The 72089-nt window shown below is 37.5% G+C and overlaps 1 protein-coding gene across 1 annotated transcript; it reads left to right on the forward strand.

The window, feature by feature from the left end:
- Window positions 1-26285: 26285 nt before the first annotated feature.
- On the forward strand, window positions 26286-54546 carry LOC138072316 (copine-8-like). The gene is made up of 6 exons (XM_068963431.1): window positions 26286-26468; window positions 34005-34132; window positions 37223-37325; window positions 39394-39451; window positions 44091-44164; window positions 54358-54546. The coding sequence occupies exons 1-6, from the start codon at window positions 26319-26321 to the stop codon at window positions 54544-54546; spliced, it is 702 nt and encodes a 233-aa protein (XP_068819532.1). The 5' UTR covers window positions 26286-26318.
- The last annotated feature ends 17543 nt before the right edge of the window (window positions 54547-72089 follow it).

Below are 72089 nucleotides of genomic sequence, written 5' to 3' on the forward strand. Positions count from 1 at the left end.
AAAAAGAAACGTTGAGCTGAGAGACCAGAAAGAAACGTGGCCTGCCACCCCCATCCCCCCTTATATATAGGACATCAGAGGGAGGGCCTGGTGGTGGTGTGTAAGAACAGAGGAACAAGCAAGTGTTACTGAAGTGAACCTAGAGCCACTGGAGATTTGAGAATCCTGGTTAAGGCATGTGGTAGTGCAAACACCCTGCTTATGAAGGGCCCGTAGGTTTATTGCTCTGAGCAAAGCAGGAAATTGTCTTAGAATTTGTAAAACAAATCAGACAGAGAGACCAAATGAGCAATTTAAATAAATATTTTAGAATCTGATTAGTTTTATGGAGTTGTACTTAAGAAGGGGATGACTGGCCAAGGATAACTTCTTCTATGAGACTGACTGGAAGTGGATGATGAAAGCTGATGACCTATCTTGGACTGGTGTCAAACTCAGCAATTAGTGAAGTAAAGGACTTGGACTGTATGCTTGATGAGTGGTAAATATATATTATGGGAGAGACCCTTCAAGACAGGGAGGGGATTACTATGATGAGATGAAGTAGGTCTTGAGAGAAGGGGAAAAAACATGAGCAGAGACAGGAATGGGAGTGAAGATGATACTGCAAACTGAATGGGGAAAATTATGGGAATGGAGCTGGGGGAAGGAGTGGAAATGTGGGGCTTGGCAAGGCAGATATGGACTTGTTCATGGGTGGTGGAGTGGTAGTTGTCAGGGTTGGAAAATATTGAAGATGGTGAAATCTGGAAGAGAATGAAGGTTGGTTGTGAGAGTTGCATGTGTCGGGCTATAGCCTAGACCAGTAGAACAGAGCAGACAGAGGGTATTCCTAGGTCCAGAGAGAACTTCAGATAACCCATCAGCAGCTCCCTAAAACACGTAGCTAAATAATAAATAAGTATGGATTTGATCTTGGTGCTATCCATAGCATGGATAGCCTGTTGTAAACACTGACACTCATTTGTAGCAATGTTGAGCGTAGGCATGGTGTCACTGCATTTGTGTGATTTAGAAAATATGGTGCAGCAGAGACTGACATGCTGGAGATGGGTCGGGAAAGGCTTTAGACAGGTAGCTAAGATGAAGACAGCATTCTCTCCTCCAGTGAATTCAGAAAGGAGCTAAAGGTCAGCTTCCACTGGGTGTAAGTGCCATAGCCTGAGGAGGTGAGAGCGTGCACTCTAGTAGCAGTAGAAGGGAGCAGTGGGAGCTTAGCACCGTGCCAAGCCGAGAGCAAAAGAGGAGCAGCGCTAGTCACTGGCAGGAAAGTTCAGGTCAGTAGTGTGACTGAAGTAAACATCTGGTTGTGTTGGTGAGTTGGACTGAAATGCTTCTCCCTCATGAATATGTTTATCAAATGTATTGAGGTCACCTGGTGGTCAGGGAATCCGGCTGGCATGTATACTGCCTCCTATATTATGCAAATTTCAGAATAGCCAATAGGAGCTGCTTCAGACATTGTAAGAAAATTTGGCATCAAGATGAAGATGAGTTATTTTACCAGCTAGCTTGGATATGGCCATAGTGCTATCAAGCCTGAATAAGTGTGGGTGGCAGCATGGTCACAGTATAGCCCAATAGTTTTTGCATTGACATGTGAGGTCTGTACAATGGACTATAGTATCCCAGGTCCAAACTGTCACCTAAAGTGATAGCCAGGCTGTGAAAAGCCAAAAGACCAATCATTTATGCAGTGTGAGTGCTGTAGTTTGAGGAACCAAAGAGTTGCTGACAGATAGGGACATAACATGGAACACTTGGTGTTTCCATTCTGAATCCTGATGTGGAGAGGAAGCCTGAATCTCTCAAAAGTAGCTTTAGCAGAGACCAACTTTAGTATTTGGGCTTCCCAGGTGGCACAGTGTTAAGGAATCTGCCTGCCATTGTGGGAGATGAAAGAGACATAGGTTCTATCCCTGGGTTGGGGAGATCCCCTAGCGTAGAAAGTGGCAACCCACTCCAGTATTCTTGCCTGGAAAATCCCATGGACAGAGGAGCCTGGTGGACTATAGTCCATGGCGTTGCAGAGAGTCAGACATGACTGAGCAACTGAGCACACACATAACTTTAATTTTTCTTAGCCTCACTCAACAATACACATGGTAGTAGTTGTGGGTGATAAAGCTATAGTCTTTACTTCCAGAATAAGCTCCTCATTGGCATTAATTAAATCTTTTATTGCTTGGAAATTGTGTTGAAGCTTGTGACTTAGGCAAATTGTTAGTTCAGTGCAAACATAATTATGGTTTTGGACTGTGAATTTTAAATCATTGTAAGTAGTCTCACACACATCTTTATTAATCAAAATGGGAACCATTACAATCAATACATTTTTGCCAGTGAGAAATAAGTTTGTTTATTGCTATAGCATAAAAATTCACGCTTTGGGATTTGACAGACTCTTGGAAAGCATTTTCTGCCTCCTGCTGGTTGTGGAAGCATTTTCCCTGCAAAAAGTTGTCCCGATGCTTGAAGAAGTGGTAGTTGGTTGGTGAGAGGTTAGGTGAATGTGGTGGATGAGGAAAGACTTCATAGTCTAAACTGTTCAACTTTTGAAGTGTTGGTTGTACAACATGCGACTGAATGTTGTCTTGGAGAAGAATTGGGCCCTTTCTGTTGATCAGCACTGGCTGTAGGCCTTGCAGTTTTCCGTGCAGCTCATCGATTTGCTGAGCATATTTCTCGGATGTAATGGCTTCACTGGGACTAAGAAAGCTGTAGCAGATCAGGCCACCAAATGGTGACCGTGACCATTTTTTGGTGCAAGTTTTGCTTTGGGAATTGCTCTTGAGCTTATTCTCTGTTCAAACACTGAGCTGGTTGTTACTGGTTATCATATAAAATCCACTTATCGTCGCACATTACAATCCAATTGAGAAATGGTTCATTGTTGCTGCATAAAATAAGAGAAGGTGACACTTCAAAATGATGATCTTTTCAATTTGCAGTCAGCTCATGAGGCACCCACTTATCAAGCTTTTTCACCTTTTCAGTTGGCTTCAAATGTCAAGTGACTGTAGAATGGTTGATGTTGAGTTCTTGGGCAACTTCTTGTAAGAGAATCAGCTTTGATGATCCTTTCAGTTGGTCATTGTTAATTTCTTTTTTTTTCAGATTTTATTTTATTTTATTATTATTTTTTTACTTTACAATATTATATTGGTTCATTGTTAACTTCTGATGGCAAGCCACTTTGCTCCTCATCTTAAGACTGATCTCTTTTACAGAACTTCTTGAACCACCACTCACTGTCTGTTCATTAGCAGTTCCTGGGCCAAATGCATTGTTGATGCTGTGAGTTGTCTCTGCTGCTTTTTGACCCAGTTTGAACCCAAATAAGAAAGTCATTCAAATTTGCTTTTTGTCTAACATCATTTCCATGTGTTATTCGGTTGCCCAATAATGTTTGACTCTTTGCAAAGCCATGGACTGTAGCACACCAGGCTTCCCTGCCCCTCACCATCTCCCAAAGTTTGCTCAAGTTCATATCCATTGCATCGGTGATGCCATCCAGCCATCTCAGCCTCTGATGCCTTCTTCTCCTTCCGCCCTCAGTCTTTCCCAGCATGAGGGACTTTTCCAGTGAATCAGCCGTTTGCATCAGATGAACAAAATACTAGAGTTTCAGCTTCAGCATCAGTCCTTTCAATGAGCATTTAGGATTGATTTCTCTTAAGATTGACTGGTTTGATCTCCTTGCTGTCCAAGGGACTCTCAGGAGTTTTCTCCAGCACCACAGTTTGAAGGCATCAATTTTTCAGTGCTCTGCCTTATTTATGATGTAGTTCTCAGAACCATATGTGACCGCTGGGAAGACCATAGCCTTGAGTATATGGACATATGTCAGCTGAGTAATGTTTCTGCTTTTCAACATACTATCTAGGTTTGTTATTGCTTTCCTTCGAAGAAATGGTTGTCTTCTGATTTCATGGCCACAGTCACCATCCGCAGTGATTTTAGAGCCCAGGAAGAGGAAATCTGTCACTACTTCCACCTTTTCCCTTTCTATGTGCCATGCAGTATTGGGACTGGATACCATGATCTTAGTGTTTTTTTTTTTATTATTTAGTTTTAAGTTGGCTCTTTCACTCTTCTCCTTCACTGTCATCAAGAGGCTCTTTAGTTCCTCTTTGCTTTCTGCCATTAGAGTGGTATCATCTGCATATATGAAGTTGTTGATGTTTCTCCTGCCTATCTGGATTCCAACTTGTAACTTATCCAGCCTGGCATTTCTCATGATGTGCTCAGCATATTGGTTAAACAGACAGGGTGACAACAGACAGCTCTGTCATACTCCTTTGTCAATCTTGAACCAATCAGTTTTTCCATACAGGGTTCTACTGTAGCTTCTTAACCCACATATAGGTTTCTCAGGAGAGAGGTAAGATGATCTGGTATTCCCATCTCTTTCAGAGCTTTCCGTAGTCTAAATTGAATATAAAATAAGTAGCATGTAGTAGTAAGTCATTAGCAAAAAAAAAATAGTGATAAATGTACATTAAAATGATGTATAACATAACCACATTTATTTAGAATGTATTCCAATACCAATGGCAAATTTCAACAATGCAAAAACCATTTGCACAAACCTATCCCCTCATTGCCAAATTCAGACTTAAATTGAAGAAAGTAGGGAAACCCACAATCCCATTCAGGTATGACCTAAATCAAGTCCCTTATGATTATACAGTGGAAGTAAGAAATAGATTTAAGGGACTAGATCTGATAGATAGAGTGCCTGATGAACTATGGATGGAGGTTTGTGACCCTGTACCAGAGACAGGGATCAAGACTATCCCCATGGAAAAGAAATGCAAAAAAGCAAAATGGCTGTCTAAGGAGGCCTTGCAAATAGCTGTGAAAAGAAGAGAAGCAAAGGAGAAAAGGAAAGATATAAACTTTTGAATGCAGAGTTCCAAAGAATAGGAAGGAGAGATAAGAAAGCCTTCCTCAGTGATCAATGCAAAAAAATAGAGGAAAATAACAGAATGGGAAAGACTAGAGATCTCTTCAAGAAACTTGGAAATACCAAGGGAACATTTCATGCAAAGATGGGCTCGATAAAGGACAGAAATGGTCTGGACTTAACAGAAGCAGAAGATATTAAGAAGAGGTGGAAGGAATAAACAGAACTGTACAAAAAAAGATCTTCATGACCCAGATAATCACGATGGTGTGATCACTCACCTAGAGCCAGACATCCCGGAATGTGAAGTCAAGTGGACCTTAGAAAGCATCACTATGAACAAAGCTAGTGGAGGTGATGGAATTCCAGTTGAGCTATTTCAAATCCTGAAAGATGATGCTGTGGAAGTGCTTCACTCCATATGCCAGCAAATTTGGAAATCTCAGCAGTGGCCACAGGACTGGAAACAGTCAGTTTTCATTCCAATCTCAAAGAAAGGCAATGCCAAAGAATACTCAAACTCCTGCACAATTGCACTCATCTCACACGCTAGTAAAGTAATGCTCAATATTCTCCAAGCCAGGCTTCTGCAATACGTGAACTGTGTACTTCCAGATGTTCAAGCTGGTTTTAGAAAAGGCAGAGGAACCAGAGATCAAATGGCCACCATCTGCTGGCTCAGGGAAAAAGCAGGAGAGTTCCAGAAAAATAACTATTTCTGCTTTATTGACTATGCCAAAGCCTTGACTGTGTGGATCACAATAAACTGTGGAAAATTCTAAAAGAAATGGAAATAACAGACCACTTGACCTGCCTCGTGAGAAACCTATATGCAGGTCAGGAAGCAACAGTTAGAACTGGACATGGAACAACAGACTGGTTCCAAATAGGAAAAGGAGTACATCAAGGCTGTATATTGTCACCCTGCTTATTTAACTTCTATGCAGAGTACATCATGAGAAACACTGGGCTGGAAGAAGCACAAGCTGGAATCAAGATTGCCAGGAGAAATATCAATAATCTCAGACATGCAGATGACACCACTCTTATGGCAGAAAGTGAAGAGGAACTAAAAAGCCTCTTGATGAAAGTGAAGGAGGAGACTGAAAATGTTGGGTTAAAGCTCAACATGCAGAAAACGAAGATCATGGCATCTGGTCCATCACTTCATGGGAAATAGATGGGGCAACAGTGGAAACAGTGTCAGACCTCATTATTTTGGGCTCCAAAATCGCTGCAAATGGTGATTGCAGCCATGAAATTAAAAGATGCTTACTCCTTGGAAGGAGAGTTATAACCAACCTAGATAGCATATTAAAAAGCAGAGACATAACTTTGCCAACAAAGTTCCATCTAGTCAAGGTTATGGTTCTTGCAGTGGTCATTTATGGATGTGAGAGTTGGACTGTGAAGAAGGCTGAGCGCCGAAGAATTGATGCTTTTGAACTGTGGTGTTGGAGAAGACTCTTGAGAGTCCCTTGGTCTGCAAGGAGATCCAACCAGTCCATTCTAAAGGAAATCAGTCCTGGGTGTTCATCGGAAGGACTGATGCTAAAGCTGAAACTCCAACACTTTGGCTACCTCATGCGAAGAGTTGACTCACTGGAAAAGTCTCTGATACTGGGAGGGATTGGGGGCAAGAGGAGAAGGGGATGACAGAGGATGAGATGGCTGGATGGCATCACCGACTCAACGGACATGAGTTTGAGTGAACTCCGGGAGCTGGTAATGGACAGGGAGGCCTGGCATGCTGCAATTCATGGGGTCGCAGAGTCAGACATGACTGAGAGACTGAACTGAACTGAATATTAGTATCATCATCAAGGTACTATCAGAGACCTAGCAGATAGCCAAATAGACATTCATTGGTGAATGAATCACAATATAAACTTTGTATGGTGTCAGTTATGTTACGTTCACTGAGGTGTATTTTATGGTCTAGAATATGGTCTCTTGGTGAATGTCCACTGGAAAAGAATGTGTGTTATATACTATTGTTATGTGAAGTTTTGTATAAATGCATTTAAGCCAAATTGGTGATATATTATTCAGATCCTCTGCATCCTTGTTGATTTTCTGTGTATTTGTTTCATTGATTACTAAGAAGAGTGTTGAAGTCTTTAACAATAATTGTGGCTTTCTCTTCCCTTTTTATAATTTAGAAATTTTTTTTCTCTGCACTTTAAAGTTCTGGTATTAGGTGTTTATACATTTAGAACTGTGCACTTTCTTCTTGGTGAGTTGAACTTTTTATCATAATGTAATATTTCTTGTTCTTAAGTCTACTTTGTCTGATATTATAATGGGGCATGTGTGTGTGAGTGTTTGTACATTGGTAATTATTTTCCTTGGTGTTTTCTGAGATCTGGGAATTATGGTTATTATCTTGATAATTTTGGAAAATTCTCAATTATACTATTATCCCTTCAAGTCTTTCTTCTCCATTATCTCTGTTTTCTTTTACAATTTTGGTATTTCCCACAGCTCTTGGATGCTCTTTTTTTTTCTAATGTTTTATTCTTTGTTTCTGTGTGGATAATTTCTATTGATGTATCTTGGAGGTAATTATTTCCTTAGCTTTGTGAAACCTACTGATGAGTCTATTGATGTGATTCTTCATCTTTGTTAGTATATGTTTCTTTTGGATTATTTGTCTTTCATTCTCTCATATATTTCATCTTTCTGCTGAAATTCTCCACTTGTTCATGTATGTTGCCCATTTTTCAGCTAGATCTTTTAACATATTAATCATTGCTATTTTTAATTCTTTGTCTGATACTCAAATATTGGGATCATATCTCTGAGTCTAGTGTGTGTAATCCTTTATCACTTGATATGATGTTGCTTTTGATTGGTCTGACTTCTTTGCATATCTTATATTTGGTGAACATTTGTTGTAAGACAGTAGAGACTGAGGTAATTAGTATTACCTCATACTAATGGCATATCTTTTTTTTTTTTTTTTTTTTTTGGTCAGACCTTCATTATATACATTTAGTTAATCTTGTCAGGAGTTGAGTTAGTTTTGGATTTTGTTGTTATAGTTATCCTAGTACATCCTAGTTTTAAAATTACTGTAGTAAAGTGTTACATGTAAGATGTGGGCTGGTTTGTCAGAAGTTTTGTTTTCAATGTTTCCCCCTCAACTTTAGGTTTTCCCTTGTCTCTTAGAGAGGGTCTCTCTTCCTGCTCATTTCTCCTCTGGCAGTACCTCCTGTGGGATCCAATATCTGACATCCATCCCAGCCAAACAGTTACCCACTTCTCATCTTACCATGCAGACTCCTGTCTTCCCTTGAGTTTCGCTTGTTTGGTTGCCTTACAACCCCAGTTTTCTCATGGTTTCAGTAGGAGTTATACTTTTTCAGATTATTAAACTTTTTGTTCTAAGAGGGCAAATGTTTCTCTTTGGCATTTTAAGAGGGAAGCAGAAATCAAAAATATTTTACAAATCAAATATATTTCCTAAATCTCTGGTTAAAAAATATGTATATCTGACATACAAAGAGAATAGTATCAAGACCCTCTAAATAATATGCCATGAATTTGGAATTTATATCATGACTCTAGGTAACACAACTCGATGAGAAAGTATTCTTAATGACTCTTTTTTTCTGAATTTCCTTGGTCCCTTGCTGAGAGAAGACCATGAATGTCTCACCAGAATTTCATTTCAGTTTAGCACATAGACTGTATTCTGTGAATGGCTCTGTCTAGTTGAGAGTTCTGGTAAGGAGCTCTGATATTTAACTATTTTCTAGCATAATAGAGACTTAAACTGTAAAGGTATTTATTTTCCTATCTACATAGATAAAGCTAGACCAGAAGAAGTGACTTGTCAAAGAATTTATGCTATCATCTAAATAATCTGGTTAGATGAACTTTAGTGAGAAGACTGGTATTTTCAAGTTGGAGTAAATACATGGGATCTCCCCCAACCATATCTTTTCATAACAACCCTTTCAGTGTCAAACTCACATGATACACAGTGGAGGGACCTTGACTCCATGTGCACGCTGGACAAAAGCATTCCTCTAGTCCAAGCTGGAACTGGCACCTGAACCATTGTCTCAGTCCCTGAACTGGATTGCTTGGGTTCCCCTCAGTTGATACTGTGGCTTTGGAAGTTGGAGCACATGTTTTATATTTCTTGGAAGAAATCAGTATGACAGTTTATTAACAGACAGTATTGTTTTTCTCAAGTTCATATAAAAGGAAATTTTCATATACTTTTAGAAACAAGAGAGGCTGTTTTACTATATTTGTTAACATCCTCAGTCGTAGCAGTCTGAGATTATGAATCAGTACTGGAACAATAAACTATGTGCCAATGTATGTGAAAAGAAAAATAAATGGATTTTAACTGATGAAATCCTAAGAGGTTATTAAAAATGAGAGAGATAAAAAAGGGGGGGAAATCCTTTAAAAGAAAATGTATGGAATTTAGAAAGATGGCAATGACGACCCTGTATGCAAGACAGGAAAAAAGACACAGCTGTGTATAACGGACTTTTGGACTCAGAGGGAGAGGGAGAGGGTGGGATGATTTTGGAGAATGGCATTCTATCATGTATACTATCGTGTAAGAATTGAATCGCCAGTCCATGTCTGACGCAGGATACAGCTTGCTTGGGGTTGGTGCATGGGGATGACCCACTGAGATGTTATGGGGAGGGAGGGGAGGGGGGTTCATGTTTGGGAACACATGTAAGAATTAAAGATTTTAAAGTTAAAAAAAAATAAATAAAAGAAAATGTAATAGATAATACACAGAGCTATTATTGTCCCACTTCTATTTGTCTAGGCTTCCTAAACCTCTTGATGGTCTCTTCTACTCTTAAGACTCTCTGGGAAAAGCACTGAGATTATTTCTGTTCTTACTCTATTCACCTCTTCACATTTTGAAGGCTGTAACAATTGGTCTTGATTGAAATCTTTCCAGACTACATGAACAATAACCAAATACAATAAGAGTGTACATAATGGGCATAAAAGAAACATCATTGTTAAGTTTTCATGTGATTTAAGTTGAGATGTTAGTACTAATCATCTGTTTTGATAAAAGGTTTGTTTGACTCTTTTCTGTTTTATTTCCAGTGAATGTTATTTTCTTTTCATTATTATGCATGTTTTATGAGTTAGGATTTATTTGTGTGTGTGTTGGATGTGATTTATTTCTGTGGGACTCTGCTGTTTCCACAGTAAACTGTGGAAAATTCTGAAAGAGATGGGCATGCCACACCTGACCTGCCTCTTGAGAAACCTATATGCAGGTCAGGAAGCAACAGTTAGAACTGGACATCGAACAACAGACTGGTTCCAAATAGGAAAAGGAGTCCGTCAAGGATGTATATTGTCACCCTGCTTATTTAAGTTCTATGCAGAGTACATCATGAGAAACACTGGGCTGGAGGAAGTACAAGCTGGAACCAAGATTGCCGGAAGAAATATCAATAACCTCAGATATGCAGATGACACCACCCTTATGGCAGAAAGTGAAGAAGAACTAAAGAGCCTCTTGATGAAAGTGAAAGAGGAGAGTGTCCCATCACTTCCTGGGAAATAGATGGGGAAACAGTGGCTGACTTTATTTTTCCGGGCTCCAAAATCACTGCAGATGGTGACTGCAGCCATGAAATTAAAAGATGCTTACTCCTGGGAAGGAAAGTTATGACCAACCTAAGCAGCTTATTCAAAAGCAGAGACATTACTTTGCCAACAAAGGTCCATCTAGTCAAGGTTATGGTTTTTCCAGTGGTCATGCAAGGATGTGAGAGTTGGACTATAAAGAAAGCTGAGCACCAGAAGAATTGATGCTTTTGAACTGTCATTTTGGAGAAGACTCTTGAGAGTCCCTTGCACTGCAAGGAGATCCAACCAGTCCATTTTAAAGGAGATCAGTCCTGGGTGTTCATTGGAAGGACTGTTTTGAAGCTGAAACTCCAATACTTTGGCCACCTGATGTGAAGAGCTGACTCATTTGGAAAGACCCTGATGCTGGGAAAGATTGAGGGCAGGAGGAGAAGGGGACGACAGAGGATGAGATGGTTAGATGGCATCACTGACTCGATGGACATGGGTTTGGGTGGACTCTGGGTGTTGGTGATGGACAGGCTGGCCTGGCTTGCCTGCAGTTCATGGGGTCGCAAAGGTCTGGACACGACTGAGTGACTGAACTGGTGAACTGAACTACTATTTCTTAAAACCTGATTTAAAAGAGCTTCCAGATATAAAACTTGTGCTCTGAATTGTCTATTTCTCCAGCAATCTTTGATGATCTTGACCAAATGGTGATCTAATGTTATTCACTTATGTTTTCCTACTGCATATAGTTTGGAACCACTATGTTTCATTCCTAGTCACATTCTTTATTGTATACTTCTTATTTTGTAGTTTCTGTTCCTCAGCATCAACATTCTACTAAACTAAGATGACTACTTTGAGGCAATTTGAAACCAGAATTCTCCCGCCATCTGAAATTATTCATGTACATATAAAGTAAAGAGATAAAGACAAAGATGGCAGCCAGGGGACTTTATTTGTCTTTTAATGATTTAATATTATTTTTCTATACCTTTAACTATTGTAGAGTTAGCGTTCTAGCTAGCAATAAAGGAGTCACAGAAAAGGAGAATTCAGGAAATATGCAGTATCGAGTTTTCTTGGTAAGTTCGTCAATCTCAAAAAAAAATTGGCATGTGAGCAGAAACAGTTCCATTACTTAGACAGCCAAATATGTTTGTGCAAAGAATGTGTGCATAATACTGAATATCTGTGGATGGACTAGAATAGGAAAAATGTGTCTGTTTTCTCATTTGTTTTAGGAAAAGGGAATCTTTTAGAAGATTTCCCCTGTCACTAGTGTCATATTTTGTGAGACTAAGGTCTCAGTAGGTCTAACTTTATAACCTTCTAATTTCAGACAAAGAGAGACTGGAAAGTTAGGAAAGAGAATTCAGTTGCAGCCAGTTCAAACTGCAAGGAAAGAGAGTAGACAACATCATTGAGAAGCTGCATGCAAACACACATACATCTTTTCTGCATCTGTTTCCAGCTATACTGTGTCTATCTTAAAAAGTGAGGGTATCAAAACCCGATAAAGACATTGAAAGAAAGGAAAAGTACAGACGAATAACTTTCACGCTTAGGAATACAAAAACCTCAACACCTCAACAAAAGATTAAGAATGTAAATTCAGTAATATGCAAAAATAATTTTATGCCATAACCAAGAGGAATTTATTCTTAGTTTGCCAGGCCAACTCAACATTTGAAAAATAAGTAATTTAATTCATCACAACAACAAGTTAAATAGGAAACATCATGTGCCTCATCAGTAAACGATAAAGTTTCAGAAAACTTTAAATAGAGGGGAGTTTCCTCAACTTAATAAAGAAAACATACAAAAAACGTGCATCTAACAACATACTTAATGGTGAAAATCCAGATGCTTTCCCCTGAAGATCTAAAATGATGCACGGAAGTTCCTTCTTGACTCTCCCGTTCAGCACCCTATTAGAAGTCTTAGCTAATGCAATTAGATAAGAAAAGGAAATAAATACATACAGATCGAAAAGGAACAAATAAAATGGTCTTTTTTCACAAATGACATGATTATCTATGTAGAATTCCCAAAGAATCAACACAAAAAGCCTCCAGAACTACTAAGCATTTATAACAAGTTTGCATGATACATGGTTAGGATAGAAAGGTCAGTTGCTCATAGCAACAATAAATGATTAGAGTTTGAAATTTTAAAATGCAATTTATTTACATTGAAAGCAAAAATTAATAAATATAAAGCTAACAAAATATGCATAGGATCCATAAAAATAAACCTACAAAACTCCAAAGAAAGAACTCAAAGAAGATTTAAATACATAGAGAGATATTCTGTGTTTATGAATAGGAAAACTAATACTATTAAAATGTCAGTTCTTCCCAGTTTGATCTATAGATTCAATACAATCCCACTCAAAATTTTAGTAGGTTATTTTGTGGATATTAACAAAATGACACTAAAGTTTATGGAAAGCCAAAGGACTCAGAATATCCAACACAGAGCCAACAAAGAACAAAGTCAGAAGACTGATATTACCCAACTTCAGGGCTTATTGTGCAGCTACAGTAATCAATACAGCATGGTATTAATGAAGGAACAGACAAATAGGCCAATGGAACAGAGTGGAGAGGCCAGAGAGATTTGTTCAGTAGTGGAAATGTTAGGAATGAAACCACAGTAGTGAATAAACGACATTATGTATTTGTCAAAACCTATAGAACTGTACAAGAGTATATCTTAATGTAAATCGTGTACTTTAAGTACTGAAATAATGCATCAGTGTTGTTCATTGGTATTTAACAAATGTACCATGCTAACACAATTTATTTATAATAGAGGACATTTAGACCTTGGACATATGGAGACTTTCTCCTCAATTTTTCTGTAGATCTAACACTGTTCTTTAAAAAGCAGGCTGTTTTTTAAGATAATCTAAAAACATAAGCCAGATATATGGGGATTGTTCTTTTATCTTCCTCTTTCTTCATACCCATTCTTCATTCATTCAGTGCAAGGATTCAGTGTTTTAAACTGCTTTCAGTTTTATATGCTTTTCCATGTTATTGCCATATTCTAGCAGAGATCATCTCTACCTGGAATTTGCAGTCACTTTCCAGCTATTCTTGTTGGCCTTCTATCACACAGTCTTCAAAATATTGATAGAGTGAGCTTTCTTGGATACAAAATGTATCGTCATTATACTGCTTCAAACCCTTCTTTGGATTTCTATTTCCAAACTTGCTTTTTCTTTTCCTAACTTTTTGTTTTACATTGAAACATAGTCAGCTAACAATGTTGTGATAGTTTTAGGTGGACAGCAAAGGGACTCAGCCATATATGTACCTGTATCCATTCTCCCTCATATTCTCCTTGAATCCAGATGGTCACATAACATTGAGCAGAGTTTCCTGTGCTGTGCAGTAGGACCATGTTGATTATCCATTTAAAATACAGCAGTGTGTAGGTGTCCATCCCAAACTCCTGCACTATTCCTTTCCCCTATTCTTCCCCCCCTGCAAACCATGGCAACCATAAATTCATTCTCTAAGTCTGTGAGTCTGTTTTTGTTTTGTAAATAAGTTCACTTGTATCATATATTTTTTTTAGATTCCACATATAAGGGATGTCATATGATATTTCTCCTCTGTCCGACTCACTTCACTCAGTATGACAATCTCTAGATCCATTCATATTTGATAAATCCATCCATGTTGCAGGAAATGGCATTATTTTATTCTTTTTAATGGGCGAATAGGATTCTACTGTATATATGTTCAGTTCAGTTCAGTCGCTCAGTTGTGTCCGACTCTTTGCGACCCCATGAATTGCAGCACGCCAGGCCTCCCTATCTATCACCAACTCCTGGAGTTCACTCAGACTTACGTCTATCGAGTCAGTGATGCCATCCAGCCATCTCATCCTCGGTCGTCCCCTTCTCCTCCTGCCCCTAATCCCTCCCAGCATCAGAGTCTTTTCCAATGAACTCTTCGCATGAGGTGGCCAAGGTACTGGAGTTCCAGCTTTAGCATCATCCCTTCCAGAGAAACCCCAGGGCTGATCCTGTGTACCTCATCTTATTTACGCACTCCTCTGTCAATGGACATTTGTGCTGCTTCCATGTCTTGGCTATTGTAAACAGTGCTGCAATTAATGTTGGGGTGCATGCATCCTTTCAGACCATATTTTCCTCTGTATATATGCCCGGGAGTGGGATTACAGGGTCATATGGTAGCTCTATTCTTTATAAGAAAGAACTTAAGAGAACTTTAATCATTTAGCCATAAATGATTATATCTTTCAGTTCTTTCTTCCGATTGCTTTTTTGCCTTCTGGCTGGAGTTAGTCTGAACTTCCCAGGGGTCCACCAAAACCAGGCTCCGTATTGTCTTCAGTCTTATCTGCTAATCCCATTGCCTGAATACTTTTCTTGCTAATCTTTATTTGCCTGGTTTATGTTTTATCCTTTGGAATTTTGCTTAGATAGTACACCATCCAGGAATTTTTCTGCTCCCCACAAACTGACCTAAATATTCCTCCTAAATTATCTTGATTTTTTCTTAACATTTTATGCAAACTTCATGCTTTCTTCTCAGTATCTTTGTTTGATCATCACCTCTCTCATTCTCTACATTTTGCATTGTCTTCCCAGAATCTGTAGTGTAACACGATCTGTATTACATACTTATAAAAGCAAAAAGAAAAAACACTTAAAATCAGTCCTGATAATGTATCATAGTTAAATTCATGTCACTAATGAAAAAAATGCATTATAACTTGAATGAGTTCAGTGGAAAAGAAGAGATATGGACTAAAAGAATTAAGCCAAGGATTATAATATTAAATTCTTTTCTTCCAGGACCCTTTTAGTCACTCAAGTAACTTTTTGGTAGCAGTTTTATTAAAATACAATTCACTTACTATATAATTCACTAATTAAAAATGTATAATTCAGTGCTTTTTATTATATTCAGATTGTACAACCATCAATACAATCAATTCTGGAAGATTTTCACTACAACAGAAAGAAACTCTGTATAGCCATCACCCCTCAATCCTCTCATAACCAAGGCAACCATTAACCTATCTTCTGTCTCTGTAGATTTGCCTAAACTGGACATTGCATATACATGGAATCATATATTGTGTGGTCCTTTATGCCTGGCTTGAGGGAGTAATGTTTACAAGGTTCATCCATGTTGTTCAAATAACTTGATAGTTTTAACTGTATGTCTTGAAATTTTCAACAACAAAGCTAGCCAAAATACATCCAGATCTAACCCAATCCATTAATTAAAAGTTTTAAATATTATAATTGCAGTTTTTTTCTATTGGTCAATGTACATTTTACAGAATATATATTATATGAGAAAGTTTAAGATTTATCACCAGTTACGAAGAACTTTATCCTTTAGGATAAAGTTTGAGCCATTGTGAAGGTGCATTATATGGTGTGAATAGAATGCACATTTTTTCTTCATAAGAAAAAAAGTGAAAGTCAAATTGCTCAGTTATGTCCGACTCTGCGACCCTGTGGACGGTAGCTCACCAAGCTCCTCCGTCCATGGGATTCTCCAGGCAATAATACTGGAGTGGGTTGCCATTTCCTTCTCCAGGGGATCATCCTGACACAGGGATCAAACCCAGGTCTCCTGCATTAGAGGCAGATGCTTTACCTCTGAGCCACTGAATTTACTAAAGTGCACATGGAATGGAATAATAATACCAAATGTGTTGTATTCAGTCTATAGACCCATCTGTGGTTATTGAAACTGACTCTTTAAAAGTATGTCTCAAGAATATTGTTTGACTAAATCTTCCACCCTTGTAGGAGTTCAGCCTGCTCCTGAAAGCATAAAGGCTGACTTTGTTTAATACAATTTGGCATTATCTTCTTTTAACAGTTGGTGATGAAAACATCAGGAATGCTTTTAAGATACTGAAGAAATATGCATGTTTACTTCAGAGCACATGTGAACACTTGATTTACTGCTGATGAAACATATTCACAACTCCAGCTTACTTCATTATGTGTGTAAGAAAGTACCTAATATTCTTTTCCTCCCTTTTCTGGAAATGGTAAATGAAGATTTGCATTCAGGGTACTGCATCCTCTTGGGGAAGCAGTAGATGCCTAGACTGACATTCCCTAAGCCCCAAACCTTGTTAAAAGTGGTTTCAGTCCTGGGGACCTAATGCGCTGATTGCTTCCCAAGAAGGAGTCTCATCGCTTGCTCCGTTCGGTCCTATTCCTGAAGGTCTAATTACATCTGTTATGCGGTTCAGTTTCACAGAAGGTTGGGGAAAGACATTAGGGGTATTAGGGGATAGGGATGGGGGCATGTAACCCATGCACACACACATACACACACATCTACACACACACTCATGTGATGGGTTTTGAGAAATAAACTGGTGACCAAGCTAGAGTAGTTGTGAACTTGTATCTAAACTATCACGTGTCTTACTGTAACAAGACAAAATGGAGATGGTTCCAATTCTGCATGCTTGCCCAGGCAACAGGGAACCAATTACACTGTCAAAATCTGAAACACTGGGAGCTTAAAAGCCTCATAGGACTTCTTTGGAACCAAACACTTTTTTTTGCTATCTATAAAAGGACAAGTAAAGCATTATTTTTATCCTGTTGCAAAGTGTCATTTATATTCTGAGCTTCCCAAACCTTTCCTAGCCCACTCTTTCCCTGTATACTGCAAACAGTATACGCTTATGCTATGCTTTTGTGTAGCCCAGATGAAGACTGTCATCATGGCCTAATAGAGCTCAAAATGGAAAGGGAGAGGGGGTGGAAAAGAGGCTCATTATTTTTTAAATGGCTTCACTTTTCCCATAGGGATCCTATAGATCCCACTTAGCAGAAGCTCATTCCAGCACTGATTAAGTGGGAAATACACAGAATCTCAAAAGGTCAAACCTATAATCAGCTGTCCTCAGGGACTTCTATGGAAAACTTCTTCATCCAACTTGAATTTATTGCCATCTTAAAACATAGTACAATAGATGATATGACATTAAAAAATATATGCAAATATCTTTATATATAGTCATACACATATATGACACGTGCATGTATGTATATGTGTGTGTGCAGATGACATGACATTAAGAAAAGATAAACATGACATTAAGAAAAGATACCTATGTATGTGCACACACGTATGACATATGCATGCATGTATGTGTGTATGGGTGTGTGATGGATGTCTGCCCTCCTAAACTCACAGTAGCCTGATTTACCTGAACCATTGGATTTGTTAGGTAATCTTCCCTATAGTGTTTTACTTTATGTTATTGGTTTGCCTTTATATTGTTGGAAACTTTGAAATTATAACAAGCTAAGTTTACTTAGAATTGGCTTTGTGTTTTTGAGAGTTCACAAATTATAGACTCTAAAAGTGTATGACTAAAAAAAAGTATATGTAAAAGGAATAGGATAATAGAGGAGAAACAAATAGAATTCTTAATATGTTTCCAAACTGTGTGCAAGCCTGTGATAAACATGTCTTTGTGGGGAGAATATACATGGGGGAACCGGATGGCTTAAGCTGGACAAAGCTTGGTTTCTTTTTTCTTCAAATGCATTTTTACTTATTTTAGTGAAGAATTATAGTCAATATTTTATTTAACAAATGACTTTGGTCACAGGCTGAAGGTTCTCTGCTCATCACACCTTAAAATGCCATCTCTCTTTACGTCCTCACATAAATTTGCAGTCTGTTCATCACCTTGATGCTGAGAGAGGGCACCCAAATACAAAATGTTAAATCAGTCATGAACCTCTGTGCTTGCTTATCCGCGTGGAAGAAAATAGATTGTTCCTCTCTCCTCTGCTTGTTCCGAGTAGTTATTTGGTTAATACTGGAAGAAAATTGACCTTGGAGTTGTCTTGAGCTGTGCGACTGGGAAAGACTGTGACGGTTCTCACGTAAGCCTCATTCTGTGCCCCTGCTTCCTGGGAGACAACACAGTCTTATGCGAGTGATGGAAAGGCAGTGGTGAAAGTGCAGAGTGGCTGCTTTCTGAGTCACTTTTCCTTTCCAGGGTTTAGGAAAGTGGTTGTCATTCCTACCTCTTCCTACCTCCTGAAGAAGAGTAAGAAAGGAAGAGAGAAACCGCAGTTTAGAGCAGATGTTTCCCTAGTCTTCTGCTTATTGGGAAGCTGGGAGAAAGTACCCTGTGAGTGGACACAATAAGGAAATGAGTGTGTTTGTCTCTCTAGTTTTGAATATGAGTTAGAGTATGACTCTTCTGTGAGTATAGTAGCTAGGAAGTGGGAAGACTAGTGACAAGAAGGAGCTTCTCCTGGGGGACAGGGATAAACCTCCACGGATACTATCAGTGGAAATATGAGAATGGATTGGCCAGGAGCCCAGGACAGGATTCACATAACTGGGCTTGAGTCTTCACCATATGACCCTGGAAATCTAGTTAACTTCTCTGAGCCTCATTTTTCTCATCTGCAACACGGAGATAATACTGGTAGCTGTTTTCAGAAGTTTTGAGGGGATATTAAATGAAATAGAGATTGATGAGTGACTAGCATTTAGTAAGTGTTCATTCGAAGTCAGCTGCTGATCCTCTTAATGTTGGGAGGCAAAGACATTATAAAAATGGTAACCCTTCTTGTCCTAATCCAACAGTAATGGAATGAGAAAGTATGACTGGATAGTTACCAAGAGACACAGGTGTTTTGCCTATTTGACTTGAAGGGGTCAAGTATTTTAATGTATTCAGGAATGTTCAGTTCAGTTCAGTCACTCAGTCGTGTCCGACTCTGTGACCCCATGAATTGCAGCATGTCAGGCCTCCCTGTCCATCACCGACTCCCGGAGTTCACTCAAACTCATGTCCATCGAGTTGGTGATGTCATCCAGCCATCTCATCCTCTGTCGTCCCCTCTTCCTCCTGCTCCCAATCCCTCCCAGCAGCAGAGTCTTTTCCATTGAGTCAACTCTTCGCATGAGGTGGCCAAAGTACTGGACTTTCAGCTTCAGCATCATTCCTTCCAAAGAACACCCAGGGCTGATCTCCTTCAGAATGGACTGGTTGGATCTCCTTGCAGTCCAAGGGACTCTCAAGAATCTTCTCCAACACCACAGTTCAATTCTTTGGCGCTCAGCCTTCTTTACAGTCCAACTCTCACATCCATACATGACCACTGGAAATACCATAGCCTTGACTAGATGAACCTTTGTTGGCAAAGTAATGTCTCTGCTTTTTAACATGCTATCTAGGTTGGTCATAACTTTCCTTCCAAGGAGTAAGCGTCTTTTAATTTTATGGCTGCAGTCACCACCTGCAGTGATTTTGGAGCCCCCCAAAATAAAATCTGACACTGTGTCCACTGTTTCCCCATCTATTTCCCATGAAGTGATGGGACCAGATGCCATGATCTTCGTTTTCTGAATGTTGAGCTTTAAGCCAACTTTTTCACTCTCCTCTTTCATTTTCATCAAGAGGCTCTTTAGTTCCTCTTCATTTTCTGCCATAAGGGTAGTGTCATCTGCATATCTGAGGTTATTGATATTTCTCCCAGCAATCTTGATTCCAGCTTGTGCTTCTTCCAACCCAGCGTTTCTCATGATGCACTCTGCATAGAAGTTAAATAAGCAGGGTGACAATCTACAGCCTTGACGTACTTACTCCTTTTCCTATTTGGAACCAGAATGTACCTATAGGAAAATCATAAACTGATGAAGGACAGAAATAAGTTGGTTGAGCCTTCAGCATAGTTTACATGGAGTGTGTATTGCAGTTGCTTTCGTAACCAAGTGAAGTCCAGCTTCTATTGGAAAGCTCATCCTTAATCAGAAAGTATGCTTTTGAATAGTTGCAGATATCCAGGCAGCATAGTGTTTTGCTTAAGCATATAGAGAATTCTCAGGAGTCCCGCAGATCTGAAATGAGCCTAAGAATTTTGGATCCTGGCTGCAGTTGGTATCTGTTAACCCAGCGGTGCTATAGTATTTCCTTGAAAATTTCTCAATAAACGTTTCTGTCACAAAAACAGGAGTCAAATAAATATTCAGCTAGACTCTGGGTTGACAATCTTTTGTATCTAACTGATACGGATATTGTTCACTAAAAAAATGCTATAAAGAATATTGACAGGTCATATAAAATACTTTGTTTTCTGTTGCTGTCTATGAACATCAGTGTGGGGAGACTGGAAATCCTAAATCAGTGTTACGTTTTACCACACACATGCATAAATAATTTTCTCTCATCCCTGTGAATTAGTGCAATTATTTGAAGAGTCAACATTTGTGAATAATGAACAAATTGGTAAGCTGAATTTTTGTACGCTCTGCAAATAATTTTCAGTTGTGAAAAGTACAGAGCACAATGAGCTTTTGTTATTTTATTAATCTAGAATAATGCTTAAGTGCTATTCTCCTTCATTTGAACATAACATGTATATTGAAACATGCCTTAATTTTCTTGTTTATTGAAGCTCTGCTCTGTAACTAGCACTACTCTAAGTACTAGAATTCAATGCAGAACATGCCTTCTAAGACTTTGTATGCTAGTGGAGGGAATACAATAAGCCGATAAAAGACTAAACAAGTAAACAACGTAGGTTCACATGGTGAAGAAATGACACAGAATATCTTATGTGTATGGAAATGCTACTCTAGGGAACACTTCTTCAAAGTGCCTTTGAGCTGAAATATAAGGAATGGAAAGGTACTGGTCATGCAGAGGAAACCCTCAGCTGGGGAAAGCTCAACATGTTTGGAGGATGAAATGGCATAGAGCATGGCTGGAGCGCAGGGAGGAGAGGGCAGGCAGTACCTGAGGCTTGGGCGCTGAAAGGCAGTAGGGCCAGATCAGGGCAAGATTGAAGATTTGGAAGCCACTGATTAGAGAGAGTGTGTGAGAGAGGGAGAGAGAGAATTTCAGTTGAGCAACCAAATGATTGGTTTTCATTTTCTTCCTACCCTTATTTGCATGCACACAGAGCTGTACGCAGCTGCAACTGCAGATCTTAACATTGGAGAGAGTTGCACATTTCAGGTGAAGTTCCTCTCTGAAAGAAACCATGCTACTTGAGAGAGAGAAACGTTTTCACATACATACAATTATACACATATATTCCACATCTCTCTCTATTTTTTCTTTAAGCAAGGCTATGACCTTGTCTAATTTACATTAGAAATTCACCATTTGACTATGGGATGAACAATGGATTGTGGGAAGGCAAGACTGAATTAAGGGAGACCAATTAGGAGGTCATTACAGAATCCTAGGAAAGAGATGGTGACAGCTTGAAATAGGATGAGGGCTTAGGAGATATGCCATGTTAGCAAACCCAGGTCTCCCACATTGGAGGCAGATGCTTTAACCTCTGAGCCACCTATATCCCCTCCCTTTTGAACCTCTCTCCCATCTCCCTCCCCATCCCTCTAGGCTGATACAGAACCCCTGTTTGAGTTTCCTGAGCCATACAGCAAATTCCCGTTGGCTATCTATTTTACATATGGTAATATAAGTTTCCATGTTACTCTCTGTATTTTATTTTTACTTAGAAAAACTGAAGAAACTTTCTGGCCAACCTAATATTTCATACCCACTAGGATGACTATAATCCCAAAGTCAGAAAACAGCAAGTGTTGGCAAATATGTGAAGCAATCAGAACCCACCCTCACATACTGCTGATAAGAATGTGAAATAGTGCAGCCATGTTGGAAAGCTCTGTGACAGTTCTACAAGTTGTTATACATAGTTATCATATGAACTAGCAATTCCACTCTTGGATAATATATACATGTGAGATGAAAACATATGTCCACACAAAAATTTGTACATGAATGGTTATAGCAACATAATAGCCAAAATGTGGAAACAACCCAAATGTCCATAAACTGATAAACAAGTTTGAAAATGTGGTACATTCATACAATGGAATACTATTCAGCAATAAACAGGAATGAAATATGATGCAATAAAACATGCTAAACACAGATGAACCTTGAAATCACTGTGCTGAGTGAAACCTAGTTACAAAAGACCACATGTCATGTGATTCTATTCATAGAAAATGTCCAGAATAGGTAAATTAAAGTGACAGAAAGTAGTCATTGTTTAATTCTGGGCTGGATAGAATAATAAGGGAATGATAGTAAATAGGTACATTTTTTTGAGGTGATGAACATGTTCTAAAATTGACTGTTGATGCTTGTGCATATTTGTAAATACTTAAAATCATTGAATTGTGCATTCTAAATGGGTTAATGTAAGTTATGTAAATTATATCTCAATAAATTTTTTAAAAGAGCTTGGTGGTTGTTTAGTCGCTAAGTAATGTCCGACTCTTGTCACCCTACGGACAGTAGTAGCCTGCCAGGCTCCTCTGTCCATAGGATTCTCCAGGCAAGAATACTGAAGTGGGTTGCTATTTCCTTCTCCAGTTAAAAGAGCTTATTCAAGTGTTATTTTTTTATGAAGGCATAGTGACCTCTAAAACAAAATTATATATGTTTGATAATATTCAAGGTTTAAAATATTACAAAATCTTCAAGCAAAGAGTTATAACTAACAGTAAGAGCGATGAAATGTACCTAGATTCTTATTCTAGTTTGACCAATTATTACAGTGTAATTCAGGCAAGTTACTTAGTCTGAAAGTTATTTGATATGAAAAACAAATGTCATAAGCTTATTGAAAAGGGACTAAGTGAAACATGAAGTAAGTTCATACATGTTATAATAGCATGTATGTTATGTTCTATGCTATTATAATTATTATTGTTATTAGCTGATAACTCAATGTTATTAACTTACTACAAGTTCACTTTTCCATGTGCATTGCTGCTGATATGGAGGTGGTACAACTATGGTCCCAGTTTCAAGAAGTTGCCAAATTCTGTGGTGCAGCACACAAAAGCATAAGAGTAGAAGAGGAAAGACAATGAAGGCTAGACTAAATAAGGAAGGTCGTCTCATGCGTGTGAGACAAAAACTGTAGGAGGAGAAAGTGAATTTCAGGATTGGGTGGCAAACTGAGCGGTAGAGATGGAAAGAAAGATAGCATTAGTGATATAGTGAAGAGCTTGGTCTGGGTGAAGATGCTAGAAAGAGATAGGGAACATATTTGAATGGATACAATTGGTCTCTGCTAAGCATGATAGGTAGAGAAGGCAATGGCAACCCACTCCAGTACTCTTGTCTAGAAAATCCCATGGATGGAGGAGCCTGGTAGGCTGCAGTCCATGGGGTCACTAAGAGTCAGGCACGACTGAGCGACTTCACTTACACTTTTCACTTTCATGCATTGGAGAAGGAAATGGCAACCCACTCCAGTATTCTTGCCTGGAGAATCCAAGGGACAGAGGAGCCTGGTGGGCTGCCGTCTATGGGGTCGCACAGAATCGGACATGACTGAAGCGACTTAGCAGCAGCAGCAGCAGGCATGATAGGCCAAAGTGTTTAGATATGCTGGGGTACTAGTAGTGCTTTTAAGTTGTGGTTCTCTTAGAGAAATAGAATTAGTTGTGTATTGCAACCATTGGGTAACAACTCTTATATTTGAGAGTTGGGTTAAATAATCCCTCAGGCAAGTAGAGGCATTATTTATCTGTGGTTCCAGTAGGTCTTTGAACAAGAAACAAAAATCTCTGCTTTAGAAAGAGCTGTCAAAAATTGCACCAGGTAGGTTAAACAGACAAGGAAGACTGTTCAGGATTTTTGCAATAGAGACCGAAGCTACAGCAATGGAAGAAAGAAATTGAACTCATCTCCTCCAAAACAAAAGATGAAAGAGTTTATAAGTGCTGTTGTGAACTAGTGGGAAGGTGTTGAGAGATACTGGAGGTGAAATTAGTCTGTGTGATTAGGCCATCTGTGTTTACTGCGTGCTCAGTCGCAACCAGCTCTTTGCAACCGTTTGGACTGTAGCCTGCCAGGTTCTCTGTCCATGGGATTTTTAAGGCAAGAATTCTGGAATCGGTTGCCATTTCCTCCTGCAGGGGATTTTTCTGACTCAAGGATCCAGAGATCGAACTCCAGTCTCCTGGTTTCTTGCTTTGCAGGCAGATTCCTTACCACTAAGCCATGGGGAAGCCTTCTGTGTTTTCTAATTAGCAGCTATTGAAGTTAGGCTCCTACTCTCCCATAGAGACTAAGCAACAGAGGTGATATTTTTCTTGATTATTGCATTTCAAAGGAATGACTCCCAGGTCCCTGAGAAAGACATTCCTGAATTGTAGAAGATTTATACTTCAAAGGAACAAAAAAAATTCACAATTCCAAGGTTTCTAAAGTAACTACTCCAAGAAATAAGAGGTCAAGGGCCTATAGTCAGGAGAAACCTTTCTAAAGTTAGTCAAGCTGAAGGAAACATTAGGGCCCATCTTGATCATAAGACACTTTTTAAAAAAAATTTTGTCATGTGACCCTTGAATGCTGATAACCCTTGTAAATATATACGCATTTACACGATGAATTATCTTTATTTTTTTTTTGATGAATTATCTTTAAACCAAAAATGTTCTGGGTATTGTTAAATGCATTATAAACTAAAGGGAGATCTTTACTTTGTTTCTCTCCAGAACCCAAGTGCTTGTTATTACTTTTTCCTTAACAAAAAAGAACTCTGCTTTGCAGGTTTCCTTCTTTGGGCAATGTTTTAATGTAGAAGTGAGCTTTATGAACTGCTACAAGTCCCATTTAATTTCCATTTTCACTTAAGAAACTAAAGGGACTTTCAGGCTGCCTTTGTGCTGGTAATTAGGACAACTGAATCTGAATCTCAGTGTGTTTGAGTCGTGGTGCATATATTGCTTTCTTTGTCAAATTCATCTTTATTCAAGTGAGACATCCTATATTTGTGGATGACTCAGACAATAATAACAGTAGTAGTTAAATTTTACATTTCTATTTGTTTAGTCACGAAGTCCTATCTGACTCTTTGAGACCCGGTGTGCTATAACGCACCAGGCTCCTCTGTCCTTGGAATTTTCCAGGCAAGAATCCTGGAATGGGTTGCCATTTCCTTCTCTTACATTTCTACGGTGCTTTACAATTTTTAATCACTTTCACACATATAATCTTAGTTTTTCTTCTCAGTAAACACTGTAGTAGGGTTTCTAACAGGAATTTTACAGTTAGTTGTCCTACAGATGGAAAGACTTGACTTTCAGCCTTTTTACCCCTAACTTAATGTCTAGTTAGAAACTGAATAATTTTTCAGATCCAGATTTTCAGCATAAATTTGAAAATCACCATGTTCTCTTTTCAAGTAATTAAATTGGGATAGGTCTCACATATTCAACTTATGTTTGCGATACAACTTTAAGAAGGCTCATAATTGTTGAAGCCTGTTAACATCAATCGGGTCCTTTGATTATAGGCGTAAGGAGTCAAGCTAAAGGCACATAGTCTGTTAGTTTTAAATAAAGATTACAATCAAATATGATCAACAAAATTATTTTTAGGCCTCTGGGGCTAAAACTCAAGAATTGCCTATGGCATTGACAATGAGAAATAATTTTTGAGAAAAGTCAGCATATCTTTGGGAAATTTTCTACATGTCTGATCTAATTTAATAAATATCTCTATGTCATTGTGCATCCAAAAGAAGCTACTGGGTTGACCAAAGTTCTGCTTGGATTTTTCCATAAAATGTTATGCAAAAACCTGAGTGAACTTTTTGGCCAACCCAATATTTAACACATTGTGAATGTAGGCAGAAAAACATATTACTGACATTTCAATCTGAAATAGATATCAAGAAAAATGTCTAAAAATTATACCTTTAGCTTGATCTCTCATGTTTTAATTTTTTTTTCTATCATCAGGCAACCCTGCCCAGCCCACTTCTCTCCACTACATGAATCCTTATCAACTGAATGCCTATGGTATGGCACTGAAAGCAGTGGGAGAAATCGTTCAAGATTATGACAGTGATCAAATGTTCCCAGCTTTAGGTTTTGGTGCAAAACTGCCTCCGGATGGAAGGATATCTCATGAGTTTGCTTTGGTAAGAATACATGGAAATAATTGATATTTTGAAAAAAAAATAGTATTTTGGATCTTTTCATAGGTTCACTGCTTATGCTTTAATTGCTCATGTAGCAACTTCTTATGATGATAAAATCAGCTCAGTTTTAGTAAATGATTGATTTAGAAGTGTGATATTAATGGCAAAAAGATGAATAGATTAGCAACAAATCTACCTAAAGTGCGTATGATTTAAAACCTCTTCTGGTTTTCAGTTGCTACATAACACCTTCCATTATATTCATGATTTGTGGATCAAGAATTTGAGCATGATACAAGGAGAATGGTACGTTTGTTCAAGATACCTGGGCCACACCTGGGATGCTTTGATTGGCTAGAGATGGCTGGAATTGTTCTACTGGAGCCATATATCTGTTCCTTTCTGACTGTCGGTTGGATTCCTCAGTTTTCTTCATGTCATGTCTCCTGGAGCTAGTACCTCCACTAAGATGTCTCATTTGCTCGTGACTAATACCTGCAGCTAGGATGGCTGAAATACCTGGATTCTCTAGGCATCTTTCCTTCTTTCTACATACAGTTTGTCCATGTGGTTTTGTGGGCTTCATCACAGTGTAGTGGTCTCAAGGTAGTCGTATTTCTTACACAGCAATCAGCTTTCTCAGAGTGGATATTCTAAAAGGCTGGGGAAGAATCTTCAAGGACTTAGAAGTCTCAGAAAGTTATTTCTCCTACATTCCTTTTTGTCAAGCAAGTCACTAAGTTCACCCCAGTTTTGAGGTAGTAGAAGTAACCTTCACCTCTCAAGGGGAAGGGTATCAAAGAATGAGTAGCTATCCTTATTCTTCCATCTTCCAAAATGTCATTTCTTTTCAAATATAAAGGATCAGTTATTGGTAGAATTATTATTTTTCAAATGTAAAGCAATAATTATAGGTATAATTAATTATAATTTCAATATAATGCAGTAGATGTGACTCAAATATTTATCTAATTAATGTTTAATTTACATAAATCCACTCCTGTTGTATGATTACAAATAAGCAATGTACTGTATTCTACCTTTAAAATAAACTTCACACAGATAGTGCTTATAGGCCCAATCAGCCTTATTCTCACTTACATTTTTTGATAAAAATAATGGGAAAAACTATGTGGGAATGGTTAGATATCATTTTGGAAAATTTTTAAATTTTCCTAATAGAAATGCCTCCCTGCTATACTCTATATATTGTGAAATTAAAGTCTTCTGTGCCCAACAATTTTTGTAGGTATCTTCTGTTGTTTTTATTCTTGTTACAAAAACAATGTGTGGGATTTTTTTTTTTTTTTAGTTCTGCAAGAAAAATAGACAAATAAACAATTCAATTATTTAGTAATTACTGAGTATCAAGCCAGGTACTTTATGCTCATTTCTTGTACAATCTTCATAAAATTCTTGTCTGATAGGTCATGAGATGAGTGACACATCACACTACTATCAAGAGCCACTCATATTAAATACAGTGAAAAGAGTACCCCCAGGAGTTGTATAATTTAGCCCAGAGTCACAAAATTTAATCAGGTTTCCAGAAGACAGGACTTGAACCCAGGTCAGTCGTATTATAGAATCTTTGTTCTTAACCACTAGTAAACCACATTTTATAAAAGCATCTATAATAATACCACCTCTTAGATATGTCCTTTATGAGCCTCATTATGTACGCACACACACACATGCACACACACACACACACACACACACACACATACACTTACAGAACCTTCTATATGATGAGACTTTATCTTCTTTAATATATTTTAAGAGTTGTATTTTAATTTTTTCCCCATATGTATTCTTGATTTTTCTGTTCCATCACCCCCATTTCGGGAAAGGTTGCTGGAGGTTTTAATTTTCTCCTGTGAAATAGCCCATATGCTACCACCCCCAATGTCATATAAAAAATGAATATCTGTTGTGATTTTGTTGTGTGCTGGAGAATTCAAATTTCCCAGAAATTTATAAGACCACGAAAATCACTCATGTGATCCTATATCTTGTGTGCCTCAGGAAAAAGGTCCTGACTATTTTAAAGCTTAAGAAAGGAATAATAAAAAATAATAACTATGCTAAACTAAATGATATTAATTTTCCTTCCACAAGTTTTTCCTCACCTTTGTGTATGATTTTTCTTCCATTTGTTCTCTAATTCTCTCCTTTTCTGCTTTTCCTGCCTCTATATTCATTCTTTACAACCAAACCTATGCAAAGGAGAAACTTTTTATTATTTGCATCTTAAATGATTCTTTGAACCAAACTCAGATATTTATAGAAGGTCACACTCTAAATTTATGAAAAATAGTTTCTAAAATTGGTGAAAGTGATGATGAAAATGCTTCATCTTTAATTTTACTTAATAATTATATGACTTTAACTTTTTCAAAGCACTTTTTTCTTGAATAAGACAGACAAAGGTTAAGTAGATCTTCAGAGAGATAGTAGTCCATTTAATTTTTGTGTTAACTTCATCCTAAATAACTACAATATATAACTGTAGATGCTGAAAACGGCAAATAGAAAAACTTCAGTCTATGTCAATCTGGCAATTAGTGTACTACCTAGTGTTACCAAACCCTCATATTTCCATGGTAAGAATTTGTGATATATATATATATATATATATATATATTAACAATCATTAATGTTTATCAAACTGAATTCAAATAATCTTTCAGATAGCAAGGGAGGTGTCTCACTATTCACACTGCTCACTGAACCTGGGGTAGGTAAGGTGCAAGCAAGGAAGCTGGAAGAAGATTCAAGGAGCCATAGGAACTGCAGACATGTTTATTCTCTAATGGCTGGTGCGGCAGCCATGATGCAACCGTGCTGTATTCTCTGATGACTGACTCAGCAGACACAGCCATAACACAGCTGCAAGGGCTTTTCAGGTGGAGCTTATACAGTTTTACAGAAAAAAGGGGGCCCATGACCAAATGAGAACATCATGACATGCAGGCACAGTGCTATAAATGATCTCAGATGTTACATAACCATGGAAAGTCATTATTTATGGAACATGAGGCAAAAGCAAGAGGTCCTGGGGCAAGAGAACCTGACTACTGCCATCATGGCCAATTGCTCTTTCCCTGCAAGAGCTCTTTAACAAAAATTTTAAATCCCTAATTGGTGAGTTTGAGGCTGGCACCAATGTTGAAGTTGAGCTTTAATCAATCAAAAGGGTCTAAGGTAAACCCCAGCTTTTTATTTGAAATATGTGTAGGAATAGATATTGTGGAAAAAGAAAGGGCAAATATCCCCATATTACCACTTTAGCACTTTTGATTGTGGAATGCCATGGCTCACAATGATACTTGATGATTCATTACACTGTACCTGAAGATATAATTACTCATTACACTGTACCTGAAGATACTGAAGTTTTCAACAGTATGTGAACCAGGAACTTCCAGATGTTCAAGCTAGATTTAGAAAAGGCAGAGGAAACTGGAGATCAAATTGCCAACATCCTTTGGATCATCGAAAAAGCAAGAGAGTTCCAGAAAAAAACATCTACTTCTGCTTTATTGACTACGTCAAAGCCTTTGGCTGTGTGGGTCACCACAAACTGTGGAAAATTCTTAAAGAGATGGGAGTATCAGACCACCTGACCTGCCTCCTGAGAAACCTGTATGCAGGTCAAGAAGCAACAGTTAGAACTGGACATGGAACAACAGACTGTTTCCAAATCAGGAAAGGAGTATGTGAATGCTGTATATTGTCACCCTGCTTATTTAACTTATGTGCAGAGTACATCATGAGAAATGCTGGGCTGGATGAAGCACAAGCTGGAATCAAGATTGCTGGGAGAAATATCAATAACCTCAGATATGCAGATGACACCACCCTTAAGGCAGAAAGCGAAGAACTAAAGAGCCTCTTGATGAAAGTGAAAGAGGAGAGTAAAAAAATTGGCTTAAAGCTCAACATTCAGGAAACTAAGATCATGGCATCTGATCCCATCACTTAATGGCAAATAGATGGGGAAACAATGGAAACAGTGATCATTGAGACTTTATTTTTGGGGGCTCCAAAATCACTGCAGATGGTGACTGCAACCACAAAATTAAAAGATACTTGCTCCTTGGAAGAAAAGCTATGAGCAACCTAGACAGCATAGTAAAAAGCAGGGACATTACTTTGCTAGCAAAGGTCCATCTAGTCAAATCTATGGTTTTTCCAGTAGTCATGTATGGATGTATGAGTTGGACTATAAAGAAAGCTGAGCGCTGAAGAAATGATGCTTTTGGACTGTGGTGCTGGAGAAGACTCCTGAGTCCCTTGGACTGCAAGGAGATCCAAGCAGTCAATTCTCAAGGAAATCAGGCCTGAATATTCATTGGAAGGTCTGATGCCGAAGCTGAAACTCCAATTCTTTGGCCACCTGATGGGAAGAACTGACTCATTGCAAAAGACCCTGATGCTGGGAAAGGCTGAAGGTGAGAGGAGAAGGGGACGACAGAGGATGAGATGGTTGGATGGCATCACCAACTCAATGGACATGAGTTTGAGTAAGTTCCTGGTTTGGTGATGGACAGGGAAGCCTGCCGTGCTGCAGTCTGTGGGGTCGCAAAGAGACGGACACAACTGAGTGACTGAACTGAACTGAACTGAAGATACAGTAGTGTAAAGGAAATATTAGGAGGAAATATTTCTAATAATCACATGGTCAGAGACCTTAAAAGAAAATCTTCTGCCCTCTTCCTTAATAAACAACAAAATTAAATGTATTTATTTTCAAAAACATTCTGCATTTTACTTTTGTGTTAGAGCCTCACATAAGCTTATTTTTATTTGTCTTAACAAGCAAAAAACAATTCCCCTTGTTATTGTTTTAAGAAATAAATTTTTTAAAGACTTAGAAAATCATTCTATCAACATACATAAAAAGGGGGGGTGGAGAATGGTACCTTGTTATTTCCAGAGGAATAAAGGAAATACATAGTTTTATAGGAATATAAATCCCGTCCCAGGCAAAATGTTCAAATGCTGATCAAAAAGTAACTCAGAACTATCCTGGTTTGTAATTGTTCCCTTAAGGCAGATATATAATATATTTTATGCCCAAAATCAGTAATGAGTTTTTATTTTAACTAGCTTTATACCTTATCAAGCAAAAGAACAACCTAAACTTATATTTAAAGGAAGGTTAATTAAAGGTCAGCTCAGATTAGCATCAAAAAAATCAAAACATCAAAAAAATTAACGTCAAAAAAAATTAAAAATTTGCTATTTTGTGCTAAATATTATACTTTCATGTTTTAATTTGAATTTGTATAGTCAATTCTATAATATAAATAGTTATTTTATTACTTTTATGATTTAGAAGTTACATGAGGGTTAATTAATAAATTTTGAAGGAGAAGACAAAATTTAAAGAACAAGGTGGATATAAATTATTCTTTCACAGGTGACAAAATTGAAGTCATTGGTAACATTTGCCTTAATTCACTAAGATCCTCAGTCTTTCAAATGCTTAGGATTTTGTAATATTGTTACATAGTGGTGGTTTCCTGGTGGCTCAGATGGTAAAAAATGTGCTTGCAATGCCAGAAACCTGTGTTCAGCCCCACAGGTTTGGAAAGATGCTCTTGAGAAGGAAATGGCACCAGCATTCTTGCCTGGAGAATTCCATGGACAGAAGCTACAGTCCATGGGGTTGCAAAGCGTCAGACATGACTGAGCAGCTAACACTTTCACACTTTGATTGTTCAGATAAAACATATACATGCTCATTATGTTTAAGCATAGTGACTATGTTTAGTTGGGCTTCCCTGATAGCTCAGTTGGTAAAGAATCCGCCTGCAATGTGGGAGACCTGGGTTCAATACCTGGGTTGAAAAGATCCCCTAGAGAAGGGAAAGGTTACCCACTCCAGTATTCTGGCCTAGAGAATGCCATGGGCTGTATATTTCATAGGGTACCAAAGAGTCAGACATGAAAGCAGCGACTTTCACTTACATGCTTAAGCATGGTTACTGTGTCTAGTGTTTTAAAAACATAACTACAATTATATATATATATACATATTACCCCCTTCCAGAGGTGGAGCCTAATTCCTCCTCCCTTGAATGTAGGCTACACTTAGTGACTCATTTCTAAAAAGTAGATGAAAGTAAAAGCAATGCTCTGCAACGTATAAGATTAGTTTCTGAGCTTATTGGAGCTTCCTCCTTGCTCTCATTTTGGAGAAGTTAGCCACTTTTGTTGCATAATGTTGGAATACACAAGCAGCCCTGTGCAAAGTTCCTTTAGCTTATCACCAGCAAACCATACAGGTGAGCCTTCTTAGAAGCAGATTGTCCAACTCTGGTCTTGCTTTCAGATGACTGCAGCCCAGGTCAGCTTCTTGACCGTAAGCTCTTGAGAGATCCAGAGCAAAAATCACCTGGCTAAAATATGGGATAATAAATACCTACTGTTTTAAGCCACTACCTTTTGGAATGGTTTGCTAAATAGCAATAGACAACAATGCCTTATTGTGTTATTTGTGGAATCTGGACTCAGAATTAAACCTAATAACAGAGCATTCAGAGAATGAGAAAGCTGAACCAAGTCTCCAGTTGCCCTTCTAGGTTCTATCTGCCGAATAAGAACTCCAGTGCTGTGCTAAGTCACTTCAGTCATGTCCGACTCTTTGCAACCCCATGGACTGTAGCCTGCTAGTCTCCTATGTCTATGGGATTCTTCAGGCAAGAATACTGTAGTGGGTTTCCATGCCCTCCTCCAGGGGATCTTCCGAACCCAGAGATCAGCCCACGTCTCTTACATCTCCTGCATTGCAGAAGGATTCTTTACCACTGACCACCTAGGAAGCCCAAGAACTCCTGTGGCAAGCTCCAATTCCATTGAACAATATGAACAAGTCTCTCTGATTTTTTTCACTTTATCTTGTCGTGATGTTACTCACACCAAATTATATTCCCTTTGATCCCTTCTTTTTGGGGGGTTATCAATTTTGGCCTGAAAATGTGCAAGTGGCAGATATTTTACGTTTTTACTTCCATTAAAAAAGAAACTATTTGAATTGATAGTATTTTTCCTGATTTTTGTACACATCACTGCAGAAAGCTTGGAAAATACAGAATAATCTAAACAATCAAATAAAAATTGACAATTATATAACCACTCAGAGGTAGCCACTATTAATATTTGTTTCCTTCTTTTCAGATTTTTATATGTTCATCTCTGCATGTTCCGAGATCTGTGTATAAGTATTAATCATAAAATGTGATATTCAACTTCTCAAGATTATTTAGAATTTTCTTCTGCCTGTTAGCTGAAAAGTATCCATTTTTAATGATTGCACATTACTGCATATCACAATCTATTTAATATTGATATGTTATAATCTATTGTTGATTACTCAATTTCTTATTATTATTTGCTATTATAAATATATAACTGAGTTTTCTTTGCAAAAAGCTTTCTGGATATCAACATGTGTTGTTCTCTTTTTTAGTTTATTTTTATAGACATTATTCATTCTTTTCCTGTTTTTGCTATAACTTTCTACAGAATGGGAACCCCCAAAACCCCTACTGTAATGGCATTGATGGTGTCATCGAAGCTTATTATAGGAGTCTGAAATCTGTGCAACTGTATGGGCCAACAAATTTTGCTCTTGTAATTAATCATGTAGCAAGGTAAGTAAATAATTTGTTTATTTTAGTGTGCTAGACCAGAATGAAATCATAATTTTATTGTTGGCATGGCTCCACAAATGAAAGTTGTTTTCTAATAATTTACCTCCGAGAAAGTGAAGGAAAAGATATACAGTAAAAAGAATCTCCATTGAGCTATCATGATACTTCAATAAGAACTTTCAAAATATCAAATGAAAACTATACACTGGTTTATGTTAGGACCTATATTTGTTCAACCAAGGAAAAAAATTGTATTATTTGAATAAGCATCCATGAGAGCAATATCGATCACAATCTCAGTTGTGAAATCACTCATATCTAAGATTATATTCCATAGCAACATAGAAGTAATAAGAGATTGAATTCTATGAAGACAACTAAAGCCTTTCAGTGATATATAGGACACATTATCTTAACCTCCCTGATATTAACATATAGTATATGATATTGAGATTAGAATATAATTACTTATTCTAAATACATGTTCTAGAAAAATTGTTAATGTAAAATTTTATATACATTTGCTTAGCATAACCTGGGTCTCCCACATTGTAGGCAGACGCTTTACCATCTGAGACACAAGGGAAGTTGCCCTAGTAAATTAGACACTACTTTTAAATCCCTAAAATATTTTTACTGACACAGTTTTAAATCCTATGAAACCCTGCCTAATTTTTAGGTAATTGAAAAGGAACAACTCTCATAGCTTTCCCAATATGTAACCAAAACTAAAAAAGTACTGCATTTGAATTACTGAAGTTCTGTATTTGAAGGTTCTGGTACTTTACCATCTCCCTGTTAGATATGGTCAGGCTTCCCTGGTGGTTCAGTGGTAAAAGAATCTGCCTTCCAGTGCAGGAGATGCAGTTTCAACCCCTGCATCAGCATAATCCCCTAGAGGAGGAAATGGCAACCCACTCCAGTATTCTTGCCTGAGAATCCCTTGGGCAGAGGAATCTTGGTGAGGTACAGTCTATAGGATTGCAGAGTCAGACATGACTGAGCATACACAAGTGCATTAGACATGATCAGCAACTTAAATATGTTCTACTTTTCATTACCTGGGACGTAGACATGATAATAAAATATCCCTGCACCCAGGACAGTGGACTCTCCTGTGGAATTCCATCTCAGGTTTACACTGATACATTGACAATGTTTTTTCTGAGTGTGACCCTTTAGATCAGGTTTTTCAAGCATTTTCAGCTACAATTTGTATTCTTATCAATTTTATGGGTTTTCTTGGTCGCTCAGTGGTAAAGAATCTGCCTGCCAATGTAGGAGATGTGGGCTTGATCCCTTGGTCAGGAAGATCCCCTGGAGAAGGAAATAGCAACCCACTACAGTATTCTAGCCTGGGAAATCCCATGGACAGAGGAGCAAAGCAGGCTTACAGTCCATGGAGTCACAAAAAGTCAGACATGACTTAGCAACTGAACAACAACAATGAACCTTATATCTCAACCCTGGACACACATAGTTAAAATAAAATAATATGAAATAATATTTATTCTTAACTCATATTTTCTTTTTTTATTACTATGGTTTCCTTTTCTTTTCTGTTACTTTTTTAATGCAAATCTTGACCCGTGAAATTGATTTCAAAATTCACTGAGTCATTACTTGTAATTTGAAAAATACTTCCTAGCTTATTGTGTTACATAGATGAGTAATATTATCTATACTTTCTTTTCCTAAGTCTTTGATAGCCATCAAATAAAGCAGAATGAAAAATTATATTAATGCAAGATAAATTATACTTGATTCTTACTCTCTTACACACTGTCATACCCATCACTGTTTTATGAAAAGATAAAAATGATAGAACCTGTTTTGTGTGAATTCATTATTATAAATAAATAACTTATTACCAGTGTTTACCAATTAATTTCATAGATTTTGTGCTGGTATATCTTTGCTGTAAAAGTTAAACTTTTAGCTATAAAGTTTGCCCTGATATATTAGGCCATTGGTTTGTCCACAATGTATTCAAACTTTATTATTATAGAGTCCATCAGGTACTGATTTTCATTGATAATCAATAGATATTTCATTGAAATAATTTCTCTGTGATTTACTTGATGATTTTTTATAAACTGTCCTCTATGAGCACCATAATTCTTCCTCATTACTAGATATGACCAATATACTAGTTATGTACTAAAAGTCATAAAACATATTCTATTGAGAATATCATCAAGATACTCAGAATGGTAGAACGAAATGGAAAAAGAGAGGAAATATAGTAATAAAATTCTCCCGTATATTTCTAGTATTATTTGGTGAGAATTATGCAGTAGAGTACAGAAAATAAGTACTAGAATATGTTCTCATTACATGCCTAATTTTTGTCTTTGATTTTTATATTTTCCTTCTCATCTTTCACCAATTTAACATGTATTAAAGACCTAAAACTATAGCTTTGTCAAAAAAGTATTTCTTCAGTTGCATTTTTATAAGTAAGATAAAACTCACATGACATAAAACCAACCATTTTAAAGTTTACAGTTCAATGACATTCAGCATTTTCACAGTGTTATGCAATCATCACTGCTATCTAGTTCCAAAACAAGAATAACAATCATTTATATAATTTAACATGTGTAAAAATCTACCAGTGTATAACAATATAAATATTTACTACCATACATGAAATTTCCTTATTAACAATAGAAAGTTGCATTATCTTGATTTTAAAGATAAGAAAGTAAAGTTCAGATAGTTTATGTAATTTATGCAGAAGGCCATACACATTATGTGTTGCTTAGACAAGATATCTATTTCCAAAAGCCATAGCCATTCCTCTGTGGTAACATGCCTTCCAGCTCACCTTTTATTTGTGAATGAATTTCTAAGGCTGCCCAACATTTCTGTGTGCCAGCATCCAGTATGCTGTTATTCTAGTGTGCTATTTCAGAGAAAAAAAAAATTGTATATTTGAGAATTTGCCTAATATAGGCTCATAACAAATGTTGAAATATTTTCTTGAGATTAACAGATGTGTTGACTATTCCTAATTATATTTAGCAGCTATCATGTGAGAGAAACTGTTTTATTTTGGGTATTGTTTACCTTTTATTTGCCTTTCAGATATGCTGCTTCCGTAAAGGATGGCTCCCAGTATTTTGTGCTCCTAATTGTGACAGATGGTGTTATCTCAGATATGGCTCAAACTAAGGAGTCCATAGTTAACGTAAGTAGGAATCATTCTGTCTTGGACTGGCTAAACGAAAGCATTGTGCTACTTAGGTTAATTAACTGAAGTCTTAGTTGACTTAACAGTGAAACAAAATGTCCATGCCTTTGCAGCCAGTGCATTATCTAGACAACTCTTTTATAAATGAAAATAAATCATATCATCAACTTCATGTGCATGAGTGTGTTTATTAGTTTCATGTGTATAGTCTTACAATTTGTACAGAATATTTCTAAATATTTGCATTTCAGTTACAGGAGAACTGTGATAATTTCTATGTTTATAGAACTGGATGGGGACTAGTTTCTAATTATGTGCTACATTTATGATTAATTGATTATCTTCTTTAGTAGACTATAATCTATAAAATCTATATTTACTAGATTGCAATCTATAAAATTATATCTGGTTTTACTTACCTTTCTATATTCAAGTTGAGCAGTATTTGACACAAAGTAGACATTAGTAAAAATGGTTGTATGAAAGATTATCATATTTCATAATTATTAATGGCTTATTAATGACATAATTATTAATAGCATATAATTAGCTGTTTGTGTGAGAAAAATTAGTTACATGTGGGAAAAAATAAAATTTTTATAGACATATACTTAGCAAAACCAAACACAAAATGAAAGAGAGGTAAAAGCTTGCACATTATGTGGCACACTGTCTTGCATAATATGTGGAGCCTGGATGGAAAGAAAGTTTGGGAAAGAATGGATATATGTATATGTATGACTGAGTCCCTTCACTGTTCACCTGAAACCATTGTTGATTGGCTATATTGGGCTTCCCTGGTGGCTCAGATGGTAAAGAATCTACCCGTAATGCAAGAGATCTTGGTTTGATCCCTGGGTCAAGAAGATCCTCTGGAGAAGAGAATGGCAATCTACTCCAGGATTCTTGCTTGGAGAATTCCATGGACAGAAGAGCCTGGCGGTCTACAGTCCATGGGGTCGCAGAGAGTCAGACATGACTGAGCAACTAACACTTTCACTTTCACTCCTATACAAAATAAAAAGTTAAAAAAAAAAAAAAACTTGAAAGGTGTTTCTCCAAAGAAGATACACAAATAATCAACAAGCTATAAGAGCCTCAACATCACTAATATTTGGAAAATGCAAACCTAAACCACAGTTAGATATCACTTCACACCTGTTATGGTGGCCAACATTAAAACTTTTTAAAAAACTTAAAAAATAAACTAATAGGACATGTACTGAAAACAGTTATTCATATTTCAATGACCTGGTGATGTGGTTGCTATATTGCTCCACCTTTCTGTTGGTGGATCTCATAGTCTTAGCATAAAATTATTTAATCATACTAATAATAACTTTCTATAATTATCATTTGTAGTCACACATTTACTATAAAAATTGCTTTTCCTAGCCATAACTATTAATGAGATAGAGTACTTCTTTTTCTTTGCAGGTGACCCTATTGGTAAAGAACCTGCGTGCCAATGCAAGAGTGGCATGGGTTCGATCCCTAAGTTGGGAAGATCTCCTAGAAGAGGGCACTGGCAACCCACTCCAGTAGTCTTGCCTGGAGAATCCCTTGGACAGAGGAGGCCGGCAGGCTACTGTCCATAGGGTTGCACAGAGTCAAACACAACTGAAGTGACTTAGCATGCATGCATGCACTACTTTTTCACAAATATGGTATCTTTTTTCACCTTTCAGTAACAAAAAGATCTTCAAATAGAGAAAGAACAAGAAAAAAGAGACTAAAGATACCCAGAGTCAGCTTAGGAAAATTTTGTCTGAGAATACCAAGTATAAGCAAATGCTCAGTTTAAAAAATATATATATATATATATTATCCAAGACTGGTTATTCCTGAAGAAAATCCACATGAATTAGCATATGTACAGAGTTCAGAAAGGATGAAAGTGGAGTCAAGTATATTATTCTGTGTTAATATTAAATACATCCAAAAGTATTTGAATGAAATTATGTGAAAAAGTGTCAATACTTAGGATATTATTTTCTTCCTAATTCTTAGTTGTTTTCCTAATTCAGTTTCTTAACTGTGAACAAATTTTATATTCTCTTTGAAGGCTTCAAAACTTCCAATGTCAATAATTATAGTAGGTGTTGGACCAGCAGAATTTGATGGTGAGTAATAAAATTTCAATAGCATTAATTGGGAATTTATTAACTGTAACTCATCATGTACTTACATATCTATCACTCCTTTTTTTGCATATAGGGATCTGAGTGTGTATGTGGGTTTGTATACTATGTCCATGTACGTACAGACATAGATATCACATGATGGAGTCTATTGAGGCGAGCAAATTAAAAGAATGTCTTCTGAGTAGTTCATTATCTCTCTAGTATAGGTTAATTCAACCATGTAGCTTTCTGTTTTATTAGAGATGAATTGTACCTCAAAATATTTCTTAATATTGAATGATAAATTGAGTTTTTGTTCCTAAGGCAAAACACACTCTGGATTCCCTAAAAACTTTTAAGGGTGAGCACTAAATAAATAAACCACTATGTTGAGAAGCATAATAATGGATTTTCAGACCTTGGCTTATTGGTAGACATTATCTTTATAAATATTTATGTTCTGTCATATGAAAGACCAAAGTACAATGAAAATGGATATGACTATCTGAAACTTAATAAGACTATATAATCATGCTAAATTCACTTATTGGGCAGTTTTCTGTTTCTGTTGGCTAAAGCCATCTTCAAATGCCAATTAGTGATGGGTGTTCATGTAACTAGTAATCTGGGTAAACTCTAAAGTTAGTCCATTTCTTGTCACCTGATGGATTCCTTTAAGAGAACTCTATGCTAGGTAGCAACTGTATAACCACATAATATTCACCTGATTCATGTGTTTTTACATTGATAATGAGAGTATTTAGCTTGGAACTTTAGAAATTAGAATAATTTAAAAATACTTGAAGCAACTTTTGGTATGTGACAGGTTAATTTAGGCACATAGGTGGCTAATCATAATATGATCATCACTAAGATGATTCTTGCCTAACCACCAGGGCCTCCCCAGTACGGACAGTACAGGTCTGTCAGTCTCAGGAAAAACAACACAGCAGTTATATTGCTGATCTTGGAGGTTCTTTCCTTTGATTCCATACTTGGCTGGTCACACTTTGCATCATTATAATCTTCCAGTTTCTAAAGCAAAGTCAGTTTAGCCCTGCCTGCTGTTGCTCCTGCTAATATTTTCTCTGTCTCTGAATATTTACATCTGTTTTCATTGTCCATCAAGCATGACTCTGAGCTACCTCTCTGGAGTCAGGAAAACTAAGACACATCCTTCTTGTTAATACTTTGTGTACTTGATCATCTGCACTGAGCAGTGACAGGCTACAATTCACACACTTTACCAGTTGCTAGGTTAAAGTAATTCATGATTTCCTTTTCAGTTACTAATTTGCTTTTGCCTCTCAAGTATGCACTTTTCACTGGGTACATCCCAGCTCTCCAGGAGTCCTGTGGAAGACCATTGTTAGGTGGAAGACCTCAATCACTTGTTCCTCAACCTCCCACACATAATGTATGGATACAGAGCAACTGATATTTCCTGGTGAATATTTCTGGTCATGTATTTCTATTCAAAGCAGCAGGCACAGCTATTTGGGTACTACCCTCATACAATAGCCACACTTATTTAGTTTCTTCAATTCTTTTGTTCCCAATGAATTCTTGATCAGAGTTTTGAGGTATGAAAATTCATTATTTCCCCCTCTGATTTCTTGAACTAACTAAAAAAAATATGCAAGAGTCACTCAAATAGAAATCAAAATGTAAGTTTTATTAATAGTAGTTCAGAATTAGAGAATCTGAGTTACCCTGTGCACAAACGCAGACTTCTTATTTCTTTTCTGCCCCCAAATTAAATGACCTCCCTTTTATGTCAAGGCCTCCTCTGGACAGGAGCAGAGCCTTGCCTATTTATCATACCACAGGGAGAAATTGCCTTCAACCTGAGGATAGAGTACTCCAAAAAGAGATTCAAGGTCAGTTCCATCTCCCAATCTTAGTTATCCTATGAATCACTCTTCTCATGAGGAAGAGTGATTGAAGATTATAGACATAAGGAATTTGCCTTCCTATAGAATTCTGTCTTGGGAATTAAAGTGAACTTTTCCTCTGGCAAGCCTATAAACAGGCAATTAGGGTCCTGAAACACCTGATTTTTGTTTTCACCCTGATGGAAGAAAATTTCTGAGTTACATTCAAGTTGTTATTATCTTATCAGAGGAGCCTTTTTCTAGGCACTTCCAAATCTACCATAAGTAAGTTTATATAGTATGCATATAAATTAGTAGGAAAAGACTGACGTAAAACTTGCATATTTTCTCAGTTAGCTACATAAATCCAACATCTACATGTATTTCAACCAAGAGGTTTACATAGGCAAGAAATAAAACATATTGCCATCTATTCTTTGAAAGTAGAGGAAATATAAATTAACTATTAGATTAACAAGTATTTAAATGTCTTATTTCTGAATTTCAGTGAAAATAATTTAAAACTTTCTGTATAATTTTTCAGGGCAGAATTTCTTTGTCCTTAAAATGCAACAAGTCAATGTAGTATCCATGTAATTGCCTTGATCCAAGTTTAGGAGAGGGGGGAAAATATAAGGGGTTCTAACGTCATTTTGTCTCCCAAGGCTAGAAAGAAATACAGGTCTGTTTCTTATACATCTTTTTTCCAGAGAGGGGATCAGGTGGGTAACCGGGGCTTATGATTTCAGGTTCCTTGAGGACCAGATGATCTGAAAAATTGAAGGATGAACATTTCCCTTCCACCACTTACATGCCATTTCTTTTCTTCTTGCTCTCAAATGTGTAGTTTCCAATTCTGCTACCTGCAGCCTTTTAACCCAAAGGACATACTGAAAAGTGGGTGATATTTTTATAGCATCTCATTCTAATACGTTGTTGCCTGAGTAACTGCCATTTTCTTTAACTGAAATGAAACACAAAGACCAATGGAGATTGTAGAGGACGGTGGAAGGTGAGGCCCAGAACATCATCTGATTTTTGTTGTCTATTTTTTGAGTGAGTATAGGGTAATCATTATGAGTTATTAGCAAATTAGATAATATAGGAGAAAATTCTCTGATTGCTGACATGTCACCATCAGTGTTCATTTATGTCTCAAAGTAATATGAAAATTTTGAAAACAAACCTAGAAGAAAAAAGAAATTAATTATTGAAAATATTTGAGTATATTGAATTTTCCTATTTAGATCCCTAATAAATAGGAGAGAAAAATAGTTCTTTTGTATTTTTAATAATTTAATTGCCTTGTTAATGGGTATTTATACAATTTACTAAATATTGACATATATTATATATCTAAACAGATTACTGGATGATGGTTCACTATCAAATTATGTGTACCGGCAATGTTTCACCCCAGATATTTATTCTTGAAAATATGTAGAAAAGTAAAACTTAAAAGACATGTTGTTAAAAAAAAAAAGGCATAACGATATAAAGAACAGTTTGATGGTTGCCAGAGGCTTGCCAGGGCTGGAGGTGGGTGAAATGGGTGAAGGAAGTCAAAAGGCACAAACTTCTAATTATAAAATAAATAAGTCATGGGGAAGTAATGTACAGTGTGGTGAGTATAATTAATACCATGTTGCATATATGAAGGCTGCCAAGAGAATAGACCTTAAAGTTTTTATCAAAAGAAAAAGAATTTATAATCATGTATGGTCAGTTAGACTCATTGTGGTGATCATTTCACAGTATACACAAATAGTGAATCATTACATTTTACTGCTAAAAATAATATAATGTTATTTTGCAGTTATAGCTCAATCAAAATAAAAATAGGAAAAACAGTAAAATATCTTTAGCTGAAATGCATTATCCAAGCACTGAAGAAAACAGTGAAAAGGTGAGGACTGTATTCTAGTGATTTTTAGAGGGCAAAAAGCAAACAGTTGGTTTGTGAAAGCAAAATGGCTCTCTGGAGTCTGGTGAATATCATGTGTATACAAAATGAGTTTCTAGTAACAGAATTATACTTTAAGTACAAATTAGCATTCCTTATGTAATTACTTATTTACAGAATTCTCACCAAAAAACATTAAACTCTGGAAAATGTTCTCAATTGCAGCATAACACTACTGTATACCAGCAATTCTGTTATATCACAGCATTCCCAAAAAGCAGTTGACCTATGTAATGTCAAAATTATTTTTAACCAATGAAAAAAATCATATCTCAGAGAGAGATGGTTTATCCAGTCACTAAAAACTTCTTGTTTTAAAATCTATTCACAAAAAGATTACAGACAATACGATTTCATAGTTTGTTGTAATTTCAAAGAGAATAAAGTTCAAATTGTTATTGGAAATTCCATAATGATTAGTACCAAGTTTCTTAAGTTAGAAAAAAAAAAAACATTAAAACTGAATGAATTAGCCTCATTTGATGAATCCATCATGTAAGCATGTAACCCAGAGTTGAGAATTTGTAGGATGGGAGATGTACCTAAAGACTTTTACACTGTATAGGCTCTCCTCACTTTTCAAAGCGTCACATGAGGTCTTCACTTGCTTTCTTCATTTGTAAAATTGACATTCAGTTAAGTTTTGGGGAAGAAATCACTGTGGAGATGAAAGGATCAGAAAGCTTTCTGCCTTTACATAGGACATTTTGTTATTTTATACACCTTGGTTTCCTTATTGCCTACATTGTTAGAGTATAATGGCTAAAATGCTTTGGATAAATTATACTATTTTATTTTCAAGCAATGGTTGAATTGGATGGAGATGATGTAAGAGTTTCCTCCAGGGGAAAATATGCTGAAAGAGACATTGTGCAGGTAAGAAATTTGATGAAAATTATTTATTTTGTTCATTGTGAAGAGCCCATGTCAGTTCTAATTTGTAAATGAACACCTTAAATTGAAATCAAACCTCAGGTTCTGTTTAATTTAGGCAGATGATTATGAGATGCATGTTAAGTAACAGGGCCTAAAATAAGCACCCAGTTACTTTCCCCTGTACGTCATGTTCACCGCATATAAAACAGAATTGTTAATAAGTATATTTTCTTACTTTATTATTACCAGAAAATATCATTGAGGTCTTTAGTAAAATTAAAATTCAGAAACACAACAGACTTTTAATGGTGTTTATTTATTTATTTTTTAGTACTCAATAAAGATTAAAAATATTTTAAAATAGCTGATACATATTCAACTAAACTTAGTAGAAACAAATCAAAATATAAAATGTTTTATTTTTCTCATAGATTATTGCTAGAAAAGTATAAAAATACATCTTAGAATTATATATAAATACAAAAATTATATAAAGGGTATGTGTTAATATAGCAATATATAATAACATAATAATTTGTATAATAGTATAATAAAATATAGCATAATAGTAGATTATATGTTTCTATATATAAATATATATATATATATATACACATGATTCATAATTCTGTTGGAATCAAGAAAAATAATTAACTGAAGTCTACTATTCTGGGAGGGAGTAGAAAGAAAAGAATCAGTTTAACCAAATTGTAACCAATACAGTAAGTCTATGATTGAAGCAACAGAGTTAAATCAATTAAACTTCTGCATACTTTAAAGTGTTTATATCTTTTAGAATGTCAGAAACAAAAACGACTATGAAATACACCTTTTAAATAGGAAATGGAAGTCCCTGTTACAATTTGGGCACATAATTTAAAAGTTTTGAAAGTGCAAATAATAGAATTCAATATTATCTCCTAAATAATAACTTATATATTCACCCATAATATAGTCATTAAGAGAATCTGTTTGAAATGTAACAGAATTTGGTTCAAATTCTGGATTGTCCTCTGTGATAACTTGGACAAGCTTTCTAAATTTCAGTGTTCTGGCATTGTTGTAAAGATTTAATCATTAATGTATATAAAATACATTACTTAGATAACACTCAATAAAATGAAACAAAAATAATTTTTAAAATCAGAGAGGGAAAATAATATAAAATAATCCATAAGTATAATAAAAAGATTAATCTTGACAAGTACAAATGCATTGTTCTTTATCAGTCAGCAAAGTTGTTTTAAGATAGAAACATCTATATAACAATTTTTTAAGGAGATAATTAAATATGATTTAAACTTTTAACCTGGGGCTTCCCCGGTGGCTCAGAGGTTAAAGCGTCTGCCTGGAATGTGGAAGACCCGGGTTCGATCCCTGGGTCGGGAAGATCCCCTGGAGAAGGAAATGGCAACCCACTCCTGTACTCTTGCCTGGAGAATCCCATGGAAGGAGGAGCCTGGTAGGCTACTAGTCCATGGGGTCGCAAAGAGTCGGACACGACTGAGCGACTTCACTCACTCACTCAAACTTTTAACCTAATGTTTACAAAGCACACACACATGAATAATTTGGTTAAAAGCATCTGACAAAGGGAACATGGTGATGTGGTCATCTACGAATCCCACAATGTTTTGTTTTTGTAATTAGCCACTTTATTCACCTTAACCTGGTTAGCATAATTATAGATCCAGGTAATTGCACTTTTCTCCTAAAAGTCTCTCCATAATATTTGGTTCACAATTTCCTTAAAATCAAATTGCTGCAAGGAAGTATAAATTTGAAGCCCCTTAAAATGTGTTACGTTTCTGTTTTGATGCATTTTTACAAAGTTAAAAGAGGCAACTTCATCTTTCGTGGTATCATCTCAATGATGCTTAAAGGAAATTGACATTACTCTCTCCCTTAGAAAGTAGCTGCTTCCCAGGTGGCGCTAGTGGTAAAACAGCTGCATGCCACACAGGAGACACGAGCGATGTAGGTTCGATCCCCGGGTAGGGGCAATCCCCTGGAGGAGGAAATGGCAACCCACTCCAGTATTCTTGCCTGAAAACTCCATGGACAGAGGAGCCCACAGGCTGCAGTCCATGGGGTTGCAAAGAGTCAGACACAGCTGAGCACACACACACATTAGAGGGTGGTTAAGATTGCTCATAACATTAAGATTTCCTTTAAGATGACTAATATATTACATTAGTGATATTATTTTATTTATAAAACAAAAGTTCCCTTGATCATGAAAGTCTTCTGTCTCTAATTGGATTTGCTACATTGGACAGAATATTGAGATAGGACTCAGGTCTACAAAATTATAATGTTATCATTCTGATCTTGAACAAGTCAATAAATTTCCCTTGAGCTTTTCTTTCATTATCTCCAGACTCCATCTTCATATATATATATATATATATATATATATATATATAATGCAAAAATGCATTACAACAGCAACACAACACATTTTTAAGGACTTTAAATATATATATATATATATAATATATATATTCTCATTAAAAGTCAGAATCTTGAGACTAATATATCATCATAAAGTGACACTCAGGTCACCAAAGATTTCGAAGGCACCTGATTTTGAAGGCACCAAAGATTTTGAAGGCTAAAGACTCAAGGAATTGACTCAAGCTATTCTACCATATAAAGCTGAACTGAAAAAGTCATGAGATGTTACAGATACTGAACAGGATCTTCCCAGAGAATTAGTAGCCTCCTGAATGACAATGGCATCTTGACTTACATGTCTATATTTATTTAAAGATATTTGATGAATCCTTTTCTAATCTTATGGAAAAGTTCCTAAATGCTGATTATCTTTTAAAAATAGTTTGCAGGGTAATCATTTACATATCACATTGTATTCAAGAAGAATTAGCATTTTTCTCTCACCTTAATTAAAATCTCATAACATTGCACAATTACAGGTTTCCTGGTTCTTCCATTCACTAAAACATTTTTAAATGAGTCATTTTTAAGAATAGAAATATTCTTGAATATTTATAATATTGAGGTTGCAAAGATACACCAAGAATATTGTCAATCTTCCTACCATCAGAAAATACCTAAGTTATCATAATCAGTGCTGTAAATACTGGTGGTTAAAATAATGTCAGAAAATAAGATCTATTTAGTCTGTCTTAACTTTTTGCTACTTTCAATTTCTTACACATTGCTAATCAAGTTAACACACTCCAAATGATATCCCAAATTTCTTAAGTGGACAAACAAAAGCCTAACTGTAAATGGCAGAAGGTAGCTGAGTTCCACAGAAGGTTGGAAGTGGTAGATGGGATTTTTATTATGTCAAATATTAAGTGGCACCCAACTTCTCCATTGCTGGTGCTTTTCAGTCAGTAATGTCAGACTTTTTGCGACCCCATGGACTGCAGTACACCAGGCTTCCCTGTTCTTCACTATCTCCCAGAGACTGCTCAAACTCATGTCCATTAAGTGGATGATGCCATCCAACATCTCATCCTCTGTCATCACCTTCTCCTTCTGCCTCCTATCTTTCCCAGCATCAGGGTCTTTGCCAATGGTTGGCTCTTCGATTCAGGTGACCAATGCATTGGAGCTTCAGCAAAAGTCCTTCCAATGAATATTCAGGGTGGATTTCCTTTAGGATTGACTGGTTTGATCTCCTTGCTATCCAAGGGACTCTCAAGAGTCTTCTCTAGCACAACAGTTTGAAAGCATCAGTTCTTCGGCACTCAGCCTTCTTTATGGTCCAACTCTCACATCCATACATGACTACTGGAAAAACCATAGCTTTGACTATACAGAATTTTGTTGGCAAAGCATGTCCCTGTTTTTTTAATATGCAGTCTTGGTTTGTCATAACTTTTCTTACAAGGACCAAGTGTCTTTAAATTTCATGGTTATAGTCACCATCCACACTGATTTTGGAGCCCAAGAAAATAAAATCAGTCACTGTCTCCACTTATTCCCCATCTATTTGCCATGAAGTGATGGGACCAGATGCCATGGTCTTAGTTTTCTGAATGTTGAGTTTTAAGCCAGGTTTTTCACTCTCTTTCATCTTCATCAAGAGGCTCTTTTCATTCCTCTTCACTTTCTGCCATAAAGGTGGTGTCATCTGCATTTCTGAGGTTATTGATATTTCTCCCAGCAACCTTGATTCCAGCTTGTGATTTATCCAACCTGGCATTCTGTATGATGTACTCTGCATATAAGTTACATAAGCCGGATGACATTATACAACCTTGATGTATTCTTTTCCCAATTTGGAATCAGTCCATTGTTCCATATCCAGGTCTAACTGTTGCTTCTTGACCTGCATACAGGTTTCTCAGGAGGCAGATAAGGTGGTCTAGTATTTCCAAATTTAAAAATTTTCCACAGTTTTTTGTGATCCGCACAGTCAGAGGCTTTAGCATAGTCAATGAAGCAGGAGTAGATGTTGTTTCTGGAATTCCCTTACTTTTTCTATGATCCAACAGATGTTTTCAATCTCTGGTTCCTCTGTCTTTTTTAAATCCAGCTTGTACATCTGGAAATTCTCGGTTCACATACTGTTTGAACCCTAGTTTAAAGGATTTTGACCATTACCTTCCCACTATGTGAAATGAATGCAATTGTGTGGTAGTTGGAACATTTTTTTGCATTGCCCTTCTTTGCAATCAGAACAAAAATTGACCCTTTCCTTTATGTCAAATCTTAAGTGGCATCCATCTTCTTTATATAATAATAATATTTAATCATTTATTAAGTCCTTCATATGCTAGGCAGGCTAAGAGCTATAATATTACTTCCCCTTGACCTTATGAGACAAGTACTTTGGTTATCATATTTTATTTTTAAAAAAAATGAAGTTTTATCTTTCTTGTCCATACTCACATAGCTAGTAAGAAGTAGTGAAATGAAAGTGGTAGTCGCTCAGTTGTGTCCAACTATTTGCGATGCCATTGACTCCAGTCCCCCAGGCTCCTCTGTCCATGGAACTCTCCACGCAGGGATACTGGAGTATCTTTTGTCAGCGGATCTTCCCAACCCAGAGATCAAACACAGTTCTCCTGCATTGCAGGCAAATTTGTTACCATCTGAGCTACCTGGAAAGCCCAGTAAGAAGTAGAGTCACATCGTAATCTTGAAATTTCTTATTATAAAATATTTAACAAGTACTTTATATATCTTTTATTCTAAAACCTAAACATAGCATTTAAGATAATACATGGCTTGACTCTAATCTTCCTTTTTAGCTATACACAAACACAAGCAAACACACATGCCCACTTTGCCCAGGCCAATAGGACAATTAACTGTCTTTGCATCACCCATTTCTGTAGTTCTGCTCTTATTTTCTTTTGTCATTTTACCTGGAATACTCTTCCCCCTCATTGGGCTGATTAAAACCCGGCATTTTGAAATTTCCCAGTGTACACAGCCTTTTACAAAGCTCTCCCTCTTAACACTTGAATAAATTTCCCCATTCTTTCACTTTATTAACATATTATTTTATATCTTCCTCAAAATACTGGCCACTTTGCCTTTTAATGTTTATAAATTAGGACGCTGAAGCCCAAGATGGAACGTTAACCAACTTGTGAAAAATTATTTAGGTCACAAGTCCGTAGATCCAAAAAGTCGGCAGAGTTCTGATTCCAAAATCTTTTCTGTTACAATGCATCCACTCTCCTAAAAGGCCAAATTATAATTAAGATTAGAAAGATCTATTCCCCTTTTCATATCACTGTAGTAGTTAATGTATAAGAGATCAATTTGAATTTAATCAATATCTCTGATACATACAACTATCTGATCTTGGGGTAAGTTAATTAAACTTAAAGTTTTTATTTTCTCCTTTGTAAGTTCATAATATGCTTATAAGAACTAAATAGATATTGTACTAAATCACTCAGCAGAAAGCCTCCCAACTGCCAGTTGCTCAAAAAATTAATATCAGTATCAGTTATTATTGACAGTATATTAGCATAGTCCAGTGGGAAGGCATTTTTATATCATTGTGTCCTAGCAGCTGTACCTTGACATATGACATTGTTGTCAGTCTTATGTGTGATTATATTCATTGTCTCAAGATTCACTCTCATATGGCTATAATATAAACAGCATGCAGGATGAGATTCTATTGTTATTATAAAACTTAAGTGAGTTATTTTCTAAAGCAATATATGTAAAGGTTTTCCATGTATTTGTTTGCTTGCTTATGCTATGAATTGGCCATTGAATATAATGCAGTATCATTTATCCTGGCTTCATTCAGCTGCTATCCAGCCTATCATTCCCTTAAAAAATATATTTAAATCATATCTTCCATTAAAAGGTAAATAATAACCTTGAAGGCTTAGACATGAAATGCTCTAATGGAGCTCTGCAAAATAGGAGCAAATAAATTGAACAGAACTGCAATTAAAAGCTCATTTGCCCAAACTGATTCAAACTTTTTTCACAAATAGGCAAAGTTAGCTGTTAGAGCAACTCTGTAGAACATTTTCCTTATTCTGGATCTAAGTATAAAATAAAGATGCAGAGTGTCAAGGATATGGTATATTTCCACTGAATAGAATGCATTTATTGGTATTCTTCATATGAATGTGATAAATTAGTTCAAAGTAAAAATTGATTTGTTCCTCTAACCTAAACAGTTTAAGGGTCCAAGTTAATTTATGGTACTAGTCAGTGACCAACATACATTCATAAGTGTGTAGGTGTTATTTTGAACAGGAGGTCCCTAGGTATAGTGATCAGAAATAAGTGATTAAAAGGGACAATAAACAGAAGGATCTGATAAATTGAGTGGAAATTGTTCCTGTAGAAGTATATGAACAATAGTCCAGGAAGAAAGAGAGTATAGTTTTGTCATGAATAGTGTGAGGTTCAACATTGATAGGAGGTAAAGGAAGCAGAGTCACTTGTCATTTTCATGTCTAACTTAGGGAAGTGCTTCTTGACTTACTGAAGAGTTGAATGTTCCTTTGGAAAGGATGAAATAATTTAGGTTAGTGAGTAGAACATTCTCAGCCATCTTTTTCTCCACTCCCAACACACATATGGGATGAGGCATACTCCTGTTGATAATATCACAGCGACTCTTAACTCAGGGGCAAGGTCCATACTCAAGGGACATATCAGAATCTGTGCCCACATTTAGTAAACATAAATTAAATGAGATATATACCTCCCTGCTTTGTTGAAAACTAAGATTTCTTTCTTACCCATTATTTATAAACATGTTTTAAGGATAAGTAGAACTGTATGTATTGTGCAAACAATGATTTTGAATCTTAGTTTTGACATTCCAGAGTGTCATAACATTTTTAAAAATAAACTTATATTTACTTTAATAAAAATGTGACACATCATACCACATTTGCTGAAAAAGTGGAAAAAACAGGATGTTTTAATAACAAATAGATCAGTAATTACATTTTTTAGATTATGGTACTCTAGTACCTAAATTTGAAAGAGAGAAAAACTTGATAAGAAAATATTTCTTATAAAGTTTGATATGAGTGTAAACAAAAGACTAGAAAGAAAATAGTGCAATATTTATATTGCATATATAAATGTATAAATTAATGAATAGTAATAATAATGGCTATCACACATACATATTATGAGCTTAAAACTGTTTTAAGCACTTCTTTGTTGATTTTTTTAATATAACAACCAGATGAAGAAGGTATTATTATTATTATTATCTTCATTTTATAGAAGAGGAAACTGAATGACATTAGAAAATCACTTGCCCAAGATCACGCAGCTAATAAGCAGCAGGACCAGCCTCTGCACTTGGGGAGTCTAATTCCAGAGTTTGTGAATTGAGGGAATAAAAAGATTACTAAATTTAGCTTCCATGGTCTAGGAAGAGCTTCCCTGGTGGCTCAGATGGTAAAGCGTCTGCCTACAATGTGGGAGACCCGGCTTCAATCCCTGGGTCGGGAAGATCTCCTGGAGAAGGAAATGGCAACCCACTCCAGTATTCTTGTCTGGAAAATCCCATGGATGGAGGAACATGATAGGCTACAGTCCATGGGGTCGCAAAGAGTAAGAAAAGACTAAACGACTTCACACATGGTCTAGGAAAAAAGTCAAAACCAAAATAAAAGTAAATATAAGAGCAAAGTTGAGATAAAGGAAAGACACAAGCAAGTAAGTTCTCCCTCTGCCCTAGAGAAGAATAAACTATTTTCCAGAGTGTTGCCATTTCCCTGAAATATAGGTATTAGCTATAGATTGTTAAAAAACTGATCCCCCATAAGATAGATATAGATATATGCTTCCCAGGTATTGCTAGTGGTAAAGAACCTGCCTGCCAGCGCAGGAAACATAAGAGACACAGGTTACATCCCTAAGTCAAAAAGATGTCCTAGAGGAGGTCATAGAAATCCACTCCAGTATTCTTGCCTGGAAAATCCCATGGGCAGAGAAGCCTGGTGGGCTACAATCCATAAGGTTGCAAAAAGTCAGACACAACTGAAGTGACTTACATGCACACAGGCAACCAAACCATTACTAAATGTTTATTTTTTAAATACTATGCCTTTTAAAATAAGAATGAAATAAACAATAGCAGAATTTAGATATTTTTTCTCATCAGTCCTTCACTGTATTCACCTTATAGTGTCAGAGAGAAAATAAACCTAACTTTGTTTGCACCTCTTTGCTTTTTTGTTAAAAATGTCATCCTGTCCAAATTAGATAATGACTTTACAAACATTCATATATGCCTCTTTCTTTTCTCAACTGAAGATTATATTTACTGTGTCAGTGTCTTTCTTATCCTTACTTAGATACCTTTAAAATAAGAGAAACATTTGTCACCTTCTATCACATTTCTAAAAGTTGTGCTGTTTTCCTCTTGGTTCATAACAGGGTAAAATTATGATCACATAAGTATGCTTCTGTCTGTATTATGCCTTATATTAAAAAGAAAGAAGTAGTTTTCTGATCTTCCTTAAAAGATATTGCTTTCACTATATAAATGGTATTACATTTGCTATTCAATTTAACATTTTAACTTGCTTTATCTATCACAAGTATCTGACTGATTTAAAGTCTGCTCCCTAATAACAGTTGTTTTCTGAAAGCACATCTTGAGTAACTGTTTAAGTCAAAAGTAAATTTCTCAAAATAAACTTAAAGTAGTTATGTATGAAATGAGAGTGTGCTCACTCCCTGATTCTCTGGGGAAAAAATGATTTAATTTAAACTTCAAAACATTATATTTAAAAGTTGTTCAACCTCCTGAAATGTCTTCACTGTGCCTTTTCTCCAAAACCTAAAATTACTGCATGCCCAAACTATCACAACATTACCAGTTCTCAAGTTGCTTTCAAGAATCATCATGTCTCTAAGGCAAAACTGAATTACTGCTCTCAAACAGCACAGTATTTTTTTTAAGTAACCTTTATAACAGAGAACAGAATCAAGCAATCTATTGTCAGAGTATTCACTGATACAAATTCTCACATGATTGTTTATATAAAGAGAGAGCAATCATTTTTTTGTACTGTAAAAATAATTTTGATATTTGGTATACATCAATAAGAAGTATACCAAAATCTATGCTGAAGTTTTCCAATTGTTTATTGTTTGCCTTTTCAAATAATATAAAAATCAAGCATATTGCAGGTTCATACTAATGTGAACTGTATAAATTTTTCATTCATTTCCATGTGATTTGATGGTCTGCTAATATAATTTAAAATACTTAACATGTGTTCAGGAATCTTTAGCAATTTGCACTATTTTTTAACCCTGAATTGAGTAATATTTCGACACCGAAAGCTGAGTTAAGCATGCATTAACTTCATTTGAGAAGAAACTGAACCTGAGGAGAATAGTGCTCTTTTCAATTGGAGTCAGGTTAGGTGTAGAACTCAGAACTGTGTAATGCATGTAGCAACATGATGGGTGTATCAGGACCAGGAGACAAGAGTTATTGTGGGGAAAAAACATAAATAACAATTACATCTCATTTTAGAAAAATTACAAGAAAGGTGTGGTCACTGTTAGAGCTATTTATAATGAATCAAATCTCTTTAAATTCATAGTAATTATTATGCCTCTTGCCATTACTCCAGCTTCGCTGATTCTCCTACAACCAAAAGTTTATATATGTTGGTTTTGTGTCTATTTTTTTATTTATTCAAATAGCATGGTAAGCTCTGTTAAATAACATACTTTCAACTCTGTTTTAGTTTGTGCCATTCAGAGATTATATTGACAGAAGTGGAAACCACATTCTGAGCATGGCTAGATTAGCTAAAGATGTCCTAGCGGAGATCCCTGAGCAGTTTCTCTCCTACATGAGGGCCAGAGGAATCAAGCCATCACCTGCACCTCCTCCATACACCCCATCTACACATGTGTTACAGACGCAAATATAACTCTGTTCCAAAATGCTAATGTAACTACACTTTGGTTAGAACTGCTGAGTCCATGCTTTTCTCCTGGTGCTCTATAATGAACCAGGGAATAATATATTCATCTAAGTTTGGTTTCAGCAGAATTGGTTAGTATGCCATTTTTTATCCAAAATTTATTATCTTCCTAAACCAAAACTGTAAATATGGTTGTTGCATGAGCAACAGAAAAATTGTTTATATGCTTGATGCAAAATATGATGTCTTGTATGAATCTTAAAGTTTTTGGACAGAAACAGCTAATTTCCAGTGAATTGTTGGGAAAAAGCACAACCTATGTTTTTAACTCAGATATTGTCTTAGACTGCAATGTGTATAGGAAAGCAGTCTCTCTGTATCAATGTTTACATGTTACTATTTTTTAAATTAAAATACTTTTATAACTATTCTTAAGAATACAAATTTTGAACATTGAATCCTTTGTCTTCTAAATTGCAATAGCTATAGTCACAAGAGCAATATCTTTGAATGACTGTCTGATCAAATGCAATTGCAAAGAAGGGAAAGTAAAAATAAGTTCACATTTCCCAGTGAGTTGTCTTATGAAGCTACATCTGTTTAGTAAACAGTTTCTCTATGCTATTTGTCAAGTATGGGAATTTACACTTAGCAGATGTCTATCCTGAAAGAACATGCACTTTTTCATCAAGTTTGGGTTCTAAATTTAAACTGCAGTTTGTTTATGTTTCGTAATGATAAGTAGAAATAATAAAAAGTCAAACATTGTATACTGTAAATGCACAGAAAATACTTTGTGTAAAAAGTAATGTCTTTATATTGCAATACTGTATAGAAAGACTAAAATTCAGAATATTTAACTGTGCAGCAGATGTTTTAAACACTTTTTTCCATTATACCTTGCTTAGATATTATTTTAATTCAAAGAGATACTGGCTCTTTTGATTTGTATTCCTTTCCAAGTTGCCACAAAGCATGTACAGGCGAGCAGTATTTTGTGAAATTCCCGATTAAATATATACAACTGCGTGACTTAATACTCAACACATTTGTGGGAAAAAAAACCTGCTCCTATGTTCTAATCTGATAGTACACAATTTAAAATTGTAAAGAGCTTTTGCATGTACAATTTTTAAGAGGATTACAGTTTTGTGACAAGAATGACAGTTGTATCTAAATTAAAGCATTTCTCTAGAACAAATGGCCTTAAATTCTTAAAGAATTCCTGAAAATGATTGTGAATTTCCTTTAAGTAATAAAAAAGTATGTTTATTTTCTCTTTTGTGTCAACAGTGTACCTGCTTTATAATATTTTCCTTACTTATATCCTATTTATTACTCAGTTTATTTCTACTATGTGTTGTTCTCTTTGTCCCAAGTTGACTAAGGGTGACTTTTATAAGCATGAAATTATTTTATAGAAAAGAAATATATATATATATTCACATATCTATCAATAGCAATGTTATATAATTATGCAATCTTTAATTGTTCATTTTGGTGTATAAATTAAAATCTTTGAAAGGATAACTGTTTGTTCTGCAAATTTTATGTATAAATGACATAGAATCTGATGATTTCCTTTACTGGTCTTAAATGTTTATGCCAGCATAGATTATTACCCTGCAATTTTATTATTATTTGCCTTCATTCTTCAGTTAAAAAATAAAAATAAATAAAATCAATATTCTTTCCCTCTTGTAAAACATCAGTGGTTTCTTTTTGAATTGATCAGAAAAAAAATGAAAGATGTGTGCTCCTCTGTCTAAATATTAGTGTGCCCAAATCTTGAGGGGGCACAGGGTTAAGAAACAGGCTCAGTTACAAGCTTTATCCTTTGCGTGGTTGAGATTAATAATCAGAAATGTATGTGATATTAGTAACAAATGTAAGATTAGAAAATACCTAGACTTGTCTCTTTGTTGCATAAATGAAGAAACCAGGACTGAAAGGGTTAGGTGATTTATCTAAAACTGTAAAAATAGAATAAGAAAGACTAGACATCTCTTCAAGAAAATTAGAGATACCAAGGAAACATTTCATGCAAAGATGGGGAAAATGAAAAATAGAAACAGTATGGACCTAACAGAAGCAAAAGATAGTAAGAAAATATGGCAGGAATAACTGAAGAATCACACAAAAATATCTTAATGATCTGGATAACCACTATAGTGTGGTCACTAACCTAGAGCCAGACATCTTGGAGTGCAAAGTCAATTGGGCCTTAGCATCACTACAAACAAAGCTACTGGAGGTGATGGAATTCCAGCTGAGCTATTTCAAATCCTAAAAGATGATGCTGTGAAAGTGCTGCAGCCAGCAAATATGGAAAACTCAGCAATGGCTACAGGACTGAAAAGGTCTGTTTTCATTCCAATCCAAAAGAAAGGCAATGCCAAAGAATGTTCAAACTATTGCACAATCGCATTCATTTCACATGCTAGCAAAGTAGTGCTCAAAATTCTCCAAACTAGACTTCTATAGTACATGAAATAACAATATTCAAGATGTTCCTGATGTTCAAGCTGGATATAGAAAAGGCAGAGGAACCAGAGATCAAATTGTCAACATCCATTGGACCATAGAAAAAGCAAGAAAATTCAAGAAATACATCTACATCTGCTTCATTGACTACACAAAAACCTTTGACTGTGTGGATCACAGCAAATTGTGGAAAATTCTTAAAGAGATGGGAATACCAGACCACTTTACCTGACTCCTGAGAAACCTGTATGCAGTTCAAGAAGCAACAATTAGAACCAAACATGGAAAAACGGACTAGTTCCAAATTGCAAAGGAGTATGTCAGGCTATATATTGTCACCCTGCTTATTTAACTTATATGCAGAGTACATCATGTGGAATGTTGGGCTGGATGAAGCACACGCTTGAATCAAGATTGCCAGGAGAAATGGAAATAACCTCAGATATGCAGATGACACCACCGTTATGGCAGAAAGCGAAAAGGAACTAAAGAGCCTCTTGATGAAGGTGAAAGAGGAGAGTGAAAAAACTGGCTTAAAACTCAACAGTCAAAAATGAAGATCATGGCATCCAGTCCCATCACTTCACAGCAAATAGATGGGGAGACAGTGGAAACAGTGACTATTTTCTTGTGCTCCAAAATCACTGTAGATGGTGACTGCAGTCATGAAATTAAAAGATGCTTGCTCCTTGAAAGAAAAACTATGACCAACCTAGACAGTGTATTAAAAAGCAGAGACATTACTTTGCTGACAAAGGTCCATGTAATCAAATCTATGGTTTTCCCAGTAGTCATGTATGGTTGTGAGAGTTGGACAATAAAGAAGGCTGAGTACCAAAGAACAGATGCTTTTGGTCTGTGGTGTTGGAGAAAACTCTAGAGAGTCTCTTGGATCGCAAGAAATCAAAAATAACCAATCCTGAATGTCATTGGAAGGACTGATACTGAAGCTGAAGCTCCAATACTTTGGTTACCTGATGCATAGAGCTGATTGATTAGAAAAGACCCTGATGAAGGGCGACCCCATAATGGTGAAGGAATAGGACAGGGAGATACTTTCTCCCCTACAAATTCATCAAAAGATCATTTGAATACAGAGCAACTTCCATAAAACAACTTCTGAACACTGTCAGAGGACACCAGGCACCCAGAAAGACAGCCCAGTTGCCTCGAAAGGAGGCAGGACAAAATATAAAAGATGAAAATAGAGACAAAGGATTTAGGGATAGAGGGTTTATCCTGGGGAGGGAGTCATGAAGGAGACGTTTCCATGCAATAGGAAACCCTCTCACAGGCATGTCAGTGGGGAGACTGGGAATCTCAGAGGGCTACATAAGTGGAAAAATAAAATAAAATAACCACATAGTATGTGCCTAACTGCTACTACCAGTGGAGAAGCAGCTCAGACACTTGCATCCACCAGCAGTGAGTGAGGGCTGGGCAGAGAGGCGTGGGCTGCATCATTGGTCTTTAGGGTAAGGACCAGGCTTGAATGCCCTGAGGACAATCTGGTGGGGCTAATGTGAGATAACAACCCAAACCATAGGGTCACCAGAGAGACAAAAAAAGAAAAAGGACCTTTCTGGCAAAAGGCTCTAACACCACATGCTCACAGAACAAAGACTGTGCCCTAGCAAATGCCAAAGGAGAGTGAGCCAGCTACCATTTAGGGTCCTCTCTCCCTAGAGGCAGAGAGGCAGAAGTGCAGTAGCCAGAGCCAGAAGGCAAGAGGCTGCTCCAGTCTCAGCCCCAGAGACTGCATTTTCCACCAAACTGTGAGCAGGCTGCCAGTTGCTAAGCACGTCTTCCTGGGATCCTGGAAGGTTCACATCTGCCAGGAATATCACAGCCTTAGCAGCTCCTCAGAGGAGATACACACCACATCTGGGGCTGTGCCCTCATGACACACCTGGGAAACTGAGGAGCCAAGAATGGGAAGGTGCATAAGACTCCACAGCCCACCTGGGACAGTGTGCTCATCAAGCACCCAGTTGCCTGAGCAGCTTGGACCTGGGAAGGGCGAAAATTGCCCAGCCCATCTGGATCTGTGCCCTTGTGGAGCACCTAAGAACCTGAATGGCTTAAACCTGGGAAATGCACAAAACTCAGGGCTCACTTGGGATGGTACCCTTGCAGAGCACCCTGGAGCCTGAGCAGGGTGGACCTGGGAAGTACACACCGCCTTGGGCTGTGGCAAACCCACTGTAGTCCATCCAGTGTGACCACTCCCCACACATGCCAGCGGTGTTTGTTTGCAGAGTCCATCTTCACAGCACAACTGAACAAGTGAGCCTAAATAAGTGGCCACATGTGCCTTCTCTTGTCAGGGCAGAAATTAGACACTGAAGATACTTCCAAACAGAGGAATCCAAAATAAACAAAGAAGAGTGAACCCCCCTGGAAGTGACAGGTGCAACAGATTAAAACCCTGCAGTTAATGCTGGGATTATGCATTTAAGGGGCAACTATAGAACTTTAGAACAAGTACAAGCCAGAACAAGGGACTATCTGCCACTGAACTGACCCCACACTTCCCACAACAGCTCCAGAGAAATTCCTAGGTATATTTTTACTATTATCACTTTTTAATTTTTTTAAAATGTTAATGCTTTATTACGCCTTTAACTTTCATGTTTATAACCTACTATTGCAAGGAGATCCAACCAGTCTATCCTATAGGAAATCAGTCCTGAATATTCATTAGAAGGACTGATGCTCAAGCTGAAATTCCAATTCTTTGGCCACCTGATGCAAAGAACTGACTCATTGGAAAAGACCCTGATGCTGGGAAATATTGAAAGCGGGAGCAGAAGAGGAAAACAGAGGATGAGATGGTTGGAGGGCATCACTGACTTCATGGACCTAAATTTGAGTAAGCTCCAGGAGTTGGTGACAGACAAGAAAGCCTAGCATGCTGCAGTCCATGAGGTCACAAAGAGTCAGACACAACTGAGTGACTGAATAGAACTGATTACCTTTCTTAAAAAATAACCTTATTTTTTTTTTAAATTCCATATATTTTTATTAATCTTTGTGACCAATTTTGTCTTGTATTTTTATATTATATTTTTGAGAGTCTAACCTCTATTCTAGGTGTTTAATCTTTGCTTTTTGATATTGGTTATCAATTTTGTACGTTTAAGAATCTAATCTTCAGTATCCCTTTTCACATAGGGATTTGATTACTGACTTGATTGTTCTCTTCCCTTTTGACACTCCGTTTTCTTTTCCTGGTCACCTCTGTCTCCCCCTCCCTCTTCTCTTCTCTATGAATCTCTCTGGGTGTTCCTTGTTGTGCAGAGTTCTTTCACCGTTAACCTAGGGGTTTTATCTTCAGTGCTGTATGGATGGAGAAGTCTCAAGGCTACTGTAAGAGGAGGACCAAAGCCCAGAGGCAAGAGGCTCAACTCCAGAACTTAAGAACATCAGACAACTCCTGTCTCTAGGGAGCATTAATAGACAAGAGCCCACCCAAAAGTCCCCATACCTACACTGAAACCAAGCTCCTCCCAAGAGACAGCAAGTTCCAATGAAAGACACACCATGCTAATTCTCCAGTAAAACAGGAACACAACCCTGAATATTAAAAGATGGGCTGCCTAAAGCCATACCAAACCCGTATACAACTGAAAGTCACTACTGGATACTTCACTGCACTCCAGGGAGAAGACATCCAGCTCCACCCACAAGAACACAGACACAAGTTCCCCCAAGGAAACCTTGAGAAGCCACTGGTTCAACCCCAACCATAAGAGGCAGAGTCCACAATTAAGAGGAACCACAACCTTCTAGCCTGTAGAAAGGACACCCCAAACACAGCAATCTAATCAAAATGAAAAGGCAGAGAAATATCCAGCAGCTGAAGGAACATGATAGTTCAGTTCAGTTCTGTTCAGTCACTCAGTCGTGTCCAACTCTTTGCAACCCCATGAACCACAGCACACCGGGCCTCCCTGTCCATCACTAAGTCCTGGAGTTTACCCAAACTCATGTCCATTGAGTAGGTGATGCCATCTAACCATCTCAACCTCTGTCATCCTCTTCTCCTCCTGCCTTCAATCTTTCCCAACATCAGAGTCTTTTCAAATGAGTCAGCTCTTCACATCAGGTGGCCAAAATATTGGAGTTTCAGCTTCAACATCAATCCTTCCAATGAACACCCAGGACTGATTTCCCTTTAAGATAGACTGGTTGGATCTCCTTGCAATCCAAGGGACTCTCAAGAGTCTTCTCCAACACCACAGTTCAAAAGCATCAATTCTTCGGTGCTCAGCTTTCTTTATAGCCAAATTCTCATATCCATATATGACTACTGGAAAAACCATAGCCTTGACTAGACAGACCTTTGTTGACAAAGTAATGTCTCTGCTTTTTAATATGCTGTCCAGGTTGGTCATAACTTTCCTTCCAAGGAGTAAGTGTCTTTTAATTTCATGGCTGCAATCACCGTCTACAGTGATTTTGGAACCCCCCAAAATAAAGTCAGCCACTGTTTCCCCATCTATTTGCCATGAAGTGATGGGACCAGATGCCATGATCTTAGTTTTCTGAATGTTGAGCTTTAAGCCTACTCTTTCACTCTCCTCTTTTACTTTCATCAATAGGCTCTTTAGTTCTGCACTTTGTGCCATAAGGATGGTGTCATCTGCATATCTGAAGTTATTGATATTTCTCCCAGAAGACTTGATTCCAGCTTGTGCTTCATCCAGCCCAGCATTTCTCATCATGTACTCTGCTGCTAAGTTGCTTCAGTTGTGTCCAACTCTGTGCGATGCTATAGACGGCAGCCCACCAGGCTCCACCATCCCTGGGATTCTCCAGGCAAGAACACTGGAGTGAGTTGCCATTTCCTTTTCCAATGCAGGAAAGTGAAAAGTGAAAGTGAAGTCGCTCAGTCGTGTCCGACTCTTAGCAATCCCATGGACTGCAGTCTACCAGGCTCCTCTGTCCACAGGATTTTCCAGGCAAGAGTACTGGAGTGGGTTGCCATGATGTACTCTGCATGTAAGTTAAATAAACAGAGTGACAATATACAGCCTTGATGTACTCCTTTTCCTATTTGGAACCAGTCTATTGTTCCATGTCCAGTTCTAACTGTTGCGTCCTGACCTGCATACAGGTTTCTCAAGAGGCAGGTCAGGTGGCCTGGTATTCCCGTCTCTTTCAGAATTTTCCACAGTTTATTGTGATCCACACAGCCAAAGGTTTTGGCATAGTCAATAAAGCAGAAATAGATGTTTTTCTGGAACTCTCTTGCTTTTTCCATGATCCAGCGAATGTTAGCAGTTTGATCTCTGGTTCCTCTGTCTTTTCTAAAACCAGCTTGAACATCTGGAAGTTCATGGTTCAAACCCACCAAACCAAACAAAATAGGAGGAGATAGGGAGTCCACTTGAAAAATAATTCAGAATAATGATAGTAAAGATGACCCAAAGTCCTGAAAATAAAATGGAGTTACAGATAAATAGACTAGAGACCATGATTGAGAAGATGCAAGAAATGGACCTAAAAGAAGGATTGAGAAGATTCAAGGACCTAGAAGAAGTAAAGAAGAGTCAATCAATAATGAACAATGAAATAACTGAGATTAAAAACACTCTGGAGAGAGCCAACAGTAGAATAACTGAGGCAAAAGAGAGGATAAGTGAGGTGGAAGATAGAATGGTGGAGATAAAGGAAGCAGAGAAGAAAAAAATAGTAAAAAAAAAAATGAAGACAATCTCACATACCTCTGGGACAATTTTAAACTCCCCAACATTTGAAACATAGGTGTCCCAGAAAAAGAAGACAAAAAGAAAGGGCATAAGAAAATACTGGAGGAGATAATTATCAAAAACTTCCCTAAAATGGGGAAGGAAATAGCCACCCAAGTCCAATAAACCGAGAGAGTCCCAAACAGGATAAACCCAAGGTGACACACCCCAAGACACATATTAATCTATCTAACAAAAATTAAACACAAAGGGCAATTATTAAAAGCAACAAGGGGAAAGCAACAAACAATACACAAGGGGATCCTCATAAGGATAACAGCTGATCTTTCAATAGAAATTCTTCAAGCCAGAAGGGAATAGCAAGACATACATGAAGTGATGAAAGAGAAAAACCTAAAACCAAGATTACTATAACTAGCAAGGATCTCATCCAGATATGAAGGAGAAATCAAAAGCTTTACAGACAAGCAAAAGCTGAGAGAATTCAGCACTACCAAACCAGCTCTTCAACAAATGCTAAAGGATCTTCTCTAGACAGGAAACACAGAAAAGGGTTATAAAAATGAATCCAAAGCAACAGAGTAAATGGTAATGGGTTCATTCAGTTCAGTTCAGTTCAGTTGCTCAGTCGTGTCCAGTTCTTTGAGACCCCATGAATTGCAGCACGCCAGGCCTCCCTGTCCATCACCAACTCCTGGAGTTCACTCAAACTCACGTCCATCGAGTCAGTGATGCCATCCAGCCATCTCATCCTCTGTCGTCCCCTTTTCCTCCTGTCCCAAATCCCTCCCAGCATCAGAGTCTTTTCCAGTGAGTCAACTCTTCACATGAGATGGCCAAAGTACTGGAGTTTCAGCTTTCACATCATTCCTTCCAAAGAACACCCAGGACTGATCTCCTTTAGAATGGACTGGTTGGATCTCCTTGCAGTCCAAGGGACTCTCATATTTATCAATAATTACCTTAAGTGTAAATGGGTTAAATGCTCCAACCAAAAGACAAATTCTGACCAAATGGATACAAAAAAAGACCCCTCTATATGCTCTCTACAAGTGACCCACCTTAAACCTAGGGACACATACAAACTGAAAGGGAGGGGCAAAGAAAGGACATTTCATGTAAATAGAGACAAAAAGAAAGCAGGAATACAATATTCATATCAGATAAAATAGACTTTGAAATGACCATGACAAGAGCCAAAGTAGGACACCACATAATAATCAAGGAAACAATCAAAGAAGATGCAACAATTAACAACATATATGCACCCAACATAGGAGCGCCTCAATATGTAGTGAAATGAAAGTGGCTCAGTCATGCCTGACTCTTTGTGACCCCATGGACTATATAGTCAATGTAATTCTCTAGGCCAGAGCACTGAAATGGGTAGCCTTTCCCTTCTCCAGGGGATCTTCCCAACCCAAGGACTGAACCCACGTCTCCTTCATTGCAGGCAGATTCTTTACCAGCTGAGCTACAAGGGAAGCCCAATATGTAATGCAAATGCTAACAAGTACGAAAGGGGAAATTAACAGTAACAATAATAGTGGGGGACTTCAATACCACACTCACACCAATGGATAGATCAACCGAACAGAAAATTAGCAAAGAAACACAAGCTTTAATTAGTACAGTGGACCAGTTAGACCTAATTAATATCTATAGGGCATTTCAGCCAAAAACAATGGGTTGCACCTTTTTCTCAAATGCACACAGAACATTAAATCTAGCCCTAGTAAATTAAAAAAAAAAATTAAATCATTTCAAGCATCTTTTCTAATCACAATGCAGTAAGATTAGATATCAACTACAGGGGGAAAACTGTAAAAAACACATACATTTGGAGACTAAGCAACATGCTTCTGAACAACCAACAGATCACAGAAGAAATCAAAATATGCATAGAAACAAGTGAAAATGAAAACAAAATAACCCAAAACCAATGGGATTCAGTAAGAGCAATGCTAAGAGAGAGCTTTATAGCAATACAAGCCTACCTCAAGAAATAAGAGAAACATTAAATGACCAACCTAACTTTACACTTAAAGCCACTAGAGAAGGAAGAACAGAAAAACCTCAAAGTTAGTAGAAGGAAAGAAATCATAAAAATTAGTGCAGAAATAAGTGAAAAAGAAACAAAGGAGACTATAGCAAAGATCTACAAAACTAAAAGCTGCTTCTTTGAGAATAGAAATAAAATAGACAAACCATTAGCCTGACTCATCAAGGAAAAAAAGGAGAAGAATCAGATCAATAAAATTAGAAATGAAAATGGAAGAATCACAACAGACAACACAGAAATACAAAAGATCATAAGAGACAACTATGAGCAACTATATGCCAGTAAAATGGACAACTTGGAAGAAATGGACAAATTCTTGGAAAAGTATAACATTCCAAAAATGAACCAGGAATAAATACATAATCTGAACAGACCAATCACAAGCAAGGAAATCAAAATTGTAATCAAAAATATTCCAACAAGAGAACAAGATGGCGGAGGAGTAGGTGGACATGGAGTACATCTCTCTCCACGGATACATCAGGAATGCACGTTCAGACACAAAAGTGCATGCAGGAAGAACACCAGCTGAGAGCGAACAGGAGTACCTGATCAGCGGGAAAGAATATACAGAACCAAGCAAAACTCGGTAGGATGAAGGGACTAGGGGGAAAAACAGGAGCGTTGCTAGAACTGGACCTGCCCTCAGAGGATTGGGGGACTGAAGGAGGGGGTCAGATCCCTACATTGGGGCAATTGTCTGAGTCAGAGGAGAAACATTTAAGGCTAAAACAGCTAATCTGTGGCAGCCTAAATGGAATGAGAATTAGACAGACCTTGCCACAATTATACATAGCCTGGACAGGGATGCAGGTCCCCTAGAAGGTGCAGTGGCTGGGAGCTGGAGCTTAGGGATTGTGGAACAATCCCAGGGTGAGGGATGCTATTGACTGCAGAGAGCCAGACCAACGGGACATGAGGAAAGAGATTGTGGTGGGAAATGCCTGTGGAGGAAAGCCAGGCAGCCATGGAAGCAAGGTGATACTGCTGAATCACGTGTATGGGGTGGAGCCATCACCATAACCTCTCTCTTCCCACATGCCAGCACCCGGTGGCTGAACGATAGAGAGACTGGCCCATCAAACACCTGACACACTGAACTACAGAGTAGGACCCCACCCAGGGAGCCCCTTTAGGTACCTGAGGCACTGATCTACAGAGTAGGAAGTCAGCCAGAGGGGCCCCTCTATGTGCCTGACATGATGAACAGCAGAGAAGGACCCCAGGCAAGAGAGCCCTCGAAGTGCCTGCACAGGCGGAGCTGTGGAGAAAGACTAGCCAAAGAGGCCTTCTGATCGCCAGTGACCAGAGGCTCAGAAAAAAAGCCTGTGATAGGGCCATAACTCCTGTGGCTGAGGCGGTCTGTGTCCCTGCATGCTTGGTACTGAGAGGGTAACAGGCAGGAAGGTCAGGGGTCTCCAAACGGAGGAAATAGCCTGCAAGTGTCAGACATTTTTATCTCTCTTAAGCGGCAGCCGGAAACATACTAGCGATATTTTTTCCTTCTCTATACAAATTTAAAAGGAGGTTTCTCGTAAAATACTGTGTTGGCATAATGACACCTGGTTTCACCTGAAGTTAACTATTCTCAAACCTAAAGATAACCAATGCCCTTTTCTTATGGAAATGTTTGTCTTAAGCTATGCTAATGTACTATGCTGCTGCTGCTAAGTCACTTCAGTCGTGTCCAACTCTGTGTGACCCCATAGACAGCAGCCCACCAGGCTCCCCCGTCCCTGGGATTCTCCAGGCAAGAACACTGGAGTGGGTTGCCATTTCCTTCTCCAATGCGTGAAAGTGAAAAGTGAAAGTGAAGTTGCTCAGTCGTGTCCGACCCTCAGCGACCCCATGGACTGCAGCCTTCCAGGCTTCTCTGTCCATGGGATTTTCCAGGCAGGAGTATTGGAGTGGGGTGCCATTGCCTTCTCTGAATGTACTATGCATTTACCCCAAACTGTTTTCAAGTTGGTTCCGCCTCTTGGCTCAGAACCTACTTGACAAACCAGGATGTTATACTCAGATACTGTTCCTCTAATCTATGTAAATGGAACTATTTGTATGGTGATCTGCCCTTCTTCAAGATTCGAGTTAATCATTTTATGGCCCAGGATGAACCATTTGGTGCCAAGATTATCCCAAAATGCATCTTATGGGTGAGGGGCCTGGTGTCATTCTGAGTTTTAAGACATTCTTTTCTTTCATTAACAGACTGCTAGTGACTATATAACATCCAGCTGAAGACTAGCAGGGGGGTACTCTTTCTGCCCCCTTCTGATGCCTATGTCAGAAGCTTTCTCTATCTCCTTTATGCTTTAATAAAACTTTATTACACAAAATCTCTGAGTGATCAAGCCTCGTCTCTGGCCCCGGATTGAATTCTTCTCCTCCGGGGGCCAAGAATCCTGGTGTCTTTGAGTGATTCAACAACAACCTTTCAGTACCTCCAGGGTCCTCATGACCCAAGCAGCTACACCATCTTCACACTCAACCCTCACAGGGGCAGAGCTGCCACAGGCAAAAAAATGTTGCTGTGGGGTTGCTTTGGTCATGTCCAACTCTTTGTGACTCTGTGGACTGCGGCCTGCCAGGCATCTCTATCAGGGAGGTTCTCCAGGCAAGAATACTGGCGTATGTTGGCAAATACTGGCTGCCATACCCTTCTAGAGCACTATATTTCCTACTCCCTTCATGGCCCATTCCCTTGAGTACCTGGTGCTGCCAGAACCTCTGTGACCCAAGGAGCTGCACCACCTCTGAACCTGGCCCTCACTGGGGCAGGCCCAAGTGCTCCACGACAGCCTCAGGAGCAAACCCCAGTGGACAGCCCACATGCAGAGGTAGAAATAAAACCACAATCGAAACTCAGGGGTAGTGCAGCAAAGGAAGAAAACCCAAAACCTTGCCACCAGCTGTACAAGCTGCAGATTAAGCCTGCACAATCTACTAGGCAGACTCTGTGTCTACAGAATATATAAAAGGACATTGAGCGCTCCCACAAGAGCACATGCACTAGTTCTGATAGCTATGGACACTGGAGGCAAGAATACACAGGAGTAGGACCAGATTAGAATCCAAGCCGACCCAACAGTAGGTCCAAATATCAGTACGGTGTTGGAGGGCATCCTAGGGAGATGACGTGGACTGTGACTCCCAGCGAGAGAAGGATCCTGACAACAGTGACTCAAGAAAAACATTTATTTTATTCTTGTTTTGACTTGTTCTGTAGTTTCTTGGATTCTTATTTTCTTTTCTCTTTTTTTACTCCCTCTGTTGCAGTTGTCGGTTTTATTGCCACTATGAAGTCTAATTAAGCTTTTGAGTTTTGTTTTTTTTTTTCCTCAATCACACTTTTTATTGTCGCTATAAAACTTTCCTCTATGTGGGGCTTTTGCAGTTCTGTGGAGTTCTCCTTTTTTTTTTTTTTTTCATTCCCCTTCCCTTTTTTCTTTTCTCTTTTTAATTATAATTTTTATAGACCTATTATTATTTTTCTACATTTATTCCTTTCTTTGTTTTTCCTACTGTTTTCCCCTTGCAGTTAATCTTTAATGTATATAAATCTTCTTTATCTACCTCTCTTTAGCTTTGCATATCTATTCTTTCTTTCCTTTCTCTCCTTTCTTCTCAACATATTTGCTAGTTTTGTTTTCATTGGCACTTGGCAATGGTGCTATTGGCACTTGGTACCCACTTGAAACTACCTGAAAAAGGTGCCACTTGGCACCTTGCTTTAGTTTTGCTTTCCAGCTTGTGCTTCAGTTAGTTTTGTTCATAACTGGTAGATATAATTTTTGGCTTCCTTTGTTCTCTGGGTCAATCGCTTGTACTTTATTGGACAGTTTTGATTTTGCTTATGGATATTTATGTATATGTGTATATTCCATTATTTTAATTATAAGTTGCCTGATTTTGTAACTGTCATTCGTCTGGGGTTCATCTTTGGTTTCTCGTTTATGGGTATTTGTTTTAATCTCACTTAATATCATAACAGACCACTTGTGGAATCCTCATTCCTGACCAGAGATCAAGTCCTGAGCGTTTGAAGTGGGATCACTGACTCCAAGACCCTAGACTACCAGAGATCTAACCGTAGGGGGAAGTATCAAATAGTGAGAACTCCCACAAAGGAAACCACTTGAATACAAGACCTGGCATTCCCCAACCACCAGGAGCACCCTATGCAGGACACCTCATCCAAACAACAACAAACAAAACAGCAATGTAACTGAATCATCGACAGACAGGATTACCACCATATTCAGCCTTGCCCATCAGAGGATAAACAAGCAAACAAACAAAACTCAGCATAAATCTCACCCCATACTAAGCTTACACAAACAACTGCACCAACCTTAGCAGGGCAGAAATCAAAAGGAACAAAGAATTCAACCTTGAGGCCTGGATAAAGGAGACCTCAAACACAATAAGTTTAAAAATATAATGAAAAGGTAGAGAAATACTGCACAAATAAAGGAACAAACTAGAAACATAGAAGTCCAAATAAATGAAGAGGAAATAGGAAAACTACCTGAAAAAGAATTCAGAATAATGATAATAAAGATGATCAAAACATTGAAAGCAGAATGGAGAAAATGCAAGAATCAATTAAGAAACACCTAGGGCAATTAAAGAACAAATACAATACAATTACTGAAATTAAGGATACTCTACAAAGAATCAATAGCAGAATACCTGAAGTAGAAGAATGAATCGGTGACCTGGAACATAAAAGAAGGAGTCAGTGGAAATAACTTCTGAAGAGGAGAATAAAGTAAAAAGAATGAAAAGAACTGAAGACAATCTCAGAGACCTTGGGGACAACATCAAATGCACCAACATTCGAATTATAGGAGTCCCAGAAGAGAAAAAAGCAAGGGTATGAGAAAAATTTTGAAGAGATTATAGCTGAAAATTTCCCCAACATGGAAAAGGAAATAGTCGATCAAGTCCAAGAGGTGCAAAGAGTCCCATACAGGATAAACCCAAGGAGAAACACACCAAGACTCCTACTAATCAAGTTAACAAACATTAAACACAAAGAAAGAATATTAAAAGAAGCAAGGGAAAAGCAACACGTAGCATACAAGGGAAAGGCCTTGCGTTTAAAAGCTGATCTTTCAGCAGAAACTCTGCAGGCCAGAAGGGAATAGCAGGATATATTTAAAGTACTGAAAGGTAAAAATCTACAACCAAGATTACTCTACCTGACTAAGGACCTCATTCAAAATTGATGGAGAAATCAAAAGCTTTTCAAATAAGCAAAAGTTAAGGATTTACTACCACCAAACCAGCATTACAACAAATGTTAAATTGACTTATATAGTCATGATATACAAGAGAAGAAAAATATCTACAAAATCAAACTACAAACAATTTGGAAAATGCCAGTAGGAACATCAGTTCAGTTCATTTCAGTCCAGTAGCTCAGTTGTGTCCAACTCTTTGCAACCCCATGGACTGCAGCATACCAGGCTTCCCTGTCCATCACCAACTCCCAGAGCCTACTCAAATTCATGTCCATTGAGTGGGTGATGCCATCCAATGATCTCATCCTCTGCCATCCCCTTCTTTTCCCACCCTCAATCTTTTCCAGCATCAGGGTCTTTTCAAATGAGTCAGTTCTTCACATTAATAACCCCTATCAAATTACCAATGGCATTTTTCAGAGAGCAAGAAGAAAAATTTTCACATTGTGTATGGAAACACAAAAGACCCTGAATAGCCAAAGCAATCTTGAGAAAGAAAAATGGAGCTGAAAGAATAAATCTTTCTGACTTCAGAATATGCTACAAAGCTAAAGTTATCAAGGCAGTATGGGTGCTGGTAAAAGAAAAAAAAGCAGGAATATAGACCAATGGAATAAGGCAGAAAGTCCAGAGATAAACTCACTCACCTATGGGTACCTTATCTTTGACAACGGAGGCAAGAGTATACAATGGAGGGAGATGGCTTCAGAATGGTGGAGGAATAAGATGACACCACCTTCTCCCCCACAAATATACCAAAAATCATCTGTATGTGGAACAATTCCCACATGATATCTTCTGAACACTGTCAGAGGACCCCAGAAGTCCAGAAGGGCAAACCAATCTCCTCGGAATGAAGTAGAACAAAAGATAAAGACAAAAGGGGAGACAAAGGATTTCAGAATGGGGACCCTTGTCCCAGCGAGGAAGTCACAAAGTAGGAGAATTTCTAAACAATAAGAAACCCCCTCACAGGTGGGATCAGCAGGGAACTTTGGATCCTCAGAGGAAAGCACGAGGCAAAGCAGAGAAAATTCACTACAGAGATTGTGCCAAACAGCAATTTCCAGCTAAGAAATTGGCTCACATACTCACATTCACCTGCAGCGAGTGGGGGCTGGGTGTGGAGGCTTAGGCTTCAGGGGCTGGTCCTCAGGGAGAGGACTGGGGCTAACTGCTCTGAAGATAATATGGAAAAAAAAAAAAAAAAAACAGGAAAATCCATTGGGCCACCAGAGAAACAAAAGAACATTCCATGGGAAGGCCCTAGCACAGTACTCTAAGTCTGCTTATGCCCACAGAACGAAGGACCATACTCTAGTGACTACCAAAACGGGGCAAGCTGGCTATGGTCTGTGGCCCCAGAGACAGTCTGGGAAGCAGGCACATGATTGTCAGCAGCAGAAGGCAAGGTGCCAGTACAGTCAGCTCAAGAGATGGTGACTACTGCCAAGCTATGAAAATCCATGGATTGCTACCTACGTCTTCCTGGGATTTTTAGCAGCTTAGCACTGTCAAAAGTGTCACAGTCTGGGTCCAACTCCTCTTTGGAAACACATAACTCACCTCAGGCTGAGGTGAACCTCCATGTGGCCCAGCCACAGCAAGCACTCCCCACACACTCCAGGGTATTTTCAGTATTCCTCCCTCTCTACAGGGCAACTGAGCAAGTGAGCCCGAAGAAGAAGCCACTTTTATCTCCTATGTCAGGGCAGAGATCAGACACTGGAAAGAGACTTTCAAGGAGAGTTGGGGCAAAAATCAAGGCAAAATCATGAGCAAAAGAAAGAACAGTGACAAGTGCAGCAGTTTAAATTCCCACAATTAATCTGAGGCTATGCACTTTAGAGTCAAATGTAGACTTTAAGAGAAATTACAAGCTGGAGCAAGGGAAGAACTGAGTCTGAACTGACTCCACACTGCCCATAACAGGTCCAGAGAGCTTCCTAGATATATTGGAAGACTTTCTGAATAGGCAGTAATACTGGAGCAGGAAAACAGAGGAATCACTCAGACGTCCCTCTCACTACCACTCTATATATA

Source organism: Capricornis sumatraensis, unplaced genomic scaffold, assembly GCF_032405125.1.
Source record: "Capricornis sumatraensis isolate serow.1 unplaced genomic scaffold, serow.2 scaffold1, whole genome shotgun sequence".
NCBI lineage: Eukaryota > Metazoa > Chordata > Mammalia > Artiodactyla > Bovidae > Capricornis > Capricornis sumatraensis.

Coding starts and splice junctions, on each gene's coding strand:
- LOC138072316 (XM_068963431.1), top strand. CDS start 26,319: ATGAATCCTTATCAACTGAATGCCTATGGTATGGCACTGAAAGCAGTG. Junction 37,326..39,393: donor CTAAGGAGTCCATAGTTAAC/GTAAGTAGGAAT, acceptor TTCTCTTTGAAG/GCTTCAAAACTTCCAATGTC. Junction 44,165..54,357: donor CTGAAAGAGACATTGTGCAG/GTAAGAAATTTG, acceptor ACTCTGTTTTAG/TTTGTGCCATTCAGAGATTA.